At 45.1% G+C, this 72,089-nt stretch overlaps 1 protein-coding gene across 2 annotated transcripts; it reads left to right on the top strand.

The window, feature by feature from the left end:
• Positions 1–49,851: 49,851 nt before the first annotated feature.
• Positions 49,852–58,398, top strand: CD93 (CD93 molecule). 2 transcript variants are annotated; one of them, XM_054023478.1, is made up of 2 exons: positions 49,852–51,295; positions 52,973–58,398. In XM_054023478.1, the coding sequence occupies exon 2, from the start codon at positions 53,375–53,377 to the stop codon at positions 55,265–55,267; it is 1,893 nt and encodes a 630-aa protein (XP_053879453.1). In that variant the 5' UTR covers positions 49,852–51,295; positions 52,973–53,374; the 3' UTR covers positions 55,268–58,398. The 2 variants fall into 2 exon arrangements, with proteins under 2 accessions (XP_053879453.1, XP_053879452.1); XM_054023477.1 differs by having other exon boundaries at positions 52,505–58,398.
• Positions 58,399–72,089: the final 13,691 nt, after the last annotated feature.

Genomic DNA, 72,089 nt, shown 5'->3' with positions numbered 1-72,089 from the left:
ATACAGCTATGAATGTTGCAAAGACAAGCACCAGGCAGATAGGGTGCCCGTGCAACCTTCATTCTTCCCCCTATGCTGTATACATTATAATATAGGTCTTGGAGTTCTCAGAGAGTAAACATTAGTTGCTAGGCAATTTAGTGTTGAGGTAACAGGAAACTTACAGGAACACAAATTTTGTAACAAGAACCCCGAACGTGGGACAGGAAACTATAAGGATAATATTCCAAAAAAGATTCACATTTAAGGTCACCCAAACAGCCTTAACTCTGCCTCAGAAAAAGCAGGCACTCGGAGGCAACCTTTATCCATGTGTGTGCGTGCAAGTGTTTGGGTTTAGTCTGCCTTTCAATATTGCTTCGTAAAGCAGGTTCACCTGGTCAGTGACCACAACAACTAGAAGTATTTCGTTCTTCTGACATTCCTGTTGTTTTCTGCCAGCCCTACTGCTGAGTCATTTTTTTTTACCCCATCTCTGGGTGCCAAAATGGAGCAGCACCACTGCACAGGGCAAGGGTCAAATGGGGCGGAGAGAGGGAGGAAAGGAAGTGCTGCTCTTCCAAGTTTTGCGCACAAAATCCAACCCGGTGTCACTATAAATGAGAGACGGCTCCGGATAGATTGTTCGGAACATGACGGAGCATATTCGCTGAGCTACACTGGACTTTTCAAGCTTAACTCCTCCTTGGTAGGACTTGAATACATGCCCCTGGGCTCAGCAACTTGGTTGGGGGAAAGGGGAGAAATGGTGGCATCTCCCAATGCCAGCCAAGATGTGGCACCAAGGTGTAGCCTCATTCACAGTCGATTTGTAACCCTCCTTCTGCATTTGTATGGGAGGAATGAAATAGTTCCAAGTTGTTTACACTGGTCAGGTCTACACTCAAACAAGCTAGCTACATCACTCCAGCATGTGAAAAACCCACTCCCCTGAGTGACGCAGTTAAGAATACAGTGGCTCCCCGGTATACATTGGAGTTGTGTTCTTGAAAAGGGCCACGGATACCTAAACAACGTATACCGGGGACCCACTGGTACAGCAGTGGCATAGGCAGGAAGGGTCACTGGCTGGGCCCCGGGGTGGATGGGCAATGACAGGGGTGGAGGAGTAGGAGTGATCTGGCAGCCTCTGCCCCCCTCCAGGCGTTTCTGTGTGTGGAAAACTTTTCAGCCTTCTTTATACATCATAAAAAAGCCGTTTGCAGGTCACCTTTAAGAGGAATGATGCAGCATTTCTTTGTTAATTCGATATATAGACTAACACCCACACAGGCATCCACCCATATCTGGCCTCCTACCTTTTCTTTCTTTCAAGGCTTAAAGAAGTTGGTAGCCTGCAGCGGTCACCATCATCCTTGTAGAAAATGATATGAGAAGGGGAGTGGCGTGGTATTCCATTCTGTCAAGCAACTTGGCCTCAGGCACTAGGATTTCATTCCCTGCTTTGCCACAAGCTGACTATATGTCCCTGGGCAAGTCAGTTAGAGAACTGACACTCAGAGGCTATCTGTACAATCGGAATAGCAGCACTGTCCTACCTCACATGGGTGTTATGAGAGTAAATACTTGAAAGATTGTGAAGCGCTTTGAGACGTCCCAATGAAAAGTGCTATATAAAAGATAAGTAGTGTAATTATTATTACTATTTGAAGACACCAATGCTGATTTTTTAAAAGTGTTCATTGCCATTTGGCCTTTCCAAATTCTATTGAGTTTGGAAATGCCACAGATGTTAAATCACCTTGCACAATGCTTCCTTCTATTACCACTGCATAAGTCACTTTAAGTGACCTCAGAAGTAATACATCAGCAAGGAAGGGGAGTTACAGGGTGTTACAACAATCTTCCTCTTACTTCCTAATGACCCTTTGGGGTTACGGCTTCAAGATATGCACGTCTTCACCCCTGAGTTTTATTTCTGATTATTTTTGAACATTGGATTTGGCAATATAGAGACAAAGGGCCATATTCCAAAAAGCATGACATTTTTAAAACAAATACGTTTTGGTTTCTTTTTATTTGCCTTCTAGTTTTTGATCTGTTGAGGTCACATTTTCAAGCTTTTCTCCACAATCCTGAGGGCTAAAAACTCCCCACTCCCAGTTTTTCCATGATTTTTTAAAATTTTCATTCAAAAGGCTTGCTTTAAAAGTGAGCAAATACGTTAGATACAGTTAAAAATGTTGATAGCTATTTTGATTTTTTCCATTTGAAAGGGTTTCTTTTTACAAGTATTGGGTGAAAAAAAAAAAAACAAATTAAAAAAAAATGAATGAGTTCATTAGGAGCCCCAGTGCTGATATCTTGAAACTTTTTGCTGAACTACTTTTTCAGGTTTGGACCATTATGTGACTAGGAACAATAATACTAAAAATAATTCTTATTACTACGAATTTCCTGGGTTTCTAACATTTGAGTTTGAAAGCTAGGGTTCTTGAAAGGCATTTAAAACCTTATTTTAGTGGCACATACCTTCCATCTTAACTCTAATTTAGGAACATTTTTCCTTCACTTGGTTTCCCTTCCTCTACTGCTCTGCAATCTCAGTTGTGTCAAGCATCAGAGGTCTACAGCAATCCACGTAAGTCCCTGCTTTCCTCCCCTCCACTGCTGAGCATTCCATAGTAAGTATGTGGCTGGGCGTTCAATGTGAGGGGAGGCCATTACCCACATCAATTATTGCAATATAATGCAGTAATGCACAGAAAAGGGTTACCTAACTTTTTCACAAGTTTGAATACAACATCACTTTTCATACAAGCGCTGAGTTTATCAGGCTGCACTGGAAAAGGAACACTTTTTTCTAAAAGAATAAAAAAAGCTATCCAGCAATGCCATTATGAAAGAGCCTGGGTTCTATCTTTAATAAAACCTTCCCTGCACTATGCTTTTGATTACTTTTTCTGAATGATACACACTTGACTGGAGAGTGACAAATAGTGGGCACCTTGAAGACCCATCTGTGTTGCATTCTGGGTCTCATCCCACTCCTGTTGATGTCCATGGCAAAACCCTCATTGACTTCAACAGGGCAGGATCAAGCTCGCCCTATCAGTGACCCACTGCATGGAGAAGAAGGGGACTTGCTGGCTGTTGTATTGAATAGCTGATCAGAATTTATGGTTTTAGGGAGATATTTGCAAAGGCACAGATGGCGGTTAGCTCTGATCTGCATTCGAAAGTTTTACTGGCATAGTTGTGTCAGTTAGAAGTAGGGGGAGAAAAGTCACATTCCTAACCTAATAGCTATGCCAGAAAGAGTGTCCTTTTGCCAATATATAGTAGAACCTTAGAGTTACGAACACCTTGGGAATGGAGATTGTTCGTAACTCTGAACAAAACATTATGGTTGTTCTTTCAAAAGTTTCCAACTGAACATTAACTTTGAAACTTTACTATGCAGAAGAAAAATGCGGCTTTTAACCATCTTAATTTAAATGAAACAAGCACTGGGAACAGTTTCTTTACCTTCTCAAATCTTTTTTTTTAAGCTTTTTTTTTTTAGTAGTTTACATTTAACAGGGTACTGTACTGTATTTGCTTTGTGTGTGTGTGTGTGTGTGTGTGTGTGTGTGTGTGTGTGTGTGTGTGTCTTTGCTGCTGCCTGATTGCGTACTTCCGGTTCCAAATGAGGTGTGCGGTTGACCCTCTAAGGTGCCACAAGTACTCCTGTTCTTTCTGTTGACTGGTCAGTTTGTAACCCTGGTGTTCGTAACTCTGAGGTTCTACTGTAGCTTATTCCTTTTGGGGAACCTTTTGCTGATATAAGCTGCATTTCCACTAGGGGGAGTGACTAGCATACCTGTACTAGCAAACCCTTTCTCATGTAGGCAAGGCCTCCCATAGTACCCAATTTCCATTTGTGCCCTTTAAAATTGTCCCCCTCAGTTATTAAAGGGATAGAACTATTATTCCCCCCCTTAGCTACCAAACTATATAGATTCTTAAATGAATAGAAGTGAACAGATGTTAAATGTCACCACTTATGCTATTTGTTTACTAGATGCATTTCAATCAGCTGTTGAATGGGCCGTTCCCATGCAACAGGGGGGATATTTAAATTGACAACCAGCTGGTTGCACAGAATTTTTAAAAATAGCCTAAAAACATTTTAATGTACATTAAGTTTTGTGAAAAACTCTTTTTAAAAGATAACGTCTACATTTTGGCCTACATTACTTGGGGAAGCTCTTTCAAATGAGAGTTTAGCTGGGAGTATGGCAATGTATTCCCAATTGGGTTAAAGACGTTTAAAATAGCTTTTAACCAGGAATCAGATTTTTGCCTCCCAGTGCCACCTACTGGCTGGAAAAAACCTCAGGCCAAAGGCTCAGTTTTCTATCATTTGATTTTAAACAAAGGCCAACTCCTGTGTAAAAACAGACATCACCATCTCTTGCAATAACACCCAGAGCCCCTAATTAGGAATGGTGCCCCATTGTGCTAGACACCACGCTGACATATGAAGAGACACATTCCCTGCCTGACCCACTGAGCTGAGGTGCCAGGATCTCCCACACAGGCAGTCATGACAAAGGGTCAGCAAACCTGAGGGGAATAACAGAGGAGTGCTTAGTCATGTTCCAGGCCAGGGTTGGTACCAAGGATCAGAGTCCAAGTCTGGTTTCAGGATCCAAGTCAGAAGGCAAAGTCCAAATCAAGCCAAGGTCAGAGCAATGAATGGTCATGACAGCTATAAGAAAATAAGGCCTGGGTTCTAGGCCCCTGGGGCCTTACATGAGTCTAGGATTTTCAAAGGCTCTCCAGGGAGTCAGGCACTCACGTGACTTAATTGTTGCTACTTGGATGTGTAAATTTAAGCACACATCCCTAAACCAGGGCAGGGTGTGGCTCTTTTACTTAGGCAGGGCTGAAAAGGGGGCCGTGTCTTTTCTGGACTCAAATCTGTTCAAATCTTTCTCTCCAGCTCCCTCGCCCCCTGCCTTCCACCTCTCCAGCCCATCAGAAATATTACGGCCTAACTCCCCCTCTTCTCATGCTGCTCCGACCTCTTGCAATCTCTGTGCTGGCTCTACAGCTCCTTTGGGAACCCCCAGTTTCATCTCAAGACTTCATACAACCTACATCTCCCTGGTCTCACCCTATGAGGCCTGGCACTTTGTTAATCCTGCCTCCCTTCGCACCTCTTCTGATTCCTTCTCCTCACACACCAATCCCTTCTCCCATCCTCCCCCGATGTCTGGAAAATCCACCTCAGTCCTATGCAACACACACCCTTCCCCTTTCCTTCAAAGGATAGCATGAGCCCCACCTTTCCCCCCACAACTTCCTCAGCAATGATGACCCCATGCCAAACCAACACAATACAAGTTAAACAGAACTAAGCAAATAAGGAATGAATCATCAATGATTTAGATAATGGCATACAAAATACACTTATAAAGTTTGCGGACGATACCAAGCTGGGAGGGGTTGCAAGTGCTTTGGAGGATAGGATTAAAATTCAACCTGATTTGGACAAACTGGAGAAATGGTCTGAAGTAAATAGGATGAAATTCAATAAGGACAAATGGAAAGTACTCCACTTAGAAAGGAACAATCAGTTGCACACGTACAAAATGGGAAATGACTGCCTAGGAAGGAGTACTGTGAAAAAAGAGTCATAGTGGGGGTAATAGTGGACCAAAAGCTAAATATGAGTCAACAGTGTAACACTGTTGCAAAAAAAAAGCAAACATCATTCTGGGATGTATTAGCAGGAGTGTTGTAAGCAAGACACGAGAAGTAATTCTTCCATTCTACTCCGCACTGATTAGGCCTCAGCTGGAGTATTGTGTCCAGTTCTGGGCACCACATTTCAGGAAGGATGTGGACAAATTGGAGAAAGTCCAGAGAAGAGCAACAAAAATGATTAAAGGTCTAGAAAACATGACCTATGAGGAAGATTGAAAAAATTGGGTTTGTTTAGTCTGGAAAAGAAAAGACTGAGAGGGGACATAACAGTTTTCAAGTACATAAAAGATTGTTACAAGGAGGAGGGAGAATAATTGTTCTTTTTAATCTCTGAGGATAGGATAAGAAACAATGGACTTAAATTGAAGCAAGGGAGGTTTAGGTTGGACATTAGGGAAAAAAGCTTCTTAACTGTTAGGGTGGTTAAGCACTGGAATAAATTGCCTAGGAAGATGGTGGAATCTCCATCATTGGGGATTTTTAAGAGCAGGTTGGACAAACACCAGTCAGGAATGGTCTCTAGAGAATACTTAGCCCTGTCATGAGTGCAGGGGACTGGACTAGATGACCTCTCAAGTTCCCTTTCAATCCTATGATTCTAAGAAGGAACTACCATACTGGGCACTTTACCCACACAACCATGGAAACCTAGTAAAAATCCCTCTTGCCCGATGTCATGTCACTGTTGAATCTAATTGTGGGCCAGTTTGCTCCCAATGCTGTCAAAAGGACCAGGGTTGGGCTAGCAGATTGTAAACTTCCTAGGGCGGATTCCATGAGTTGGATTCTCTGGTCTGCCAAGAGTTTAAGCTGGCTAGAGAGTCCCACAGGAGAATTCCCTCTGGCACAGAGCTGGTGGAGATGGTCTCCTTCTATGCTAGCTCCTGCCTGGGACTGTTAGGGCTGGAAAGGGTATGCTAGATCCAGACAATACCAGGCCTATCCCGTAAGCTCTGTAATGCTGGAAAAGCTGATGCCCCAATCCCCTCTGGGCCCAGCAGCCAGGGATAAGAGAGCCACAGCTCAGATGTAAGCAAGAATCAGGGCCAGACTCTGTTCTCACCTTGCACACCTGAGGTACGATATATAGATGTGTTACAGTGAGTGCCCATTATTGCCTCCAGCCTATTGTGCAATGCACAAGCTTGCAAAGTTCAGACTTCAACAGTCGGTTACACAGAATCTGGACTCCCTGATAACCTTCAATCCAGTGGTTAGAGAACTAACCCAGGCAGTGGGACAGGATTGTGTGGGGCTAGGTGTGCGCTGTTGTTCATTCCAGAAATGGCTGAGACACCTGACTCCAGAACAGGGCCGGCTCTAGGATTTTTGCCGCCGCAAGCGAAAACAATTTTGGCCGCCTCCCCCGTTTTTTTCTTACCCCGGCCCCGCCTCAACTCTGCCCCTTCCCCAAATCCCCAGCCCTGCCTCCTCCCCCCAGGCTCTCAAGCCTAGGAGGGAGGGAGAGGGAGAAGCAGCACGTGCGCCGTGGTCACTCGGGGTCTCCCCCTCCCTCCCAGGCTCTCAAACCCGGGAGGGAGGGGGAGATCCCGAGCGGCCGCAGCGCGTGAATCAGCTGTTTCGTGCGCTGCGGCCGCTCGGGATCTCCCCCTCCCTCCCGGGTTTGAGAGCCTGGGAGGGAGGGCGAGCAGCGGCGCGCGAGCGGCAGCAGCGGAGGCGAGTTAGGGCGGCCGGGGCACATTTTTAGGGGCGGTATGGCCCGCGCCAGAATGCTGCCCCTAAAAATGTGCCGCCCCAAGCACCAGCTTGTTTTGCTGGTGCCTAGAGCCGGCCCTGCTCCAGAAGAGGATTACTAGCTGCAGATTCTAAATGTACAGAGGCTCCTTTCTACAGCACAGACTTAGGCACCGAACTCCTGGAGGGACGGGGCTTAGGACACTGCCCTCTCCCCTACAGTTGCTATGAGCTCGCTTAGGCATCTTCCTGCCTAGCTGTGTTGACTTTTTGAGGATCCCATTCTGAGATGCCAGTCTCTCCCCATTCCTTGTATAGGGGGCCTAGATGGCTCATTCGGGCTTTGTGGATTCCACTGGGTGGCTAGGCATTTATGAGTTAGGCGTTGCGACACTTGGAGTTGCAATGCCTACATCCCTTTGTGGGTTTGGACCAGAGAGACTAAGTGACTTGCCAAAGGGCACACACAACATCTGTGGCAGAGCAGGCAATTGTAAGGAGACTGGGTAGTAGGTGGTCAGGCCTAGTGCTCAGAGCAGGAGTCATAACTAGTGGTTGGAGCAGGAGGTCAGAACTGAAGTCAGACTCCAAATGTCAGAGCCAAGGTTCAAGACAGAGTCAGCAGCAGGAACAAGGGCCAAGGGTCAGAACAATCACCAGTCCAAATGCCAGAACCCAGGGCCAAGCCAGAGTTGGAGCCAGGAATTATAGCTGACAGTCAGACCGGGAGTCAGGAAGGCAGGAGTAAGGCTGAGGCAGGACTGGAACAAAGCTGGGAACGGAGCGGAGCAGAGCAGGGTCTAGGCAGGAGCAGTGCAAAGCAAGGAGGAGCAGGACTTGCGGTGAGTCAAGCCCAGGGAGACAGAGAAACTAGAGGCACATGCATTGAGTCGTAGCCACTGATCCTCTGCAGCTGCTGGGTTTAAGAGCAAGCTACCAGACTGCCTCAGCCAATCAGGTGGTTCTGCTGTGGCCCAGTTTTGCTTGTTGGCTCCCTGGAGGCTCTGGGGGTGAGCGGGCTAAGGTGCAGGCCCTCATTCCGGACTGGAATTAACTTCAGTCTCCCAAGCACTAGGTTAGCACCCCAACCACTGGCCTGGCCTACTTCTCTTATATTCCTGTATTTGAGACCAGGCAATACTTACTAATAATTCAGAGGTATAAACGCCTTAGAAGTGGAATGTGTTTGTTGGGATTTTTTAATGTAAAGATTGCAATGAGAAATTTTAAATTTCAATGGCAAAATGGGGGAGGTGGGGAATTTGTTGGGTCAAGGAATAAAGTATGGAAAGGCTGCAGGGAACCCCCCAACAAAAATGTAGGTCCACAATCCTTTACTGCGAGCTCCAGTATCTATCACCTGGTTGGTAGCCAAGCTAGTCCTCCTTATGTAACCTCCCTTCCCCTCCCTCTGCTGGAATGTGGCATGTGGAATCAGGTGTATATAAACCAAATAAATTGTTTCTTTTTGAGGAAACTGAGTTACATAAATGGAAATGGGAAAAATGCATAAAACAATAACAGAAACTTATTCTCTCTATCGGTACAGTAACTCGGAACATCTGTGGCCTGAAGCCAAGACCCAAACTAGACCCCCATGGAGTACAAAAGGGAAGTAAACATACACTGTCACCCTTCTGATGGTCACTCAGGATCTTGATCCTTTGGCTTGTACAGAGCCTCAGGAGAGAAACTTTGAGGAGATCCCTCAATGACTCGTCCTTCTCACTGGCTCCAGCTGACACGGCGGCAGGCTCACAAGATGATGGGTGTTCACAGGCGAATGACAACGATGGATGTTAACTGCCGCAGATAGTAAGTAATAGCTGGAGGTGGCACTTGTCCGGAGTTTCGATCACCTGTGGAAGCAAACCTGCGCGCACCTGCCACTCGGATGGGCAGCCCCCAACTGAGGTAACTGCCGCTCTTATATAGACTCTATAGCGCGAAACCCCTTAGGGAACCCCATAGAATCCCTGGAAAAATCCAGTTAAAACTGGAACTTGTTTACTGCTTGGGCCACTGCTGACCGTTGGAAAGGGCGGGAAAACATCCAACTGCCCTCCTGAGCACATGACCAAGTCCTCCATTTTAGATAACAAAAGGGGTTCCATACAAACATCATAAATCAAAATACTAATAGCCTTACAAACACAGCTTTAGGAATTTGCCCCTAACAAATTCAACCAAATTTTAGCAAAATCTTCCCTCCCTTGCATTTTCCATCTAGCTTTAAAAATCCCAAAGGGGATTGTGCAGACTCTTGACATTGTCTAACAGAAGTGTTCATTAGACTCCTATAGTTTTCATATGTAAAATTATCAACTGTCGCTCCATCGAATATAAACATCTCGCTGTGTTGTAAGTTCCACAATGAATAAAGCAGAATTAGCACCTGATTATGATTATGATTGCAACAAAATGGGATCATTTGGGGTGATTTGGTGCAAAGGATTCTGGGATGGGGTTAAAAAGATTATGCCAGAGGGACTCAAAGAATTCTGCTGTGTAAAGTGAGGGAAGTCCCAAGTGGTGGCCTTGTGAGTCACGGATGGGAACAAAGTAACTACCTGGAATAAATCAGGGAAGAGGTGATATTTAAGGTGGTATATACAAAGACTAGCTGGACCCAACCCAATGACTTGGCAGGAATGCGTGTGGGAAATTTGGGTTTGGGAGCTTCTCAGGCAGGTGATACACATATTCATTAATTATAATAGAGGTGATTTGTGATGATCTCGCCTTTCTCCTTGTATCTTATTTTGATCAGTTCAAGGTGTGTCATTCTTGTTGGCCTTGGAGAGAAATTCAGGATCCATCCCTGCAGCAGGAAAATCAACAGTGAAATGTTGTTTCGCAAAAGACAATGGGAGCTGCTGGAAGTGGCGGCCAGTAAGTCCCTCGGCCCGCGCCACTTCCAGCAAGCTCCCATTGGCCTGGAGCAGCGAACCGTGGCCAGTGGGAGCCGCGATTGGGACCTGCGGATGGGGCAGGTAAACAAACCGGCCCGGCCCGCCAGGGGCTTTCCCTACACAAGCGGCGACCCCAGTTTGAGAAACACTGTTCTTTAGGTTTATAAAATAGGAAGAGGCTCCTGTCTGAACACTCTTAGCAACTCTGACAAATGCTTAAAAACACGAGTCAAAGCAACAGCACCATAAAATAAAAATAGGTATCCAGACAGCACACACACAAAGCAAATCCCCCATTTATCTCTAAACATCCCCCCCAACAATGATAGCAATTCAGCAAAGCACGCAAGACCATGCTTAATGTTAAATATACGAGTAGTTCCATCGACTCCAGTGTGCTTAAAGTTAAGCGTGTGCTTAAGTGCTTCCCTGAATACAGGGCGATGGTTGCTCTTTCAGCAGGGTGTGGACGTGGTGCTTGGGACCCTGCATGAGAGGGGAGATCATCAGTGAGATAATTTCTCTATTAATATGTGGTCCGTGCCAGGAACACACTTGAGAACCCCGCATTATACGCTGTTCATTTGCAGTGAAAAATAAAACTACCATTATCGGGTAACAGAACAAATTAAAGCAAATCCCTTCAGATACACTTAATCAACGGCTGGGAAGTGCCCCTGGGCATTGCAAAATCAACCAGATATTCCCATTACACTGAGACATTCCAGAAGGAGCTGCCTTCTTCTTGTCCTGTTTTGCCATTGCAACGAGTCCAGCCCGAAGAACCGAGCATTGCTCAAGGCCTTGGCGATGCATAGTTATCTTTCCACATGTTATCATTCAAAGATCTTTTACTTAGGCAAATACAAGTACCGCATTCCCTTTTATTCTAACAGTCCTGGGTAGGCCAGGACTGTTGTAATTCCCCCAATCTATTCTTCCAACTAGTACTTCGGGTGAATCTTTTCACATACTAGCTAGAGAAAAGCCAGCCATAGCATTGCCAAACAATCGAATCACTCACTGTGATTTCATGCCTAATTAGCACAGTAACCTGGCAGTCACCACAGATGAAAGAGAGGCATGTCTTGACTGGAGTTCATTAGCTTGGCTCACTTGGCGGCTACTAAACCTGGGAAAATATATCAAGCCAAGGCTTCAAACCTTATTTGCATTTGTGCTGGTGCATCTTTGCAAGCAACAGTCACCTGAGTGAACAGTTTCTGTCGGCTGCATAAACGTCGTCATTCAGGATTTAAAGCTTTGTGCAGGTCGTCGGCGAATTTCACCCGCACTGAAAGCAGGCAAGCACAAGAGCGAAAGGATGATCCAGTGGGCAGGGTGCTTGCTAGGGACTTGGGATGGCCTGGGTTTATTTCCTTAGTGTGATCTTGGGCACGTCGCTGTGAGTATGTCTACACTGCAATAAAAGACCTGTGGTTGGCCCAGGTCAGCTGACTTGCCTTCATGGGGCTCAGGCTGCCCAGCTATAAAACTGCAGTGTAGATGTTTGGACTGGAACTGGAGCCCAAGCTCGGAGACCCTTCCCCCTCACGGGGTCTCTGAGCCCAGGCTCCAGCCTGAGCCCGAATGTCTTAAACTGCAATTGTATAGCCCTGCAGTCCAAGTCCCGCAAGCCTGAGTCAATTGACCTCGGCTCTGAGACTCGGTATCATGGGTTTTTTATTGCAGTGTAGATGCACCCTTGAGTTCTATTAACCCTGGGCTTACAGTGCAGTGTAGACACACCCTTAGCGTCTTGCATCTGAAGAAGTGAGGTTCTTACCCACGAAAGCTTATGCTCCCAATACTTCTGTTAGTCTTAAAGGTGCCACAGGACCCTCTGTTGCTTTTTAGCTTCTTTGTGTCTCAGTTCCCCATCTGTAAAATGGGGATAATAGCCCTGCCCTACTTCACAGGAGTGTTGTGAGGCTAAATACAGTACAGATTGTGAGGTGCTTTACTTAGGTACTTAGGCCTTGGCTACACTGGCAATTCACAGCGCTGCACTTGCTGCGCTCAGGGGTGTGAAAAAACACCCCCCCCTGAGTGCAGCGAGTGCAGCGCTGTAAAGCACCAGTGTAATCAGCACCTGCAGCGCTGCACTATTCCCCTCGGAGAGGTGGAGTAGTTGCAGCACTGCGAGTGGTAATACACCCACACTAGATAATACACCCACACTAAGGTGTATTAACCTGGTGTCCTGGCTAAATTCCAATGTGAGTGACTGAATTCCACTTTCCTAAATCTCCCTCTTCAGAACCAAGTAGAGCATTATTGTTTTTATTTTTGTTTCTCCTTCTAAACTTTACTGTGTTGGGTTGCTAGCTGCATCAGCATATCAGTGGGTAGGGGCTCCCAAATACACAAATGCCATGGGACCATAGTTAATCTCATTCCCTTGCTTTCCTTTCTAAAATGCTCTCAGATAAAATTTGCTTGGTCTGTAAGAAATCGTGTTGAGATCCTGTTATCAAACTATTAATACGTTACTCAGCCCATTCAATATAGCATGGTCAGCAAACTTAACCCATCAGTTTTAAACCATATCACTGAACTTTCATATATAAGAAACAGATCGGGGAAAGCAATCACTATTGTAATAAACGTTTGGGACAAATGGCTGTGTAACAAAAATTAATATTAGCTGGATTAAACATTTATATGAAATGACATTGACTTTTCTCCATATGCTACTTATTCTTTCATCATTCAGGTCAGCTGTTTGTTTCAAAGATGGTGTCGGCTTTTAATTCTTGATCAGATGGTTGTAAATATATTTACCAAAGATTCAGCAAAATATACACATGATAGGTGGGATTTTCAAGAATACCTGTGTAATTTGGGGGCACACATGCCATTGAAAATCAGTGGCACTCCTCCTAAATAACTTAGTTTCTTCTGGAAATCTCACCTGATTAGTTTATGACGCGTTGTTAATCACTATGGGCCTCAGTATATGCCAATATGGTAAATGAATCCAACTACTGCAGCAAAGCACAGAGTCTGAAATCTAAAGTAGATAGTAAGAACTCAGTTGAAATTCTGTATCCACCCCGTTTACTGGTTGGTTGCGCTGTAGCATTTGTCCAAACTATTATTATTTGTATGATGGTAGCACACAGGTGCTCCAGCTGAGACTGGGGCTGCATTGTGCTAGGCATTGTACACACACATAGCAAGAGACAGGCCTGGCCTCCAAATAAACAAATCTAAACAGACAAGACAGACAAAGGATTGGAGAAATGAAATATTATTGGCCTAATTTCACTGATGGGGGACCTGTGGCAAGAGATGAAGTGCCTTGCTCAAGATCAGACAGGGTGTCTGCAGCGGATTTGGGAAGCCAGATCTCCTGACTCCCGGTCCAGTGCCTTAACCAAAAGGCCATCCGTCCTCTCTGACAGAGGAAGCTTCAGAGCCCCATGGAGCATTTTGCAGTTCAATGCGTTTAGCTCATTTCATTTGCAATTTATCTGTGAACAGACTTAAGGAGAATTCCTGGCCCTGTTGAAGTTAATGGCAAAACTCCTACCGATGCCAACGGGCCAGGATTTCACCCTTAATATTTTAGGCTTTTATTCCTAACTCAAAAGTATTCACACATTTCACCCTACGTATTGTTCCAATTGTTTGCTGCACCTATTGCTTCCAGGATTTTTCTACATAATTAGCAACGTGTGGAGTGTGGTAGTTCACCTAAGTGGCACATGGTGCTGTTTTTGCTCTAGCTGGATGACTCGCATGCCCCCACAGGGTTTTCCAGATGACTGTGTGAATACCTCTACAGTGACCGTTTCTGCCAACACCCTATTTTGACAAGGTTTCACAACGCTTTCCCTTTCCGCTAGCATCTTTGCAAAGAGAAAGGTGCCCCCCTGCAGCGTTGCTAACTCTGGCAATTTTCTCATGAGCCCCATAATATTTAGTGTTTTTCTTAAAGCCCCAGCTCCTTTAGTCAGGTCATTTTGTGAAAATATATCAGCTTTCAAGGAAGTTTCATGGTGGTGGAGGAAAGCTTGCAAATGTGACCCAGGTAGTTCCTATTGGCTCAAAAACCAAAACAAACAACCCTCCCTCCACCACCAAACGGAACATAAATAAAAAGTGTGACATTGCCCTCTATATGATTTTATGAAAGTATGTTGATGAGTGTGAATATAATGTAACTAAAATGTGCTTCATGCAAAAGGTCTCTTGTGAGGTCTCATTACAAAGCTATAATATACTGAGTGTGGTCATCCTATTTGTATAAATGTATCACTCTTGTATCTGAAACTAGAAATATGAAATATAAATGGTGGTCTGGAATTTTAATGGCTCCCATTAACCAGGACAATTGACTGTAGATGGCTCTGTTTTATTTGTAAGTCTTCCTGTATATGTGTGTGCTGGCAAGTGCGTAATGAAGTCTTACACACCAAAATAGCTAGGGACGGCCCTGAGCCCAGCATTCCCATTGATTTCAACACTGCTGCATGCCTGCCTTGCACCATCCAGAATTCAGGATACTCTTAAGGGGATGCCTCCAGCTTCCGCTGTTAGTCCTACAAAATCTGGATTTTTGGACTATCGGCGCGAACAGCAAGAGCTATCTGTTTACTCAGGCCTTTCCTGAGTGAGCAGCATACGTTTCTTGTGGAGGCTGGAGACTCCTATTCCAAGTTGCTTTTTGTCAGCTATTGTTGCTGCTGTTACATGGGGGTGATTTATTGCAAATTCAGCTAGAGATGGGCACATGCTCGTTACAAAAATAATAATGATTACATAAAAAGTCGTCTCAGGAAAGCAAAGAATGGGCCCCAGGCTAGAGATAGCGGTAGGGCCAGAGCCGTAGCTGGTGTAAGTCGCTGTAGTGCCGTCAACTTTAATGGAGCGCTGCTGAGTTTCACCAACTGAGGATCGGCATTTGGAATATAGATCATGATTTTCAAACATAACAAGTGGCTGGCAGGATGAGTGTAGACGCAAGGAAATAGATCAGGGGTCGTGAAATGGGGCTGTCTCGTGGGAAGGAGTGGGCAAAATAGCTGAATGCCCACTGAAGCCCCTTTCCAAAATCCTTGTGCTGTGCATGCATCTAAAACCTGCATGCTGGCCCTTAGCCACACCCTGGTGTGAGCTCATTTCCAGCCGGCTTGAGTGCCCACACAAATAAACACCATCCGGTGCATGCAGAAGGAGTGGGCATTGGTCTGTTATTAATTCGGATAAAACTAAGTTCCTGGACATTACCAGCAAACAGTCTCCAGCTCCAGACTACAATCGGCTCAGTATTAACTTGTCCAAAAGGGACATGGATCAGGTGGCAGCTGTCACATATTTGGGCAGCATCATACACAGTGCTGGAGGGTACTTGAGAGATGTGGACATTAGTACAGCAGTAGCTGCTGTCATGGTTCACACCCTTTAGTGGCCTCTGTGGGGACACTGGAACATCAAGCTTGCTAGAAAGCTGCGTCTCACAGTTATACCAACTGGAAATGAAACGTGGCTGCTGAGGAAGGCTGAAGAATGCCTGATTGAGGTTTTTGATGCTCTTGTGGTTCCGTCAGCTTCTCCATATCAAGAGGCACGATAAGATCAGAAACAAGGATAGTTGAAGCAGAACCCAGCAACCACCTCTCAGCACTGGTTCGGGTTCGGTGGCTTTCTTGGTATAGGCATATTACAGTGGAATATGGAAGCGTTTGTACTGCAGAATGCTTCTATGCAGCCGGCGATCATATGGGTGATAAAACCAACAAGATTGCCAGCGATGGATGTGAGCTGGATATACAATCAGACCACCTTAAGCACCTTGCCAGAGATGGAGCCAAGCGGTGCTTTATTTGCAAGGAGGCCACGTCTGTTTGGAATTTGCCATGGTGCTGACGAGTGCATGCAGAAAAATGCATACACAAAAGATTCACTGTGCCCAGGCACATGTTTCTCTGGAAATGAAACCTTGAGTTTTAGCCAGGATCAAACCGGAAGCTGCCATGACATATGGAATCACAGCAAAGAGGAAAAGAGTCCTGTGGCACCTTATAGACTAACAGACGTATTGGAGCATCAGCTTTCATGGGTGAATACCCACTTCGTCGGATGCATGTAGTGGGAATTTCCAGACAAAGCAAAGAGGAGGCGTTTATTAACAAAAAACAGCTATTGACCCTAGACAAACAAACAAATTTCCATACAGCGTGAGTTCCTGCTTGGTCTTTCTTGTTTGCCATGCTGTGTTGGACCTCCATATAGCACGTCTAGTGACTGAATAATGTGCTGCAAGTAAGCATTATGCAGGAGGAACTATAGCTTGGAAAGTATTGCTCTTATGCAATGCAGTTGGTTTGCTCCACTTAGCAGATGTTTCTGCTGCCGTGTACTCTGTCAAGTGTGGCCTGTGGGGCAGCTCAGAGTAGAACACAAGAGAGTCCGCTCTAGCTTCAAGGTCTTTTCCAACTCCAATTTCTGTTGGCTGGAGGCTGATCCCCTTGTCCACATTGGGTAGCATCTTATTCTTCAAGTAGTCCTGTTGAAGCCAATGGGATTCCTCATCGGATTAAGGTGCTGCTTGCTGTAACTACAGGTAACGGGATTTGGCCCTATAATTCATTGTTGTTAGCAAAGGTCCAGAAGCAGTCCCTCCCTGCCAGAAGTCTGGTGACTAGCCCTCTGCCGAGCAGTATGCTTTACTTTGAAGGAGCCTGATTACTGACCACTCTGACCTAAACTTGGAAACGGGTGTCCTTGTCTGACCAACAAAAACATGTGTTATCCATTATGATAGCTGCTCCTAAAGCACTATGCATCAGCTTCTTCCTGAGTGTACTGGCTGTGAGCTCACTCATGTCCAGGCACATTCAGAAGCTGAGTGTGCCTGACACTGATTTCTTCAAAATCGTACTCAGAAAGTCAATTGACAGCATCCCAGAAGTCCAGCAGGCTGGGAGTGGGACATGATGATGGCATATGATTCAAACTCCCCTCCCATATCTAACACAGGGTTTAAGGGATGTGTGACGCATCTGGGTAATGACAATATCCTAGCTGGCGTAATGGGCAGGGTGTCTCAGTGCCCGCACAGGCAGATGACAGTAGTTTGTTGGAAATGGTCCTGGAAACAGAAGCCCTGCCGAGTGATCTTGGTGGCTCGGGAAACAGACTTAGAACATCTTCCTCAGATCCCTCTGTTAGGCCACCAGCTCCGTGTCTGTGTGTGGAGAGGGACCTGTCCCCACAGAAGAGGGGTGAAGTATGAAGTCCCCTGGCTTTCCCCTGCCCAGGGTGCTCTGTGGATTTACAGCTCTGTGCAGCTGGAAGGGGAGGCAAGCCAGGGGCCAGATGGGCATGAGGTTGTATGAACCTGTGCTGCTTTCTGCTCAGTAATGTGGAACGCTCTTTAATGGAGCAAAGAAGGTAGGGGAAGCCCAGGAGATGGCCCCTTACTCGATGAAAAGTCCTGCTGGGCCAGATAGCGGGCCCTTACTCAGCCTGGTGGCCATGAATACTACTTATGTGGTGTGACTAATTGCGGAGTAAGTGTGTGTAAGGGCTCCAGGGTCTGGCTCGTTGACTTCAGTGGGGCCTGATTTGGCAACCCTTACTCACGCTGAGTAGTAGCCTACTCCCTTGAGTAGTCTCATGGATATCAGTAAGGCTGCTCCTGGAGTAAGGTGCGAAGTTAGCACCAATGGGAGCAGGTCACCATCACCCGGAGACAGTTCCGCTGACTCACTGACATGGCTTCCATTTTGTCTGCTTGTGCTTCAGTCACCTTGCTCTCATCCAAGCCGCTATCTCGTTCTGGCACTGAGAAAGCAAACAGCACCCCCGAGTCACAGGGATGCCATCCCTCCAGAATTGTCCTGGGGTCCCCAGGAATGAAAGATTCATCTTGAATTAAACCACAACATGTCAGGAAACCTCCAGGAAAAAGCTGGCAACCCTGCCCTGAGAGGGTCCATCAGAGCAAGGAGGCCAACAGAGAGAAGAAGGAATCCCTTGTGGTTAGGGTGCTAGCCTGGGGCTTGGGAGGCTCAGGTTCAATTCCCTGCTGTCTCACTTCCAGTGTGACCCTGGGCAAGTCACTGACCTCCCTGTGCCTCAGTTCCCCATCTGTACAATGGGGAGAATAGCACAAGGGGGTGTTGTGAGGATAAATACATTGCAAGATTGCGAGGGGCTCAGATACTGTAGTCATGGGGGCTGCGTAGGTGTGTTTGTACAGCACCTCACACAGTGGGCTCCTGGTCCACGACTTGGGCTACGGTAATACAAATAATAATAAAAGTAATACCTCGGGAGAAAAACATTTATCTTTGTGGGGAAGGGCCTGATTCTGATCTCATTACTCCATCTTGAACCTAGCATACCTCCACTGGCGTCAGTAGGATTACTCATGATTTACATCGCTGCACAATCATATTCACAACCTCTATGAATAATATAAATCATGGCATAATGAAATCCGATCACAAAACGTTTGAGGTCAGAGCCTCCCCTGGGGTCAGCTGATGTATTCCGTTAATCTCATCCTTCAGCCTTAACTGCAAGTGTAAGACTACCACGAACCAAAAAGGACAGGAGTCATTTTGTCCTACTCACAGCAGATCTAAATGACTTGTTTTGATAATGCAGTGCTGCCGGTGCATTCTGTCTACACGTAATGGTGATGCATGGGTGTGTGAGGGAATCCTTTGGCTCGGACCAGGATTTCATAGAGTGGCTGGATTTTATTTTGTTTATGAGAATGGCTGTTTAGTTTGTGAAGAGCAAAAGGAGCTCAAATCAATATTCTGCCACCTATGCTGACATTGAGTAGGACTGTAATTGGCAAACAGCCCCATTGCAAATCAATGAGGCTACTTGCAGAGAAAGGTGCTAGTCAGCATGAGGAAGGTTCTCAGAGTCTGTCCCTAAACTGAAAATTATTCAGTCCTTTTGCAAAACAAAAGCCCACGTATGTCATACGAACACTGGAACTGTCTGACTGATCAGACCCAAAGTCCCGGTAGTCCACTGTCTCTAACAGAGACCAGCGCCAGATGCTTCAGAGAAACATGTAAGCGGATGTTGGGTAATCTGCCCCCACCTTAGGGCTCACCCTGATCACTAATAAAAAAAGATTGGTTTAAGTCCTGAAGCATGAGGTTTAAAATCCCTTCCACAATTGTTACCATTAACAATATTGACTCGGGATATTCTTGTTATCCTTAGAAGCGTCCAATCCCTCACCCTTCTGTCTTTTGAATGTCAGAATATTAAAGTGACAGTGCTACGTTGTAAAAAGCAACACAGAGTCCTGTGGCACCTGTAAGACTAACAGATGTATTGGAGCATAAGCTTTCGTGGGTGAATGCCCACTTCGTCGGATCCATGGCGAAGTTGGCATTTACCCACGAAAGCTTATGCTCCAATACATCTGTTAGTCTTACAGGTGCCACAGGACTCTGTTGCTTTTTACAGAACAGACTAACACGGCTACCCCTCTGATACAGTGCTACGTTGTGTTGATCTTAAACGAACAGAATACCTAGGTGGGAAATGATTTCTCCTTCTGTTACTCATCTATCATCTATTTCTCTTCAACCAGGCAGATTTTGACTTACACTAGCAAATGAAATGCCATCACCATCCAATTACACTGGTATAGCATGTCTAAATTTAGCACATATTTACTTCAGTAGGGATAGGGTGGAACTGCCAGGTGTGTGTGCTATTATTTGAATTACATTTAAAGGGGCTCTGCAGGTTGAAATCTAGGTAATTAAAAAAAAAAAAGAGTTGAAATAACATCTGGTTCTACACCTGGCCCTAAACTGTCCTGCTGCTGTGTGTAGTTTTACAAATCACATTTTCTTATTTTAAAAAGTGTTTCTCTGTCTCCCAAAACTATGGGACAGACAAACACAAGCCACAGGGAAACTGAACAATGCTACAGGGGCAACAGAGAGCTGTCATATGTAAAAAAAAAAAAAAGTGTACAAACTAAAAAATAATACAGTGTTTTCCCCCTCAAACCTCTTTCAGTACTCGTCCCCTAAGGTGTTACTTGTAATAATAGGAGGTACAAAAATTTCTGACGTAAATGTGATTTTTAAGCTGATGGTCACTTAGGACAGATCTTTTGGGTAACATGCAAATGCAAACAATTCTCAGGACTTTTCACATAATGGGCCTAATGCAGAGCTAGCCGAATCAGCAGGTACATCTTCATTGAAGTCAACAGCAGTGCACTTGGCTGGGAGGCAGTGCTGGCTAGTGGCTATGGGCAATGACCAAGACTCTAGAAAGCTGGGTTCTGCTTCTGGCTCTCAGGTGACCTGCTGGTAACCTTGGACAACTCACTTCTGTACCTCGGTTTCCCCATCTGGCGATAGTGACATGCATTTCTTTGTAAAGCACTTCAAGATCTACTGATGACATTGTTATTTTATATCAGATCTAAATTTGACCCAATTACTTTATATTAATTTCTAGCTTGCAAGGACCAAATAAAGCGGAGGACTGTACACACACATTCTTGCTGATTTATCCCCGATGAGCTCAGCTCTTTTGCAACCTAGACTCCCTGGCTAGGAGGAGTGCTGGACTCTAACTTAGACTCCTTTGGAAATTCCCAACATAAATCTCTTCCCAGAAGTTAATGTCAAGTTATTTCTGGTCTACGACACCCAAGTTCTCATAATCCTAGTGCTGTTTACTCTATCACACTTTTCTTTCTGAATGTATGAATCAAATTCTGGGCCTCATCCTGCAGTCATCATTCAGGCAAAACTTTCGCTGCCTTGTTCGGTGTCGGTGAGGAGTTACTGCGCAGATTCACACCAGCTGAAGATCTGGCCCCTTATGTTTATATAGCCATTCGCTTACACGATTACCCAGTGTGTACATACGACCATGGCACCTACGTGTGCAAATCAGACAAACAACTGCGGGCATATTCTTGCATGTTTGATTGCATGTGCATGTTAGTTTCATTGTCCAGATGAAATTTGGATTGCAAAAAGTGCTGCTTATTTAGGGGCCCAGTCCATAAGCCCTCACTCACCAACCTAGTGACCCATTGGAGACAAGAGGTGGATTCATGGGAGTAAGAGTTTGCAGAGTTTTGCCTGAGCAATGAATGCAGAATTAGACCCTGAGTTTTGAAGGGACCAATCCTGAAAACCTCTATTGTCTTGCACTGTGCGTTAGTCCTTTGCACCTGTGCAATGAAGGGATTAAACGTTACCGATCAGAAGAGTAGTGTTTTATACCCATTTTACACTAGCGTAAATGACTACTCATGGTACAAGGCAATGTGTTTTAAAAGGATGTGTTTAAAAACTATGGCCCAAATTCCTCCCAGGAAGTGAATGAATAGAGTGAATTGAGGACGATTTTATCTGAGGACTAAATCCATGCCGGGAATGGAAAGCCAACGTTGATGGGGATACATTGACTTCAGCGACATACACGGGGACGCGGCTGCTAGTCCAGCTAGGGGGACAGACTGGCAGTCCCAAAGGATGCGCTGTAGGCCTGTGTTCAGCCTCAGTTGGGAGTGGTAGAATCCATTTAAGGCAGTGGTCTCCAAACTGTGGGGCGCACCCTGCTAGGGGGGCATGGCGGGGCCTGGGCCAGCCCCCACAGGGGGCAGGGAGGGAGCACCACGCTGGCTGTGCTCCTAGCATCTGGCCGCAGCTGTGGCTCCAGTTCTACTCCCCGGCCCCTGCTGTGGCTCCAGCCCCACTCCCAGTTGCTGGCCCGTGGCCCTGTTCCCGGCCGCAGCTCATCTGAGGCTCAGCCCCCAACCAGCTATGCTCCCAGCCCTGGCCCCACTCCGAGCCCCAGCCCTGGCTCAGCTCCCAGAACCTGGCCGCGGCTCAGCCCCCACTCTCCATCTCCAGCTATGGGCCCGCTCCCCGGCCCTTGCTGCGACCCCAGCCATTGACCCGGCCTCCAGCCCCATTCCTGGCCCCCAGCTGCAGCTCGGCCGCCAGCCCACAGCCCTTCTCCTGGTCCCTGTCCATGGCTTGTGGCTCAGACCCTGGCCACAGCTTGGACCCAGCCCCACTCTCTGCCATGGCCCCAGCCCCTGGCCCCACTCCCAGCCCCCAGCCCAGGGAGGCACAGACACATTCCCTTACTGGTAAGGGGGAGCGCGAAAGGAAAAGTTTGGGCACCACTGATCTAAGGTGACTATTTAGCACTGATGTTGTTTTTCAGTTTCTCTAGTATCATTTGAAAGAAGCCGGCCTACTTGTGAAATCTAACAGTGCCAACCCCCATTTCTAGGAGAGTCAGTAGTTAGCAAACAAGAAAATTAACTCAGGAGCTGTCATTTCTCTGGGATCTGATGCTGAGTTATTTGTGGTCCCAGTGGCAGAGCTAGCACAGGAAATTGTGTTTTTCTGCCTTTCCCGAGTTTTCAGTGATTGATAATACAATTCTTTGACCCTTTACCATCTGGCAGAGGTGCCGATGAAGCTTGGTTAATTTAACACAGGTTTTGTAAAATGTTTCAGTAACACGCCCACATTTTCTGATTCTAGAACAAGCACTTTTCCTTATGCCTGTTTCATAGTAATCAATTGAATCCAGTGTATTCAGAAGGAAACGCATATCTGATCAACAAACAATTAATATTGCCTAGCTACTGTAAATGCCTGACTTAGTGCATGCAAAATCCTGAATATTTATTTCAGTTTTTGCCATCGCCTGGTCTTCCTAACAAGAATCATTTCAGATGAGAAATTATTCCCACGTGTCTTTTATGTTTTTCCAAAGAGTGGAATCAAAATGTATTGTTATTGGTTTATCCAGCAAGAAGTGACAAGAGTTTCCTGAAGCATCCAGAGATCAAGTTGTGAGATTTTACTACCACAGTCAAGTTCTTGGGCAATCTTATTATTTATGAAGTTGTTTTATTAGCAAAGAAAAGCCACGTGTCCTTTTGCAGTTAAAAAAAAGGCAATGTGCATAAATTATTTGGATCACATTTTACAAACATTTGAGGCTAGAGCAGTGTGTATTAATTGTCTGTTCTCTGGCCATACCGATTTTTTTTTAATTTATTTAGTTTTGGGTCAATACAAAATGAAAGTTTTTCAGTGAACCATAGAATAAAAGGATTTTGATCAATTTGATCCGAAACAAAACTTTTTGTTTCTGAGGCATTTGTTTTCCTTGTTAAAAATGTTCTAAAATAAGTGAAGTAAAAATTGCAAAACAAAAAGTTCTTTCAAATTTTAAATGTTTCATTTTGAAAATGTTGCAACATTTTGATTTTTTTTTTTAATTTCGACCAAAATAGTTCAACAAATTGGACACGAGTATGCAAAATGTTTCAATTGACCCAAATCTGCATTTTTTTTTCAGGGGGGGAAAAAAAGTTTCAGCTGAAAAATTTTACCCAGCTCTATTTTGGACCACATCTTGCATGCCACCAAAAACAACATGAACAAATTCCTTTGAGGTTGCATTGTGATGCAAAAGTGACATTGATTCTTGCTTGCATATCCTTTCTCAGGGAGAGAAAGATATTTCTCCACTAAGCCACTAGGATACCAAGAGCACTGCATTTTTCAGGACTGGTATTCCTTTGTTCCCAAGATCAGCCTGTTTTTCAGGAGGAGAATTGAAAGTAACAATGAAATGTACTTAGCCAGCAATGAGCAATTCTTCCGGTGGAAGCCCACAATAAAGAGGGACTTGCATCATCACAGTTATGCAAGGCAGAAAGTGATGAAAACGTCCTTTGAAAAGTGAATTGAGGGCTAGATCGTCCCAGCCTGACTCTGCTTGGTGAGCACTTGTCGCCGTTCATTTCAAAGGGACTACTTGTGTGAGGAAGTGTTCACCAGCATGAACAAGGCTTGCCCACTCCATCTCCTACTGCTGCTGACTAATGCCAGACTAAGAGCCGTGGAGAGTGCAAGCCATCCTTTATCTACAGAACAGGGGGATGGCACAAACAGGGCCAGTGCAATGGCTTCCATTTTGGATGCCACCCCTGCGACTCAACCAGGGATGTCCACTCCTAAAAGCTTGAGCTGTTACCGCTTGAGAATCACTGCTCTATAGCTAGGGGCCGTAACAACTCATATCCTCTATAGATCAGCACAGAGCAGGACCTTTAACACACACTCCCTCTCCTAGGGGCATCATGGGGATAAATAAGTTAAAAAGATCATGAGACACTCAGATACTACAGTAATGAGGGCCATGTAAGTACCGTAGTTAGAATACGTGTACAGTATGTAGGAGTTTATGTGGCTGTCTTTTTTTTTTAAAATTTGTTGTAATTGGAAATGTGATATTATATGTGTGTTGCTGACTCCAGCCTTTTGCAAACGCTGCTGTCAGAAATCGGAAATTCTTTCGGGGATTATATCAGTCCAGATCTGAATCTGGGCAATATTTGTATTAAGACAAGGTTAAAGAACTGAAAACGTAGGATAAAGTAGTTTTACATCCGCAATGTGAGCTTGCTGCGTGAAGCCAATGACCTCAGCTACTACTTGGAAACCCCACTCACTTTTCAATTCCTGGAATTGTCAGTAACCATAAAGAGCTGTGAGGATTCACTGGGTTTCAAAGATGTGCACAAGCTTCGGAAAGAGCAGAGACTCTCAGAAGAGGCCTGTATGATAGCTACATTTTATGGTCATAATTCATGTCTTAAGGTCATATTATATTTATATAAGGCCTGACTTACTCCCCACAGGAATGTTATAAGTCTGAATTAATCTTTATATGACACTTCGAAGATGAAAAGCACAGCGTTGGCGCTAAGAAGTATTATTATTCATCCGGAAGTGTTATAAAGGGCTCCACGTACTGTATAGATAAGAAATACTTCAACCACCTCTGAAATGTGGCCAGGAGGCAGTCAGGCAAAAGGCAGTAATGACGAAATAATCAATTGCGCAAATACGAAATGGAAAATGACTTCCTAAGAAGGCGAACTGCAGAAAAGATCGGGGGGTAAGAGTGGATCACAAACTAAATACGAGTCAACAATGTGATACTGAGATTTAGGCATTAAGAAAAACTTCCTAACTGTCAGGGTAGTTAAACACTGAAACAAATTGCCCAGGGAGGTTGAGGAATCTCCATCAATGGAGATTTTTAAGAACAGGTTAGACAAACACCTGTCAGGAATGATCTAAATAATACTTAATCCTGCCTCAGTGCAGAGGACTGGACTAGATGACCTATTGAGGTCCCTTCCAGTCCTACTTTTCTAAATAGGCAAGATGATCACTCAGGTTGGAGTTTGACCAGGATACATGAAGTAGATGACTTTGCTATCAGCAATACTAAATGTATACAATTTGTATCTTTGTCTAGCACAAAATCTTCCCTTACATGCAGGGCACAAAAAGGTAGACTCCATGGCCAGATCTTGGCCCCATTGGGTACGTCTACACTGCAAAGAAAAACCTGTGGCTGGTTCGTGCCAGCTGACTCGGACTCGTGGGGCTCGGGCTGGGGGGCTGTTTCATTGCTGTGTAGATTTATGGGCTTCGGATGCAGCTCGAGCTCTGGGACGCTCCCACCCTGCAGGGTCCAAGAGCCAAGGCTGCAGCCTGAGCCCAGATGTCTACATAGCAGCGAAACAGCCCCCCAACCCGAGCCCTGCGAGCCAGAGTTGGTTGGTATTGGCCAGAAGTGGGTGACACTTTGCTGTGTAGACATATCTTCTAAGTCCTCTTTATGCCATTCCAGTGGCACAATGGTGTCTTAAAATGACCTTGAAGCAGCAGCAAACCTTTTAACTGACTCTATACCAGCACCCTCTACCTCTTAGGCACAGGAGGACATGGGATGGGCTGGAAGCAAGAACGGACAGGACTGGAGCATGGTGCAGTCTGATGATCTTGGCCTGCAAAGCATCTGCTTGAAACCCACTATCTCCCAATGCAAGTAAGAGCAGCCCTGGGTCTGCTCTAGACTATGTTGAGGGACAGGTTGGCCCCCAGCAGTCCCCAGGATCAGGGGAGTGAAAAGTTGGGATAACGCTGCCTACAACTCACCCACCTGCTCACCCAAGATGTGCCAGTGCCGCTCTGGTGCCACTGGAGACTTAGTCCCAAATGCCCAGATTTTGACTAAATCAGTACGAAACCCATTCACCTCCCAGCACATTTTCCATACAGTTTGCTGGTGTCTGGCTCTCACAACAGTTGCTGGCTCGTGATCGCGTCTAAGGCAGCCAGTCAGCAGTTTTACAGCCGCAGCTCACTGGTCTGATCTGTCTGATTTGGAGTAAGTCCAGAGCACATGCCACCACGCACCTCCTTCAGTTCTGTCCCTCCTGCATACAGAAGACAAGTCTGACAGCCGCCTTGACAAGCTCATTGCAGTGTAGGAGCCTGACCCTTAGCTGGTATCAATCAGCAGAACCCCCTTTACTTCAGTGGAGCTATGCTGATTTACCCCAGGTAAGGGCTTGGCCTAGTATGTTCTGCGGAGACATAACAAATGAAAGGCAATAAAAGAAATTGCTTGCCTCTGACCAATAGGTCATCTGCCCTTTGCTCCTTAATTTTAGCAATCCCGTGGGTTGTTTGGGGCACTGTGTTGTATGGCAGAGAGATAAATGTATCTATCCCCAGCATAGCTCACTCGCTAGAGATTTGTAGTGACTTATGATCTCTTCATGAAGGTTGGGGAGAGGAGCAGCTGGAGAGATACCAACACAGAGCGACTCCCTCCCTACAAACCAATCAGGCCCCACAACCGTGCCGCCTCAACCCTTCCCTTCCTTGGTTTCTGCTGCAGGGTTGGCCCTGATTCTCTGGCAGCCTCCCTGAGCTGGCTGAAGCTCAATCCAAAACTGTAGTGCTTGAGTCCATGAAAGCATGCCATGAGGAAAGTCGGTTGAAACAGAAAGGTGTTTGGAGCAGCTGCCATTACTGTGTAAGGACATGAAGGGCGACGGCACAGACCAAAGATCAGCCTCTGATGCAGCAGGGGGCAGATCTGTGCCAAGTAATGTTTGAATAAAAACAACATTGTTGTTCAGGACCAGCTCCCCATGCCGTAACAAGAACCCACTGCAAGCGGGAGGTCTCACCAAACTCATCCAGGAGGAGGAGAACTGTAGGGGAAACTTCTTGCCTCAGGCAGGGAGAGGAGGGGGAGCTCCCCTCTTTCTTAGCTGAGTGGGGGAGCTGTGTTCCTCTCCTCCCCCTCCTTTTCCTGCTCCCCCTTAATTTAACCCCTGAACATTTGGATAGTACAAATACATTTAAGATTAGCAGCCAAACTTTGGATGTTAATCTGAATCAAGATTGAAAAGAACCTCTTTGATGCTCTCCTGTCGCTCTATTATAAACAAAACCAAAAGTAACTGCTCAGTCATATGTTTAAATATTATAATAATTGCAAATGAATAGTAATTAACTCCTGTGGGGCCAGTTCATCAGCTGGGGTAAGTTAGCCTGGCTCCCTTGAATTCAAGGGGGTTATATCAGTGGGGGATCTGTGCCCTTACTGCATTCTGTTTAGTGCCCATTATTTAGTTCAGTGTCTTCTCAGGGTTCACTCGCAGTGAGTTAGACCCCACCCAACGGCCTACATTGTAATTCTATACTTACACTATGATGGACACGCTCAAGAACCAAATGTGGAAGTGTAATGGCTTCAATCTTCATCCACCCACGGAGGAGTGAACCAGGGATTTCCAGAATTAAAAAGCATAAGTTCCTACAGCTTCAGCTAAAGTGCCAAGGCACTAAATATGTGGCCTGTACAACTGATAGCTTCTGTGAATTGGCCCAGCGGGACCTGTAACACATACTCACCAATGGGTTACAAAAGCAACTACCTGAAAAGGTACATATCTGAATGTCAGATGAACTGGGAAGTGAACATATGGCCAATTCAGGGTAAAAAAAAATGGTTAAACCAAACTAAACATATTGGAATAGCAGAGCCACAACACACACATACACACAAAATGTGATTTGCGGGAAACGTTATGTATTTAATCATAGTCATGCTCTAAAGAAAAAATCTTGAAATAACTGGTGATGTTGTTACAAATGGCAGTGTGTGTATGTGTCTGCTTAAAGTGGACTGATATGTGGGTCACATATTTGTAACTAATTCTGTGTTCTCTGGGACCACTGGCTGTCTGTTTCAGCTACACAGCGGTTCAGTAGCTCTCAGTTACATCACTGTTTTCATTAGCTGTTAACCTCAAGGTCATCCTGAGCTCCCATTTGTGCCATCTGATATGGACAACAGTGATAAACTCAGGTGACCGGGACAAAGTGTGACAGTGTTTTACTAGGTGTATCTTTTGAGAGCATAAGAAAGGAAGAAAGGAAGGGAAATATTAATTTATAATAGCAGTCAAACACTTCACTCCTTGGGAAGTCCTTCGGATGGATTATGCAGTGAAAAGCAAACAGGGACATGTTTAGACGGGCAGTAGAAGATGACAGGGAGAGAGATTATGTGCGTCAGTAGTTCCGTTCACTAAACTGAAACTGAACATTGCGATTTGTATTTAGAACATAGATCCTGGTGTAAATCAGCATTGCTCACACCACACCCACTAAGGATCTGGATTTTTATGGCATTATTTTTACTTTTTTCATTTGCTAATGTGATTGAAGAATAAATAGTTTGAGGGAGGATCTGAAGTATAGAATTTCAGCCTGATGGTATTATTTCCTCTGACCTATCCCTCCCTTTCCCAAACATGACAAACGTGAGTCTCTCAGCAAGGTAGAAGGGAGACACTGAACGTAGATAGTTACTTAGATTGTAAGCCCTTTTTGTCCTGTGTTTGTACAGTGCCTAGCACAAAGAGGGCCTGATCAATGGCAGAAGCTCCGAGGTTCTACTACATAAATACTAATAATTAATAATTAACAAAGGAGTAGGTTTCCACTACATGTTTGTGAAGCACGGAGAACAATGGGACCCTAATCCCTCTTTGCAGCCTTTAAGTGCGACTTAATGCAAATAATAAATAACAATAATTACTTAGTCAGACTTTATAGTAAGGTTCCATTTATAAATGGTTTATGAAGCTGTGACACATGGCTACAAAGGGTTAAACATCCTGCAAAATAAATAACCCTCAAAAGACATGTGGGGAGATAATTGTGTTTTTGTGTATTTACATATGTATGAGTAGGGTCGACAATGTAGTCAACAGTCCCTGTCTATGCTGTATTCTGATATCATTTAAATGAATTGTAAACATGGGATATCTTGGTATTCATCGCTCTTTGAAATGTACTGTGAATGGCGGAGGAACAAGCAAATGGCCTTATGTTAATTCGTATAGCTAAGTACCGGTGATGGACCTCCTTCAAAATCATCCTAATTCCCTTTTGTTCCCAGAGGAAATCCCAACTTGTCAAAGAGGACATAAAATTGTATAAAAGATCCTTGGGGCCTGATTTTGTCATCTCAGTTGTGCTGAGGCTTCATCAGGGGAAGTTTGAGTCACAAAGACTGAGGTCCCAGTTATGCTGGGACGCCCGGAATATGAGATTGGACTATGACCTATGAACTATTTCTGAAAGAACTCTTTGCAACTACAAAGCTCACCATCTCTGCAATGAATCTGCATCTCAATGAATTGAACTCATGTCTGTATGTATATTGATCTTTTAACCATATTCTCTTTTGTTTTTTAATAAATTTTAGTTTAGTTAATAAGAGTTGGCTGTAGCATGTATTTGGGTAAGATCTGAAACATTCATTAACCTGGGAGGTAATGTGTCCAATCCTTTGGGATTGGTAGGACCTTTTCTTTTATATGATGAAATGAGATTTACAGAAATTGTCATATTTGACGTGGGTACCTGGATGGAGGCCTGAGGCTGGATCACTTTAAGGGAACTGTGTTGTTTGGACTTCTGAGTAACCAGTAAGGTAATAAAGAAGCTGTTTTATGCTGGCTTGGTGAATCTAAGTATTGGAATATCCACCAGCTTTGGGGATTGTCTGCCCCATTCTTTGCAGTTCACCCTAATTGAGTGACCACAGCAGGCTCCCCACTAGGACCCCAGTGACAGTGGCGTAGTCGTGCTTGGATGCACATTACCACAAGTTAATTGGGTTTTTGGATCAGAACCACACGCTTGTCAAAATTTAATTTGTATTTAGAACATAGAACATGTCAAAAATTTAATTTTGACATTGGCGAGTTTAAGGGTTAAAAATCAATTACTGTGAATGACCCAGGATCAAGATCCTGACCGAAAAAGCCTGGAAGAATGGTGCTTACAGAGAGGGTTGTATTTTAAGCAAAAGGCCCCAGAGCCGGAACTGAAAAATTTGTTAATTGCCAGTGATAAGGAAGCAGACCCAGCGAAAATGCTTACAGTGAGAAACCAGCATCTAGAACTTGAACAAAAGCAAAACATAGCTGATATGAAAGGAGAAGTTGCTGAAAGAGAACGCCTGTGGTTTGAACATGGACAAAAAATGGCTTATATTCGATTATAGGAACTAGAAGCTAAGGCAAATGTGGACAGACTTAAGCTCCAACTCAAGAATAAAGGAACAAGAAGAACTGTATCATCCTGAAAAAACAGTTCCTCTCAACAACAAAGATGGGGATAGAATCTATGCAGTTTGTAACAATGTTGGTGTGTTGTTGGACTCTAAGCAGTGGTCTGTGTGTAACCAAATTTACCCCAACACAGCCACCTTTTATGAAGAGGCTTTTACTGTGAGCTCGGGTGACGGTAAACCCATAACTCCCAGCTCTGTATATTTTGGATATGTCTTGTAGTCTCTTGGGTGGACTTGACATCTGATTCCATGTGGAAGCCAAGGTTGGTAATGGAAGGACAAAAGAACCTTGAGTCTAACATGGGTGGCAAGACAGATTATGCAAGGGAACTGTCTGTAATTCCATGTTCAGGCTGTTATAGTGCCGGAGGAGTTTACACTTGATAATTGGCTGGTGACATCTAAGTATAGAACTCAGCACCAATTTGGAGTTTGTGCCCTGGTTCCTAACAGTCTGCCCTGAGGTTGGTCCTCAGGCTCAAGTCACTGTCAGACAGCTTGACAGTCTCCCTACAATGGCTGTGTTATGCTATATTTAGAAAGACTCTTTCCTCTTGCCTGTCCTATATTGTATATACGGTAAGCACTATCCGGATCCTTGCTAGAGACAGGATGGGATAGGAAGAGTTATAGAACTGCAGAGAAGTGGCTCTACCTTTATCTGTAAATATCCTATTTTTGCTTATGAATGTTGCTCTGTGTTTAAACAATCCTTTGAGGGCAGGATCTCCCTGCGTGCTATTGCCTCTTTACTGGCCCTGCTGGTAGCTCTTATTAAGAAGGACTGATCTGTTAAAAGTCATTGACTCATAGACTTTAAGGCCAGAAGGGACCATCATGATCATCTAGATTAACCTCCTGCTGAGCATACAGCAGGCCAGGTGATTGCTCTCCTGCCCCTCTGCCTTTTCCTGGCTGGAGAAACGAGTTTGTCTTCAGTTTTAAAAGAATGTCTAAAGGTGAAATTCTTATGAGGCTAAGGAAAGGCCCCATCTTTCCTCTTTACTCGCGTGGCCTGATCCAGGGGTCGGAAATCTTTCAGAAGTGATGTGCTGAGTCTTCGGGTACGTCCAGACTACCCACCAGATCAGCGGGTAGCGATCGATCTATCGGGGATCGATATATTGTGCCTTGTCTAGACGCGATATATCGATCCCCAAACGCACTCCTGTCGACTCTGGAACTCCACCAGGTGAGTGGCGGTAGCGGAGTCGACGGGGGAGCTGCGGCCATCGATCCCGTGCCATGAGATAAGTCGAAATAAGATACGTCGACTTCAGCTACGCTATTCCCGTAGCTGAAGTTGCGTATCTTACATCGACCCCCCTCGCCCACAGTGTAGACCAGCCCTTCATTTATTCACTCTAATTTAAGGTTTGGCGTGCCAGTAATACATTTAAACATTTTTAGAAGGTCTCTTTCTATAAGTCTATAATATAGAACTAAGCTATTGTTGTATGTAAAGTAAATAAGGTTTTTAAAATGTTTAAGAAGATTCATTTCAAATTAAATTAAAATGCAGAGCCCCCCGGACCGGTGGCCAGGACCCGGGCAGTGTGAGTGCCATTGAAAATCAGTTCGGGTGCCGCCTTTGGCACGCATGCCAGAGGTTGCCTACCCCTGGCCTGATCCATAGCTGCTGTAATCAGGAGTGGAGCCAGGCTGCTGAAATAATGGAGCCCAGCTAACTTTCACAGCTGAGGATCTGTCCCATTGTGTAGAACGTTTCTTCCAACGTTATCTCATTTTTATAGCTTGTTCCTATTGAAACCAATAGGGCTTTTTTGGAGCAAGCTCCAACTCAATGTGAATAAGGATACGTCTACTCTAGAGCTGGATGTGCGAGCAGACGTACCCCCCACTAGCTCTCACTGAGCGGGTGGGCTAAGAATAGCAGTATAGCTGTGCTGGCACAAGTGGTTAGCTGCCCCAAGTGCAATCCGGTCCCAAACCATTGGGACACGCTCAGGGTTGCGCACACAGGGGCTACACTTCCATCAGTCAGACCTAGCCTGGGTATGTCTCCCCAGGCAGCAGTTTACCCCTTCCAGCTCTTGCAGAGACATCCCCTAAGGGTGGTCGAGCGGAGCCTGTGGTGCTCTTGTTTGAGCAAATGGCCCCGTTGTGGCCCCATGTCTACCAGTGATTCTGACCTAGTGAGAATGCAGTTTCCTGACCCTGTGTCTAAGTCATGGTTACAGGCCCAGATCAGCGGGCGGTGTAATCAGTGTAATTTATACTCGCTGAGGAGCTGGCCCATGCACGTAACAAAACTGTGTGGCCACTTAGAACTTTACACGTGCCGCTTATGCTGCTTACACTCGGGCTCCTTGGTGTGTTTTGGAAGCAGCAGGGCTAGCACCCAGATTTCCCTGGTGTAAAAACAGCACAGGTTAGCACTACATGAGCTCAACACGTCTCCCCGTGACCAGTACAGGGCCAATGACTCATTATTGAGCAGTTCGGATTCCCTCCAGCAGAGGGCAGTGGTACATACAGCCTACATTACATGCCTAAACATTGTAAAGACTGTATAGTTGGGGAATTTGATCCCTAAGGGGATATGATATGTTGTGATTGTTTCCATATGAAAACAAAGCGATAAAGATAAATTATCCCCAACCTATTACATTACGGTGGATGGTTTTACCAGATTCCAGGGATTTATCGTTAACATGCCTCCGCCCATTTAGCTGTTTTGTTAATTTCCCTTAAAATTACTCCCTTTTTTTTGGCAAAGGATTCCAACCCAGTAGTAGCCGGCCACAATGCATTGCTCCCAGCATTTCAAGCTGCTTATGTTTTACGTTGTGATGGGACAGTTTACAGTTACCCTGCGCTTACAATAATGCTCTTGTCATCATGCCAAATTTCCTCTCTTTGTGGCACTCACTTTGGGTAGTAAAATGTTTTGTTTTTCCTTTTTTAATTCCAAACACACGGAGTCAGAGTATATAGCCATTATATAAGTAGTAAGAACAGGCACAGAGTGCTAACCCTTTATGACTGACTCTGCTTTCTGAGTACTATCAAAACACCGCAGTGCTGGTTGGTTTCTTTCCTTAACTATTGAGCAATAAACACCCTGATGTTCAGTGAGTATCAGAACAGCCGCTGTCATTGAAATGAAGGACTGTATGCATTAGGAAACAATTAAAAGCCCCTTCCTCACCATCAAAACAGAAAAGATTGAGCTCAGTAGTTTCACTGCATGCTAAAAAAACCCCAAACCCTGCTAGGTAATAGTACACATTCCAGTGCTGGGAATTCAAATAGCAGTTATCAAGAATATCGATCTGCTTATGCACAGAAAATGGAGCTTTAGTGGCAAAAGTCTCCTAAGTTAGGTGCTGCAATTTTTTGTCTGATGGGCCAACCTCCCTTTTCTGACTCGGGGATGTTGAGTTACATCTTATGTTTTCTAAACAGCTCCTGATGACTGTGGAACTATGACAGAGCTGTCAGAAGGCATAAAACATTCCATGTAAGAAGACTGCTGTGGCAGCACATAGCCCCGGCGCGCATTCACGTGCATAAATCTGTCTTCATCGTTACTGCTATAAGCTCAGAGATATCCCTTTCCTTCCTCATATCTAAGGCTACAGTTATGTCATGGAGGTCACGGAAGCCGTGACTTCTAGAGACCCCGGTGACATTTTCGGCTCCTAGCTGCTGGGCAGCAGGGGGACCCCGGAGCTCCCAGCCCTTGTGGGAAGCAGGGTGACCCCGGAGCTCCCAGCTGCCACAGGTGAGTGGGCCCCCCACAGCTGGCTAGGTACAGTGGGTGGTGAGGGGACCTCGTTGCTGCCCAACCGCAGCAGGCGGTGAGGGGACCCCAGAGTCCCCAGCCGCTGTGGGTGCTGGACCCTTCTCCCTCCCCATTTTGTCAGGGATATTTCTAGTAAAAATCATGGACAGGTCACAGCCTTCTGTGAATTTTTGTTTACTGCCCATGACGTGTCCGTGATTTTTACTAAAAATATCCCTGACAAACTCTGAGCCTGACTCATATCTGATACAATGGAAGTTTCCGCTGGTTCCCAAACAGAAGAGAAACCTTAGATTCCAGCTGGCCTAGAAGAGGAGGCACGGTTGCTTTGCTGAGGAGTCTTTCAGATATGCACCCTCAGGCCCTTATCTTGCAGACACTTTGCTTGAACTGTCTCATCGGACTGGGGACATGCATAAAGTTACGCCTACGTGTAACTGTTTGCAAGATTGGGGCCTTAAGGAAAGACAGTGGGAGTCTTTCCATTGGCCTCCATGGACTTTGGATCAGAACCTTAGGGAAAATATAGGGAAAAGAAGGCAGGCCCTGAAAGAGACCAAACGGGCAAAGGGAGGGAGCAGAATGGGGCTGGCCAGGTGTTAGTCACAAGAACCATCGTACCAAACAGCAGCAGGCAACACAGTTCGGGGTGGGCAGCCCTACCATTCGGCAGGGTTTCCCGCTTGTGTGGGAGCCGTGGATGCCCCCAGGTAGCGGAGTCTGCACTAGTTAGCTTGAGGGTCAGGCCACGCTGTCTCATCAGACCAGACCGGCTTGGGACTGTGCTTTTTGGGCTGGTGTGGGAACGGTTTCCCCTCCTTAGTGTTTTCTACAGCACACCCCTGAATTTTGCCTGGCTGCACAGGGTAGGAAGAGGGGAAGGAAGAGAACAAGAAGTTTGCTAATCCCTTTTCCAGCACTGGAGCAGCTGCACAGAGATTAGTAGACTGCTGGCTCCATACAGATAAAAAGACAGGGGCCCTGCCCAAATGATCTGTCAAGCCCTGGTCTTGCAAAGAGCTCCAGGCAGGCATCAGAGTCCCACGCCTGCTGCAAAGGGCGTAACTGAACAACAGCAAGGGGATGAAGAACTGCGCCAACAGCAGTAAAATCACATGGTGACTCAGGCTGTGTCTACACTACAGATGGCACAGTGCAGCCACCGCTGTAACGTCTCCCGGGTAGCGGCTCTATGCTGACGGGAGAGAGCAATCCGACCGGCATAATTACACCACCCCCAATGAGCAGCGGTAGCTGTGTTGGCGGGAGACTGTCTCCTGTCCACATAGCGCTGTCCACACTGGCACTTTTGTCGGTGAAACTTATGTAGGTCGGGGGGGGGGTTCACACCCCTGGCTGACAAAAGTGCTAGTCATAGCCGCAGAGTAGCCACAGGGGCAGTGTGGTTTTAGTTTTGTGGTACATAACCAACACCTTAATGCATTTGATTATTTTCCTTTGCATCTGATTAGTTTGCTGCTTTCCAGCAGTAAAGCCATTGCAAAGGCATTGTATGTAGTTTGGCGGTCAAATTCTTCTTGTGCAACTCAATTGAGGGAAGGTATTTTCCACCCCAGTTTTTAAGGACGGTATTGTGGCTAAGGCACTGGATGGGCACTCAGGAGATCTGCATTCAACTCCCAGCTCTGCCGCAGACCCCCTGTGTGAGTTTGAGCAATTCACTTAACATAAGAATGACCATACGAGGTCCGACCAATGGTCCATCTCGCCCAGTATCCTGTCTTCCGAAAGTGGGCAATGCCAGGTGCCCCAGAGGGAATGAACTTAATCTCTCTGGGCCTCGTTCCCCACCTATCAATGGGACAATAATCCTTCCTTGTCTATTTAGATTGGAAACCCTTCCAGACAGGGCCTGGTGTATGTACAGCACCTAGAACAATGGAGCCTAAACCCAGGTCGGGGCCTTTTGGTGCAACTGTACTATTAATAAATAAATAAATAGCTGCTAGAAGTGGGTAACCGAATACAGTCACAAGTATCCAATCATTTCAAAATCTTATGACTAATGAACCATGAGTAGCCAAGTGAAATATAATTGTCTTCCGTGACAGTGGATAACTGGATGCTAATAATTATGGGAACAATGTTAAGTTGCAACCAACTAACTGGCGCTTGGCTCCAGCAAGGACGAGGACCAGATGTTTTCATGGCACATCTCCACAGCTCAGGATAATTCCTTTGGGGATGTAGCCTTTTATGCAAACTGCCTGCCCTCAACCGTCACGCCCGTGGTTTCAGTTACAGAGACAGGACCATTAGACAGTAACCGCTCCCTGGAAACATGCAAGGAAAAATAATTGAAATGAAACCATCCCCATGCCAACTACTATGCGCAGCAGAGTTGGAAAGTAACAGAATTTGGAGCAGATTAAAGAAAAAACAAATTCAGACACAAAGTGACATTTTCCTCATTTAGATCAAAGGGCTGAATAGAACCTGGAATGATTTTAAATTTGATCAGTCCTAAAGCTGCTGCCATACAGTGCAGGGGAGAACCTCCTTCGTGCAACATGGCTGAGCTGTTCTCTGTGTGCTGGGGATCTGGCTTTATCTATGGATTTCCAGTCACCCTTCCAACAGACAAGAAGACTAACATGCATCCAGGGTCTGATCCAAACCCCACTGACGTCAATGGGAAACAACAACCCCATCTTTCTTCAACTGAACTCCATGGCAGCTTTACTGTGGGCCAGCAGGGTCGGGCCTCAAATCGCAGACACAGTAAAGCAAGGACAGTGCGGGAAGAGGCAGATTCCTCTCAGCGTCGGGTTTGAAACGAAGAGAGATTTATCTGGAGAACAGACATCTGGAAAAGAACTTCTCAGTGTACTTACCCAATAGCCAGGAAAGTCATACACCCATTTTACATTGAAAACCAAGTGATTAATAGCCATTAAATGAATGGTTTCAATAAAAAGAAAAGTCCAAAGGGGTAGGCTTTAAGGGACTGGATCTCACTCTTTTTTCTTGATCTCTTGCCCTATTCATACGTGTCTTAATTCCCCTCCTCCCCTATATTGTATGTTTTTTTATTCTCACGGAGACAAAACAATCAGATCTTTTCACTGCCACTGCCAATGGAAGGAGGATAAATAGAATCATAGAAATGGAGGGGTGGGAAGGGACGTAGAGAGGTCATCAAGTCCAACCCCTACGCTGAGGCAGGACCAAGTATACCTGGACCATCCCTGACGAGTGTTTGTCTACCCCGTTCTTACAAACCCTCCAAGGGTGGGGTTTACAAAACTTATTCCAGTACTTAATGATCCTTATCGTTAGAAAGCTTTTCCTGAGATCTAACCTAAATCTCCCTTGCTGCAGATTGAGCTGATTATTTCTTATCCTACCGTCAGTGGACACAGAGAAAATTATAAATAAATTAATGGAGATATCCTATCTCCTAGACCTGGAAGGGACCTTGAAAGGTCATCAAGTCCAGCCCCCTGCCTTCACTAGCAGGACCAAGTACTGATTTTGCCCCAGATCCCTAAGTGGCCCCCTCAAGGATTGAACTCACAACCCGGGGTTTAACAGGCCAATGCTCAAACCACTGAGCTAGCCCTCCCCCAAATTGATCACAGTCCTCTTTAGAACAGCTCTTAACATATTTGGAGACTGTTACCAGGTCCCCCTCTGTCTTTTTTTCTCCCAACAGTAAACATGTCCAGTTTTTTTTAACCTTTCCTCATAGGCCAGGTTTCCTAACCATTCTATCATTTTTGTTGCTCTCCTCTGGGCTATCTCCAATTTGTGCACATCCTCCTCAAAGTGTGGCATCCAGAACCGGTCACAGTACTCCAGCTGAGGCCTCACCAGTGCTGAGTAGAGCAGGACAGTTCCTTACATATGACGCTCCTGTTAATTCACCCCAGAATGATATTTGCCTTTTTTTGCAACTGCATCGTAGTGTTGGCTCATATTCCCTCTGTGAGCCTCAGTAATCCCCGATCCCTTTTCAGCAGTACTATCCCCTAGCCAGGTACTCTGCACTTTTCTTTTATTGAATTTCATCTTGTTGATTTCAGACCAATTCTCCAGTTTGTCAAGATTTGTTTTGAATTCGAATCCTGTTCTCCAGAGTGCTTGCAACCCCTCCCAGCTTGGTGTCATGTGTAAATTTTATAAGTATACGCTCCACTCCATTATCCAAGTCATTAATGAAAATATGACTAGGATCGGAACCAGAACAGACGCCTGCGGGACTCCACTCCATACGCCTTCCCCCTCCCCTCACGTCCCAGTTTGACAATGAACCACTGATAACTACTCTTTGAGTACAGTCTTTCAACCAGTTATGCACCCACCTTATCATAATTTCATCTCGACCACATTTCCCTAGTTTGTTTATGACACTGCCATGTGGGACTGCGGCAAAGCCTTACTAAAATCAAGATACACACATTAAACTTAACAGCTTTTGGGGGCAAATTCCAAACTGATTCACCCTGTGCAATCCCGTTGCCTATCACAGCATTGCATGGGGTTTAAGTCAGCACAGAATACAGCACCTAAGAGAACTAAGGGACACATACTGTAGGTCACAAATGAATGATGACAGAATGACAGCTTGTGACCTCCACCCCCTGGGGAGTCACTCTGCACTGGAAGAATTCCTGGGTAGCTGCTGAAGCCAGTATAATGTGTAGAGCAGCACAAAAGGGCCATGAAGATGGATCCAACATGAAGAGGAACATCACAGTGTCAGCAAATCCGTGCCTTGTCAATAGCATTCTATAATGTCAGAACCACGTGCGAGGTTGGCAATATTGGGAATGATAGGAGACAACACCTTGCAATAGCCTGTTGAGTTCAGTAGCAGGATGGGTACCGAAATTTTACTGAAAAATGACCCTCCAGGCCAAGATTTTCAGAAGTAGGAGTCTCTAGGCAGGCTGCTAAATCCTGCTTTATGCCTCTAACTAAGTGGCCTGGTTTTCAAAAGTGCAGAGCAGCTTTTCTCCATTTGGCACTCTGGCAGAAACAATCACTGGCCATGGGTTTCAGTTAGCCAGCTCTGAGCTCCAGGCTTTTCAGACACGGTATGGTCTCCATTGACAAAGTGGGCAATCATATGCCATGTCATTTGCATCAAGCAGTGGTTTCTTAAGCACTGGTTGGACGATTGCCTGCTATAGAGGGGGCTGTAGATTTCCTTCTTCGAAGAAAGAAGAGGTGATCTCCATTACCAGGAGTCCCAGGATCAAATACAGCAGCCAGAAAGGGTATGGATCAGTCCCAAGTGGTGACATGGGTTTCTTGCTGAGTGATTGGGTCAAACTGCGGACCAGATGCAATGCCCACTGAAGTCAATGGGAGCCTTTCTATTGATTTCAGGGCCTAATCTAAAGCCTGCTATGATATTAATGGACCAGCATTTGCCAGGCAATTCCTCAGAGGCGATCTCAGTGTGAGGCCCTCCATGCAGTAGGCCAATGGTTCCTTGCAGAACCGGATTCTGCAGAACAACAGAGACTTGCTGATGCAAGCCCCATTCCTCGATATAGCAGAGTGCAGTGTTTTATAACACTAGTAAAATAATCCTAGCTCAGCAGCTCATTAGAAAGAAAAGGGAAAAAAGATCAGTAATATTAGTCATATAGGGGGAGCCTTCGCTAAACAAACTGTTGTGTTTGCTCCTGAAAACTACAACCTATTTAACCAAGGGAGATAGGAAAGGACACCACACAGAAACACACAATCATACTACTTGGATCCTGGTAATAATGGCAAAAAAAGACATAATCTAGCTCCGCATTGGAAAAGGAAATAAATGCATCTTTTAGACCAGGGGTAGGAAACCTATGGCACGCGTGCCAAAGGCGGCACGCGAGCTGATTTTCAGTGGCACTCACACTGCCCGGGTCCTGGCCACTGCTCCGGGGGGCTCTGCATTTTAATTTAATTTTAAATGAATCTTCTTAAACATTTTAAAAACCTTATTTACTTAACATACAACAATCGTTTAGTTATATATTATAGACTTATAGAAAGAGACCTTCTAAAAACGTTCAAATGTATTACGGGAACGCAAAACCTTAAATTAGAGTGAATAAATGAAGACTCGGCACAGCACTTCTGAAAGGTTGCCAACCCCTGTTTTAGACTAAGCTCCTCAAGACAAAGCTCTGTCTTTACTTGTGTCTGATACATTGCCAAGCACAGCATCAGCACTTCACGACTACAGAATAATGGATTCCTAATATTTAATAACTGAAGAATCCAATGCCCATTTCAACTGCACAAAATAAGAATGGTGGGATACATCCTTAGTAGATATGCATTGACTTCAATGGAGCGAACACCAATTAACACAAACTGAGGATCTAGCCCATAGCTTCACAGTATTTCTAGTTGGGATTTCCGGTAGATAAATATTCAGAGTCCAGGTATCCTCTTCCTCATCTAACAAGTCAATCAGGGGAGATTTTGATTTTTCTTAAACTGAACTTCTAAAGACCTTCCTAGCATCTCCTGCAACAAAATAAATAAAAGTCTCTCGCTGAAAGTTAACATGGTACATAAATCACCCGGACGCCGGATTGATATTGTACAGTTTTCCAGAAGGCAGAACTTAAATGTATAAAGTGTATCCTTTAAAAGAGTTCTGGAAAATGAGAATGATCCTTAAAACAAATAAAACAACCACCGAATCCAACCCAAAAGGAAGCTTAGAACAGTCATCATTCAAATGATTCTTCTTCACAGCAGTAGATATCCTCCACGCAATCCAAAAAGCTACTATAAATATAAAAAGGCTGTGGCTTTCACATGCCCCAATCTTTCAAGATAATCTCTGTGGGCAGACCATTTTATACAAATAGACTGCTGTAGGCTCTTTGGGACAGGGACCATCATTTTGTTCTGTGTTTGTACAGCACCTAGCACAATGGAATCCTCGGCCATGACCAGGGCTCCAAGGTGCTACCACAATACAAATAGATCAATAATATTATTACACAGGCGCCTGCCTGTGGGGATCATCTTGCAGAATTGGACCCTTTGATACGAGTCTCACTCTAAATATCATTTTCTGTCCTTACACAGGGAAATTAAGGAAAGAAGCTGATCATATGATCACTGGACGGTGATAACCAGTATGAGGAGGGGGAAAAAAAATCAGTTTCCACTATATCCTTAAGAAAAGTCCCAGCAAGATGTCCAATACAGTATACAAGTTTCTATAGGAGGCTCAACATTCCATTATGGATTTTGTTAGCATTTCTAAATTCACTATTCCTAATAGACCTCAACCCAATTTTCACCCTTTGCCCTGGTAGCTCAATTGCTAAGATTTTCCTCCTCTTTGAGTAAAACATCAGTTCCTTCACTTTGCCCCCCAAATGCCCCATTTCTTAGACCTCTCAAATGTGGCTTTAATTTCTTTCGCATCTGAGAGGGTGGGAATTTGCAGTGCCTTGGTGCAGTAGTTCTATTATCCTACTCTAACACTTCAGCCACATCCTGAGCGGGTGTAAATCAAAAAAGCACCATTGACTTCAATGGAAAGCAACACAGAATCCAGTAATCCAGGGCAGGCAGGGAAAGATGCTGGCTAAATGTATAGGGCAGCATGGCACTGGTCAGACACCAACACCCCTTGTCTTCACTGCTGGTACCTTTGCTTCAACCTCATCATCCTCATTCAGAATCCATTGTAGTCGGTGCAAAAATGCCCATTCACATCACTCAGCCTTGGAAGGGCCCTCATGTTAAGGAATCATCCACTTCAGTTCTCTTTGACCCTTCTCATGGTTAGATACGTGTAAGATTCCACCTACCCTCCCAATCCTCTTTATCTAGAATAGTTCTCTCAGGTCGAAATGCTCAGCCTCAATTTGAGATTATATGAAGCACAAAGGAAAGGGAGGAACCAACCCCTGGAACCGAAAGAACAATGTCAATTCAATCCTTTGGTGATAACATCTATGATTTGTTGCTTCTCCATTGTGCGGCTACAATAAGCTATGGAAAGATCAGCAGTAAAGGGAAGCATTTTTCACAGCTGGTTTTTTTTTCATGGGGCTACTGATACAGAAGAGATTTTTTTTTAATCTCTGCCTTGCAAGAGCATCATAATCACCAGGCTCTCTGCTGGTTTACAGAGCCAGGTGAAGGAACACCATTCCTCAGATGTTGGATCCCCTGATGTTTAGGCCCAGTTGACCAGGGACCTTAGACTACCTCTGGTCCACCAGCTTTTCTACATGACATGGCAATCAGGTCTCACAGTAGCTGTCTGATTTACTGGTGTTGTTAGGAAAAGGCACTTGCCGATAGAGAGTTCAATCTCACTTGGCCCCCTGCTCTCTCCAAAGTCACCCACAGTAGGGTCCAATTTGGTTTGTAGGAAGTTGGCCTTCTTGTGTCTTTGTTGGTTCACTGCCCTTCCTCAGCCCCGCTGTCCTTTTTTTGATAGCGACTTGTGGGTTTGCTTGCAGTAGTATGCCTAACATCCCAGTGGAGAACATAACCGGGGTTACCATGTCATGAACATTCCTCGTTTTCCTACCAAAGAAAACAAGATAAAAATATACCTTTCCCACTACTACCATGCCAAATATCCCAAGCCTTGTCTTGGTTCTTATGTTTACTTTAAAAATCTAATAAGGAACTTTAAAATTTTAAAACGAAAGAGTATGAAATAGTTCCATGCAGTCCCTTATGGGCCAGATTCTGTTACCTTTCGTCACAGTGAGTACTACCTTATTCTGCATGAAGTCCCACTGAAGTCAGGGGGACTGCTTGTGGAGCATGGTACTTCTCAATATGAATAAGAGCATAGGATCTACCCCAAGTAAATAATATTTAAAATTTAAAAGCACTGCAATAACTCAGTAGGATGACAATTTTATACAAAGTAGAAGACGTGTTCGCAAATAAAATGTGGCACCAGTCAACACTTGCAGAATTATGCTTTGTTATAAATGTGAATTGCACAAGCTCTATAAAACAGCATTTTGCTGACCCAAAATCCATTCTTGGGGTGTGATACCTAATGCAGTGGATCACCCTCTTACTTCATCTGCCTATAGGAGATGATGAATTTGGGGGCAGGGAGAAAAAAATGAAAAATCTTACAAATGGATCCCCTTAGGGGGTGCAATCTCATTCATTATTACCCCAGGCGTGTGGATCTGCTTTCCATTAGCAAGCCCTGGCAGGTGTGTGTGTGAGTCTGTACTGAGTTTCCTGATGCAGTCAGAAATCTGTGTTATGCTAGTGTAGTCCTTTTTTTGTCTTCAGTGCTGTTTGCTTTTGCACTTCCTTCCAGGCATTCTGAATCATTCCCAGGGCCTCCAGCCGCTTGGCTAAAGATGTTGTTTGTGACTTCTGTTATTTGTCTCACGGGAGGTTTTACAGACGAGCATCAGTTTGTGCTGTTAAAAAAGTAAAGCTGAGACCCAGCTTGTGGGGCTAAGCAAGGGAGTATAATTGCAACTCCTGACTCCCTACCCAGACGTTTGTGCCAGAAATATTAGCTTTGCTGAAGGAGTGGAGTGCATAAATGCAAATGTATTTATTAGTAGTACAAGTGGGAAGAAGTGTTTATTTGCGGGGTCTGATCCTGAGAAACTCCTGGATTTCTTGAACCTCTTCAGGTCCCATTGATTTAACTGGAGTTAGGGATACCTGGTATCTCCAGAGAGGCTCAGCACCTTGCAGGATCATGTCCTGAAGGAGTTCCGTGCTGCTTAAAGGTGCTGGATGGACCACCCCAGAGAATGAAGTCCTTAGTTTATCCAAAGCACGGGCATAACACAAGCCGTGGGATCGCAGGCGTCCACACAACACATGTCCACCATGCATCAGTTGTGGTTTACAGGGACTCCTTTTTGGAGTGAGGCTAATTCAGCCCCTATGCTCATTCCATTCAGCTATTGATCTGTCTGGTGAGATGATCAGCAGTGGTGTCACTTAATGCCAATGGCTATGGTGGTCATCCTTTTCCCATCAATGAGTGGGAAGTAGTTCCTTTCTGACCCCCTAAATCATGAGGTTTGAATGCTCATTCTTTCCCTGACCTTGTAGAGTGACAAGAGTTATGGATTATCCTAAACTCATCTAGACCTCCATTTTACAAAAAACGAAGCCATGCTATGTCTCAGTGATTTCCTAGGGCAATGAATAATACAGTTTGACTAGGTGCTGTGTAAAGAAAGATGTCCTTTTGTTTGTGCTAAATCCATAGCTTCTTCATGTCATCAAGCTTCCCTCTGTTCTTACAGAGCTCTATCCTGCAAGCTGCTGAATACTTCGGAGAAGTGCTGAGACCTGCTACTGCCGATGTCAAGCTATGGAGCTCCCCGATGGACCTCGTTCCACAAGTAGGACCTTCTACAACCACTGAGCTCTTCGGGAGTAATGTGACACAACATTCCCTGAATGCACATGTAACCTTCACAAGAATTCAGCTTTTGAGAGTTGGAGAAGGATTTTTCAATGTGTGGCCCACAGATAGGTGACCATCTACAGGACAAAGTGCAAAACCTAACTCTGCCGAAAAGAACCACTTCATTTCTTTTCATTCAAGATGCTAAGATTCCACAGTGAATCTTAGCACAGTATAAATGTATAGCTAGACAGATAAAGGGTTAAATGGATAGACAGATAAATATTAGAGAATACTGCCTTTGGAGCCCATCTGTTATATGAGAACTTTAAAGATATTTTTCACCCATGTGCCAATTATTCAAAAAAAGTTTAATCTGCTATCACTGTAACAATGGCATATTGTTCCACGTACAAACAAAATAAAGAAACGCCATATCGGGGGGGGGGGGGGGAAGAAACATTTTTGCTGAACACTTTTCTTTGATTTTGTCATAGAAACATGCTGATTCTCATTTAGCTAATCTGTAAATCCAGTAATACTCCTCAGAAACTGATGGTTAAACTCCACCCCTCAGAAGGTGCAGTGGAAGAGTATTGTACTGAGATCGCATATTACTAAGACTTTACTACTTTTAAAAAGATACCTTACAGTCCACTAATTAGTATGCAATGAGGTGGATTGTAAATCATTAAAACTAAACTACACTTGTCAAAACAGATGAAAAAGTTCAGTTTGGTGAGGCAGCACCCTGGATTTTTTTTTTTTAAATTCAGGTTTGTTCACTTACTCGGTACTTCACAAAACTCAGTAATCTGCCACAGATTAGTACCAGTCATTAGTGCAAATTAGCAAGGCTCCATTATAGTCTGATTTGCAAACGAGCGCATGGATGTACAATTTTAAAAGCCCTACAAATGCAAGTTGCCTTTGGCTTTGGGTCAGATTCTGATCCCGCTGAAGTCAACAGCAAAACTGCCATTGATTTCAGTTGCAGATAATCAAACACCACAGTGATGGGCCCGGTATAAGATCACAAAAATTGTAAGCTCTTTGGTGCAGAGTTATTCTTTTCATTATGTGTGTATACGTCTAGTGCAGTGGGGCCTTGATCTTTACTGGGGCCGCTTGCTGCAACTGTGATAAAAATATTAAAAAATAATAACGATAAAGAAATAGAATGACATGGTATGGCGTGACGCGGGAGAAGAAGCAAGAACTTGTTTGATGGCACTATCGTAAAGCAACACAGATTCATACACAGCCTGGAACTGGGCCGTCAGTGCATTGGCTAGTAATGCATGCAAAGTATAAAACATAGGGGGAAACGTCTCAAAAGTCATATGAAGTATGAACACAGAAATAAGAGATAGGACCATAGGAATTGCCATTCTGGATCAGACCTGAAGTCCGTCTAGTCCAGTACCATGCCTCAGACAGTGCCAGCACCAGATAAGCAAGCAATCGGGGCAAAGAAATAATTGGAGTACATACAATTACGATAGTCTGCACATACTGCATATGGACGCTATCACATACAGAGGACTGTATGGTAGAGACAACTGACTCTTCACTGACATCATCGATTGACAAAAATTGCCTAGTCTCTCATCTCCCTTGACTTATATACACAACACATAAACTACCGCAAATAATAGCATTGTGCAGACCTTACATTTTTACAACGTGGTAACTGAAGTTTGCAGTGAGCATCTCAACACTGCAGGACCAGATCCTCAACTGGCATAAATCAGTTTAGCTCCACTGAACAGAGCAATGTCCATTTACACTCACTGTCTGGCCACTTTACTGTATATGGAGATTGTGTAGTTTCAGACATCCCCAGAGAAGGCATGAGTTCCTTCTGTTCTTCTAGAGCATGATCTTTCTGCTATTATTTATGCAGGTGTTACATTATGCCTTTTGCATGCTATTGTCCATTGTTCCAACCCTGATTCTTTCTTTGGGAATTGTTGACTTCAAACAGATCTTCTACATTTCCTTCTTCTGCCTTTGGTAACAGTTTTATAATTAATCCTTTTGATAATATGATATGTTTTTATATAGATTGAGCCCTACTTGGCAGGAGATCCAGTCTTCCTAGGGCAATTTGCGGTTGATTGTGATCTGAAACATCAGTTCATCTATACAAGTGTTAAATCGCTTATTAAAAATAACAAAAACATGTAATTTATTGTGGGCACTTTTATCGCTATTTATTGGCAGGATAATTATTTGGATCTTTTTATTTTCAAGTGAGATCATGTCTATAGAGGGGGAAATTAAATTAAATTAAATGGGTTATTTGATATAGGCAATAGAAATATGCTTGTATCTTTAGGGGTTGCTATAAATTATTCTCTGAACAATTTGGGTAAAGATAAATAAACTTGATAGATGGAGTTCTTTTAAAAAAATACAATCTACTGTTACTTATCTACTTTCAGACGTTCATAAATAGCTCTAGTGGTAGTGTTAAATTTTCAGTATTTATTTAAAAAATGTTGAAAGCTAGAAAATGCCAGTGACGCTACTTGCTAAACTTTTAAAGTATGTAGTGAATCAACAGGGCCAGATACAGCAATCCTTAAACAGAATTCTATTCAACGGGGATTTTGGCTGGAAATAAACACTACTGGATTAATGTACTTAATATACCAAAAGGAAAAATACCAACATGAGCTCACCACCAAGTGTGACTGTCTTAATGTGCCTTTTAAAAATCTTTCTGAGTTGCAAATTTAAGAGTATGTTATGTGTTTGGTCATTGCCATATAAAATGACCCAGAAGTAAAGATAAATTAATAATGCATTGTGAGACTGATCAAAATACTTCTATTTTGTTAGGAGCCACAGTTGTTTACAGGTTCAACGTTGGAGGTAAAGTTAGTGGGGAGAGTAGTTTGACTTCTATATTTTGGGGGCAGCTCCAATCAGGTCAACAGGGACACGCATGGGGGGAGAAATTCCACGCCTGATTGAGGCTTGCAGTTTGACAGGGCAACCCCCCTGTCCCTCCCCCCCAATTAGGCCCACAGGAGTGAGCCAAATCTATCATTGTCATGTCTACACCAAGAGGCACCAACAAAACTTGGTGAGCTTTCCGCCCAAATCCTTCACTTCCACATAGTGACAGAGGCGGTCTGGAGAGATTGTAGTGCTTCAGAGGGCGATGAGGGGCTTATATTAAACTTCCTCCTCTCTTGATCCATTTCTCTCACCTGTCAGTTTGCCCTGTCGTCCAACCCTTGCTCCCTCCCTCATCACCACTGTCAGTAACTTCTGATGTGCAGAGGCCTGTACTCTAAGGTATCCAAGGAAACAAAAATCCAACTCAGTCTGTTATGTAAAATTGTTTGTAAAAGTCAGCAAAAGCTGGAGAACAATCGACTAGGACAAACTGGATTGTTTAGGTTAATTGAAGAGGAAAGATCTTCAATGCTCCTGGTTGACATGACAACAAGCTGAAAAATTCTAAAAATGGGTGGCAATGTGTTTTAATTAGTTAATATTAATGGATTGAGATTGCCACCCCTTCTTGAACATTGTTTACTTGGGGGACACTAGATGGGAGCAGCAGGATGAGTAGACTGGAAGAAGCGAGCTTTACCATCATGGGACCCTAGCAACCAACCTGACACTCTTGGGCCTTCATCGTCCTGACCCTAAAAGATCTCCTGACCAGACCAGGCCATGACATCTCCACCTTCAGCTAACTCCTGAACACCAGGAATGTGAGAGTGGAGTTCCTGCAGTCACTCACTACACATCTGTCATTTTCCTTCCTACTGTATTTCTCCTCTTTCCTCCCTCCCTCTCTGTTTGCCTTGGTCTGTCTCTGGCTTAGCCAACAAGACGTCTACACCTCTTGCAACACTGCTCTGAGCCTGTGACCAAGAAACGCAGGTGAAAGCAATGCCTTAAGCATGATGCAGATAAAAGTTTGCCAGGGCTTGGAGTGTATAAGACCCTGTGCTGGGCTTGTGTTTCCTCAGCAGCAAGATCACACATGAGAGTCAGCACCAGAGACAGAAGTTGCATTTTCTATGTTTACTGATCTCTTTTTTCTCCTCTTTTGTGCATGTTTGTCTTGTTTTGTCTTAAAGAAAACACGACTGGACTCCAATAACAAGAGATCCAGACCGACTGAACTAACTTTTCTCTTTTCTCCTCCCCAAAAAGACAGTTAATATAATCTTTAACACCATCTAAAGACAGTCATAGAGAGGTTTCTCTCTTCAAAAGGCTCTCTACAGCTAAAGGGAAGGGGAATATGGGATATTGTGAAAATGAAAGCCTGACTTACTACTTTACATTTTAAAGGCCGTAACTGCTTTTTCTTGTGTCTTTAATTAAAAATTTAAAACATTTTATGGTAGTTTTCCCAATGGGAGTCACCAGCGATAATATGAAACAAAACCTCAGACCATACTGCACTGTTTAATGTTGTAACATTGTCCACAGGTGTGACGGGTTGGATAACAGAAACCCCCTTGGGAGCTGCCACCCAATGTACCAAGACTACCCCTGTTCCTGTTTTTCCTGCCAGCTCAGGACTCCAGCACCCTGTCTTGCTGAGCCAGACACTCCCGTCTGTTCCAACACAGACCCAGGGTCTGAATCACTTGCCCCAAAGCTGCAAGTTTACCTGAAAACAGCTCACAGAAGTGTGCTTGTCTTTAGCACTCAGATGCCCAACTCCCAATGGGGTCTAAACCCAAATCAATCCGTTTTACCCTGCATAAAGCTTATGCAGGGCAAACTCATAAATTGTTCGCCCTCTATAACACTGATAGAGAGATATGCACAGTTGTTTGCTCCCCCAGGTATTAATATATACTCTGAGTTAATTACTAAATAAAAAGTGATTTTATTAAATACAGAAAATAGGATTTAAGTGGTTCCAAGTAGTAACAGACAGAACAAAGTAAGTCACCAAGCAAAATAAAATAAAATGTGCAAATCTATGTCTAATCAAACTGAATACAGATAATCTCACCCTCAGAGATGCTTCAGTAAGTTTTTTCTCAGGCTGGACACCTTCCAGGCCTGGGCACAATTCTTTCCCCTGGTACAGCTCTTGTTCCAGCTCAGGTGATAGCTAGGGGATTCTTCATGATGGCTCCTCCCTCCCTTTGTTCTCTTCCACCCCTTTATATATCTTTTGCATAAGGCGGGAACCCTTTGTCCCTCTGGGTTTCCACCCCCCACCCCCCCACTGGAAAAGCACCAGGTTAAAGATGGATTCCAGTTCAGGTGACATGATCACATGTCACTGCAAGACTTCATTGCCCACTTGCCAGCACACGCATATACAGGAAGACTCACAGGTAAACACAGCCATCTGCAGACAATGGTCCTGGTTAATGGGAGTCATCAAGATTCCAAACCATCATTAATGGCCCACACTTTACATAATTACAATAGGCCCTCAGAGTTATATTTTATATTTCTAGTTTTAGTCACAAGAGTGATACAGTTCTACAAATAGGATGATCACACTCAGTAGATTATGAGCTTTGTAATGATACAAGAGACCTTTTGCACAAAGCATATCCCAGTTGCATTATATTCACTTACTATCATGTTTTTATAAAACCATATACACTGCACAACGTCACAACGGGTTTCAGCAATGTCTTATCTCTTGTTGGGCCCCAAACACCCTCTGATCAATACAACACTCCCTTTTCTCTAATTCTTCCCCCAATGCTCCACAACCTACCACTGTTCCTGAGCCAAATTCAAACACAGTGTGAGCAGGTACAGTTCCATTGACTTCTGATTTAAATCAATCGACTTGGGCCTGCTTCTTTACACCCCAGCTCAGAATTTAGTCCCCTCTCTTTAAAAAAGCTCTCCCATGACCCTGAAGCTATCTATTGGCCCATCCCTATTTCCCCTTTCTCAAAGTTTTTGCAAAAGTAACTTCCTCCTTCGTCACTCCAACCACCTTTCCCACAATAATACGCTGGGCTAATTTCTCTTTGAGTATTGGTCTGGCCATAGCAAAGAAATCATTCTTCTGCAGAGAGTTAATAAACTTTTCCCTACTGATGATGGCTCCCTCTGCTTTCTCAGTCTCCTTGACCACACAGGCTTCTACACTGCAGACACAGTTCTGTCCTCTTGGACCAACTCTGTAGATGTGAAGACATCTCTGGCTTGCTGTTATTCATTCCATTTTTGTCTCTCAACAGAGCTGTCCCTTGGGTAGGTCGAATTGGGGAGACCACCCTGGGCTCCACACTTTGGGGGGCCCGCACCTCGATAAAATCGGCACTGTCCCGATATTTGGTCCTTTGTCCCGCATCCCAACTGATGTACGACCGGGACGCCATTTGTCCCGATATTCAGGTGAGGAGGTGGGAGGGCAAGCGGTCTGAAGAGGCGAACGGGGCGGCGAGCATCAGGTAGGCAGGCAGGAGGGGGGTGAGGAGGCAGGCAGGTGGGTGGACGGCAAGGAGGAGAGCAGTGGTCGGGCGGATGGGGAGGGCACACTGGATGGATGGTGAGGAGACTAGTGGGAAGGCTGATTTGTCCTGGGCCCCGCACTCCCCTAGGGACGGCCCTGCCTATCAACCTGCTCTTTCTGTATCTCTGGCAATGGTTGACCCTTGTGCCAAGATGTCCCACCTGGGCTCATTCTCTAGAATCTGTTCTCTAGTCTCTCGCTTGGTTACCGTTTTTCATCCTTTAACATTGCCACAGTTACTCGGATGACTGTACAAATGAACCATCTGTACAGTACATTGTCTTGTGACAACTGAAATGACTCTGCCTACCTTGACCAGGTTAACTGTTTTCAGCTAAATGTCTCAAAGGCAAGAAGTAGGAAGAAAAGCATCCTGTCTTTTATCACTCTCCCTTCCTTGAGTCCATTCCATTTGCCTTCACGGTCCATAATCTTGGCACTATCCTGGACTCTGTATGGGCTCCACAAACTGTGCACAGTGGGTTTGCACTGAAGTGCAACTTGCACCTAAAGAGCAGGACATATACACCAACGTGAATTCCCAGATCCATGGGCATATTTGCATATTCATTAGTGCACCTATGTTTGCATGCACAGGCCTTACTGGACATCCGCATCAGACATTTGGACACATAAATATATATTTAGATGCCTTCATTTCATCTATTCAGTTTATGCACACAATTGCAGTAAGTGTGCACTCAAAAGCAAGCACATGAATGCACAGGCAGAAAATGGGCATGAATCTAGGACCTCATTGTATAAAGAAAATCTGACCGTTAACCTCTCTGCATCTCATGCAAATCCCCATCTGCAAAATAATAGATGTAAATAATTACACCTCAGTAAACGTGAGTTTTAATTAACATCAGTAAAACACTTTCTGATTCTCAAATGAAGTATTTCTACTTTATTACAAAGAGGTCAATCCACTCAGTATCAATTGTGCTTTGTGTAAAAGTTGCTAGCCCCAGAAAAAGGGACTTTTGGGCCCTGAAGGCTTGTGCATTTTTAATGCATTTGTTCATCCAGTAAAATTTATCACAGTAACTACTTTGCCCTTTCTTTATGGTTCCTATTGATTTCACTAGATTTGGATCAAGCTGCAACTGAATTCATGATACAACTGATCACTGATCTTCTGTAAATTCTCCAAAACCATTAACTTGGACTATCATTGGGCTGGTGCTCGAAAGTCCCCGGAGTAAGCAGCTGCAGTTCAGTGCTTTTCTTCTGTTTGAAGTGACTAGTTCTGGACAACGGATTACTGACTAAGTGGGCTGCATTTAGAAAACTCCCCACTGTAGTCTGAGTTGGATTGGTGTCCTTAAACAACTTGGCTTAGTGCATGGAGCTCAGACATTCTCACGACCCAATCCCTATTTAAGGACTTTTCCATCTATTTAAAGTGCAAGAATGAAGGGGGAAAAAGTGCTTGAAATTAATTGTGTGGATGACATATATGCACCAAGTATTCCATTTCTTCTAGAAGATGAAATGTTAACTATGCTTAGGATCATAATCAGAGATTCCATGCCTTTTTTTCTTCTCTCCAATAGATACTGGAAAACTAGAACTCCCTATTGGGGGTTACAAAAAGTCACTGACGCGTAAGTAGTTTAAGTCCTTTAAAAATAAAACAAGAAAGCAGCATTCCAGCAAGTTTCTCATACAAGGGGAGGGGAGCACTGGGCCAAAATAAAGAAAGCCCTTTAATGGTAAATCTTTTTTTAAACTTGTATTAAACCACTTCGCTTAAAGGAAGGTGAAGAAAAGCAGTTGAATATCTTGATTGTTATCCACAAACCACGAGGATGAAGCCACCAGTAACTAAAATACAGGAAATTCTAGTCTCCGGTGATAAATAAGAGTCACAACAGCACAGGATGCATGCAGGGCAGCTCCTTGGGCCACAGGGATCTGAAAGGCAAACAGCTTCAGCTCTTTTGTTCTAATATCTGATGTGTGTCCCCTGCAGGTCCCATCTGTGCATCTGGTGCCTGGGACAGCAACAGCACCGATCCTGCCACTCTCTGCCAGATCAGACCAAAGCAAGCATGGGAATTGCCCTTTTCTACCTAGGCCAGGTGTTACTTTGGGGGGTGCCCTCATGGGCGAGTGAGGAGGCAGAGGCCCTGTGCGCCCAGACCGCCTGCTACACCATCCACTGGGGCAGGCACAATTGGATGGACGCCCAGGAGAAGTGCAAGAGCAACGGAGGCAACCTGGTGACCATGAAGAGCCAGGAAGAGGCCTTGCATGTCCAGGATCTGCTAGCCAAGCTGCCCAGAAGGGAGGCCGGGCCAGAGGGGCAGGTGAGGCTTTGGATCGGGCTCCATCGGGAGAAGGGCAAGTGTTACCAGCAGCACCAGCGCCTCAAGGGCTTCAGCTGGGCCACGGGAGGGGAGGAGACCGACTACGCCAGCTGGCTCCGGGAGCCCCGAGAGACTTGCACGGGCCGGCGCTGCGTGAGCCTGCACTGGAACCCCACCGCCCCCGGCTCTTCGTGGCTGGGCTGGGCCGACGGGCCCTGCAACGTCTCCTCCGCCAGGCCCCAGGGCTACCTCTGCAAGTTCAGCTTCCAGGGCATGTGCCGCCAGCTGGCGCTGGCCGGGCCCGGCAGCGTCACCTACACCACCCCCTTCGGCTTGGACAGCGCCTCCCTGGCGGCCGTGCCCTTCGGCTCCCAGGCCGCTGTGTCGTGCCAAGGCCAGGCGCCGGGACCCTTCCTGGTGTGCAGGGCGCAGGCGGGCGGCGGGTTCGAGTGGAGCAGCCCGGGCCCCCTGTGCGCCTCGCCCCGCTACGGCTGCGCCTACAGCAACGGGGGCTGCCAGCACCAGTGCCTGGAGCTGGCGGGCGGCTCTTTCCGCTGCGCCTGCCACGCGGGCTACCTGCTGGGCGGGGACCTGCTGTCCTGCTCGCCCGTGGACTACTGCAGCGCCCAGCCGTGCCGGGGGCCGGCCGAGTGCCTGGGCCGGCCGGGGGGCTTCGAGTGCCGCTGCCCCGCGGGCTACGAGCTGGCCGGGGACCAGGTGAGCTGCGCGGACGTGGACGAGTGCTTGGGGGAGCCCTGCCAGGGCGGCTGCGTCAACACGGCGGGGAGCTTCGCCTGCACCTGCCCGCCGGGCTACGAGCCCGCGGGGCCCGGCGGCCGCCGGTGCCGGGACGTGGATGAGTGCGCCCAGGGCGCGCCCTGCGCCCAGCTCTGCACCAACACGCCGGGCTCCTTCCTCTGCGCCTGCCGGCCGGGCTACCAGCGGGACAGCGACGGGGCCGGCTGCCGGGACGTGGACGAGTGCCTGGGGGAGCCCTGCCAGGAGCGCTGCGTCAACCAGCCCGGCAGCTACCAGTGCCTCTGCCCGCCGGGCTGGGCGCTGGCCCCCAACGGCGTCTCCTGCCTCTCGGGCTCCAGCCCCACCACCCCCGGCAGCGCGGCCCCGTCCCTGCGCCCCCCAGGAGAAGAGGAGCCGGCGGCTGGGGGTGGACACCCGCCGGGCACCCACCCTGCTACGGAGAGCCCAGCCCCGCGCTCTGCTCCAACCATCCGAGCCCAGCCAGGCGGAGCAGAGCCCAGCACCCTCCAGCCAGCTGCCGTCAGCAGCGCGGCAGGGCCTGGGGAACCCATGATGAAACCCGACGCTGACCAGGCCACCGATGGCCCCAAACTGCTCCTGTACTATATCCTGGGTAGCGTGGTGGTTATCCTGCTGCTGATGGCTTTTGCCCTGGGCTTGCTCATCTATAGGAAGAGGAAAGCCAAGAAGGAAAAGAAGAAAGCCAGGAGTGCCACAGACAACTACTGCTGGGTGCTTGAGCAGGCAGAGAAAAAAGCAGTAGACAATGACTACAGGTAAAGGCAGGAGTCTGCAGAGAGGGTAACCTGCTTGCAGGGATTAGGGTAGCATCAGGGTTCTCTGGAGAGAGGGAACACTAAACTAAGGGTAATTGTGTGCAGCAGAGAATATTTCCCATATGATATAAAACGATGCTTTCATTATGTGACTTAACTTTTGTTTTCACATTCGAACCTGGGGTTTGGCATTGTCTAAGTGTCAGAGGAACAGCCAGTCTGCCACTTAGATCAAGATCCCCATACTGTTCCCACTGAAATCAGTATCAAAACTCCCACTGATTTTAATAGGACAAGGATTAGGCCCAGCGTGATATGTTGCTTTTGAAAAATAAAAGCAATCACACCGAAGAGCTCATTGGAACTTTCAAAAAGTTAAACATCTTTACAATCAGAATAATCATGGCCCTGATCTTGCAAACACTTGTGTACGTGACAGGTTTCAGAGTGGTACCCGTGTTAGTCTGTATCAGCAGAAACAATGAGGAGTCTTTGTGGCACCTTAAAGACTAACAAATTTATTTGGGCATAAACTTTCGTGGGCTAAAACCCACTTCATCAGATGGATGGAGTGGAAAATACAGTAGGCAGGTATAAATACACAGCACATGAAAAGATGGGAGTTGCCTTACCAAGTGGGGAGGGGGTCAGTGCTAATGAGCCAATTGAATTAAGGTGGAAGTGGGCTATTCTCAACAGTTGACAAGAAGGTGTGAGTTTCAGCAGAGGGAAAATTAGTTTTTGTAGTGACCCATCCACTCCCAGTCTTTATTCAGGCCTAATTTGATGGTGTCCAGGTGAGAAAGCATAAGAGGATGCAAGATCAAGAAGTTAGGGAAAAGTATTTGAGGAGGAGTTGCCCATCTATTGTCACTTAGGATAGAAAATAATCCCCTTTGTCAAAATACAGTAATATCAGAACCCAAACCATGCCTGTTTTCCAGTTTTGCCATTTACTTCAATGGAGCAGCACCATGCCTATACAGAGTACAAAAGGTGCTAAAGAGGAATATGGATCTGGTTATAAGGGTACATATTTTTCCTGAAATACCCACCACCTTTATATTCTTGCAGCTTTTCTTGTATACTTGAGGCCACGTTGGCCAGAAATGTGAACTTAACACAAAAGAGTTAGCTGTGAGCCTCACAGCTACATCCTGTTCTTTTTAGTGTGTGGAGGAAAACCCTTTCCTGCTGTTTTTCTTCTCCAGTTATCCATTGTACAAATCAAGAAAACAGGAAAATGTAGCTTCTAGCAGCTGTAAATGTTTTGAATAGTTTGTATATGCTTCCATTTCTCTGGACAGTAGTTGAAAGAAGCAGTGTACTCATCCCTGGTTTGTTGGGATGACCTGCAGAAAATTCATACCATTTCTTTGTTATGACACCAATAATCTAGTCAAGCATTTAAGCATGTGAGTAACTTTAAGCATCTTTGTAATCCCAACAATAGGACTAAAATTAAATTTATGCATGTGTTTAAATGCTGTGCTGGGTCAGGGCCTGTATGAACAGTCACACCAACAAACTTTAAAATTCTGAGATTATTAGCTTTGCTTTGTGTCATTTTCAAAATGTTTATAATCCTCAGTCTTTCCCCATTCATTTTATGGGGGAGGGTTTCCAGGTGTTTCCACGTTCACTCTATTCACCCAAAATGAATGGGAAACGAGAAAGTATAGGTGTGAAATCATAAAGCCAGTGTAAAATCTCACATATTCAGAAAGGTTAATCCATAATCCTGAGTTTTTAGTACTATATAAATTTTGTGTATTCTGGTGTGTCTCACAGGATTATGAGTAAAAAATTCTAATCAGTTAAAGCCACCAAAAAACATTGATTTGCTGTGTATGTAGGTTTAGCTTTAACTGCCCCTCATTTTACCTTGAGGCCAGTTTCATCTCAGTGGAATTACACCAGTGATGAATTGAGCCCTCACTTGCTTTTTGCCATGAATCAGTTTCCTTGATTCAGGTCTCAATGCAAAGCCGATTGAAGTCAGTGGAAAGACTCCCATAGATTTCATTGGGCTATGGATCAAGCCTTGAAGTGAGTAGGAATGGCAAAGAAACAGATGATGACATCTAAATGAAGAGTCAGGAGATCCTAAATGTTAATGTGGGCTCTGTATGTATTTGTTCTGTGGCACTGGGCAAGTATCTTCAGTTTCCTCATCTGGAAATGGGGAATAATAGTGTTTATCTGGTAACCTCATGTGGGCATTGCGAGGACTGATTTGCTAACACGTGTGAAATGCTTTAAACACAGCAAGTGCTTTGTATGTGTTATTATATTCCTGTTATGCCGGGGTTGTATGCACAGACCTTCTCAGTGCTAATGGGAATTACCAGTGCTTAAAGTGCACCAGGTTTAAACACGTTACAGGCCCAGGAAATACAATTGCTAAGAAGCCAGCCAGCTTGCTGAGATGCTCAAATTTTTAGTACCACCTGAGGAACATCCTTCTTGTTGGCGGCTTTCCCCATTTGCCCACCTTTGGTGAAGAGCAGCGAATATGAGCAGCTGGAGAAAGCAGACAAGAGTCTTCTCCTCTTTCCCTTAGCAACCCAGTACCAATCTCACAGGATGCACAAGGGGAGCGGAAAGACTCCAGCAGTTCAGAGCAGCTCTGATCCTTCCTTCCCCCGCCCCTCCTGTGAACAATGGGACAGCTCCTCCCCATCCCAACACCACCAGGCCTGGGAAGGGATACAAGAGGCTCTCACTGCAGCACCTCCCTCTCCTTTCCTCCAGACCAGGGTGAAGAATTCCAGGAGATGCAGGAGGAACAGAGGTGAGGCTGGATGGGCAGAACTACTGGGGGAAGGCAGATGTGGGGAGATAAGACCTCCCCACTTTTTCAGATCCTTTTAATCACTGGTAATCCCATGCGGCTGCCCACATGTTGAAATAATACATGCCAAAAAATTTCTGTTCATCACAGGTGCATCAATGTTACCTTTGTGTATGATGATATTACAAGTGTTCTCAAACAGTGTTTTCCTTTTTTAACTTTAACACTGTAAATAGCATTACCTCAGTGGATACATTGCGATTCTGATGGAAGCATGTACAAATAAAATCCAAATGAAATGTGTCATTGATGCTTTGAAATAAACATGATGTTAATACTTATTGATGCAATACATGATAAATCGTTTTATTTGTGATGTTTCAAATAATTCGCTTAAAACTGCCTCCAAACCAAGAACTTTTTTGTACTAAAACTGACACATTTTTGTTTTTTTAGGAAAGCAGATACCCTGTGTGAAAAATGTCATTTAGTTAAAAAAAAAAACTGACAGAAACCTAGGTTTTGAGGGAAAATTTTTGACTAGCTCACTGATAAATTGTCCTTGCTGGTCAAGATTAAGCAGGGCAGTTCTGGAAAACTATCTGCGTTGTCACTGCTATGCTGTATCTGTTCTGTACAGAGAACTTTGGTTTCTGGAGCTGTCAGTCAGGTAACTTTCATCTAATAATGATTTAATATGTATATTAATGAAGTGTTTAGAGGCCTCAGGCAAAATCAGGGACCTTTTGTTCTAGGCAATGTACAGAGAGGGTAGGGGTCTATTCATGTTGCTCTCACTGCACAAGGATCAAGGATCAAGGCACAGAATACTAAGTCCTTTAAAACAGCAAAATATTAATCATTTGGGGTTACCAAGATAGATCTGCTCAGCAGATGAAAGATTCATCTAGGAAAAATTGAAACAAGCAAAAATTTGAACGAGCCTCACTGACCAGACCCCTCTAAAGATTCTCCTTTCTACAGCTCCCGTGTCCTCCTACCAATCACAGAGGTTTTCGTTAAGTGGTATATATAAAAAAAAGATGTTTTCTAACAGCAGCTGGACCTTAGATAAATGGGCATTTCCAAAACAGGAAACGCTTTTCTAGATTCATTTTGGCTAGTATCAGTATCTGCCATAGGAAGAGATGACTAAGATTAGGTACCACTGTGATGCACATAGTCTCAATATCTATACAGGGAAGTGAAATAGGTAGGTCATGCACTCCCGCTACCTAATTTAGGCTGGTGATCTGGGGAAGAAAACAGAAATGTGATTATGTCAGACAGAAGTGCAATATGGTGGAAATGAACTGCTGATTTTGTAGCATAGTCATTGCTATAACATGGGCCCAACCAAGATTGTGCTAGGCATTATACAAGCCCAGTGTAATAGCATTCTCTGTCCTGAAGAGCTTATAATCCAAACAGGATGGATAGGGGAAAGAGATACAAAAATCATAGTTTGTCCATTCTTTCAGTCAGTCTACATTCAGACCTACCATTTAGTGCCGTGGGATTTCTCAACCAAGAGCCTGAAGTCAATGGAAAGACTTCCACTGATTTCAGAGGTCTTTAGATCAGGCCCATATTAGTTATTTTGGCCCTTACTTGTCACAGGTGCAGTAGGTCGCCAATGAACTGGGACACTGTCAGGGTAAGCCAGGGCATCACACTGCCAGGGGACTGTCAGGCCCTGGGACCAGTGCTGAGATACAAAATCTCCACAAAGATAGTTCTGGGCCTCTGAAGTTTCCCCCAGGATCTGCAGACCCTCTTTTTTCTGTGGGGCAGGGAGTATGGAAAGATTTGGAGGAGAAGGTGCCAAATAACATTCAAATATGATGTACTCTGCAAGGATTAACACCGCTCCCTCACATCTACCGTGTTCCCTAAAGAGTCTCACACTGCAAAAACAAGTTCTTTAAAAATGCCTTTTTTCATTTCCCTTGTAGAAGAGTGACTCACCGGCCAATGCGCCCCCTCATGGCTGGGCATAGCTTAGTAGGCTCTCCTCTGCTGCCACCCCTTGCCGACAGCCACTGTGGCCCTGCCAGCATCTGCCTCTTCTTAATACTTGACCCTCCAGCCAAGACACATTCAGTCCCTTTCGGGGGTAACAGAGTCCCACAAACTATGGTCCAATGGGGTCTTCAGCCCATCTCTGGGCTCAATGGTCCGTACACCTCGTATATCAGGGGGACTTTCACAAACTTAGGCTCTCCTTGTACTCTGGGTTCTGGTCTACAGGCCCTGTAACAAGCAACTAAGGTCTGCACCCTTAGCTCCCTTTCTGCTTCCCTGGACTACTTCTTACCTCAGCCTGTTTCTGTGCCCTGTTCCCAAGCCTCTTTCTGGGGTCACTTTTCCACAAGCTCTTCTCCCATTCCCAGTCTCCACAGAGGTCTTTCCCGCTACTGTGAAGAGTGACACCTCATAGATGATTCCTCCCTACCGGTTCAATACTCTGTCTCTGAAGCCCCAGCCCTGGGCTGGCTCAGGGGTGTCTCTTACCAAGGCCTATCACAAGAGCTTTCTTCACTCTGGTCCTTACCAGAGGCTCCTATCCCAGAAGAAAATCCCTAAGACTTCTACTGTCCTGGAATCCTTCCTCTATTAGTTACCCTACTTCTACTGGGACTGATCCTTAATTAGGCCTGGCCCATCTTTCTGGTGCAACTGGATCAGCTAATTGCTTTCTGGCTCCAATTAGCTATTTCTATACCAGTGTAGCGTATGTACCCCATCACATACTCTCCCCCTCTAGACTGTGCCCGTTTTCATTATTCTTCTCTTTTAGTCATTTCTTGGCATTTGACTCTCTCAGGTCCCTTCAAAGTCAGTAGGTGACCTTCATGCCTAGCCAAGTACATTGCAGTGCTGTTGCCCGATCTTTAGATTGTGTATTAATTATATCGGTTAGTTAAGAATCCCCAGTTATCACTTTGAGGGTTGTCAGGCCCTTGGCCCAAGATCAGGCCCAGTATTATTCAAATTAATACATTGGTGGGAACCCTGATGTGCACAGTTGCAACACTCACACTATAGGAACTCTTATATTTACAAATATAGTTTATTCATACATTTATCACAGTCACAAACACCCCAACTCAGTAATGGTAGACAGAGATACTACAGTATGTCCATTTGCACATCCAGATACTCACACCATCTCCTGTAGAACAACCTGAAATGTTAGCCATCATCTTCCTCATCACCATCACCTTCCTCATCCTCACCAGTGGCCATCATCCTGGCATCTCCCAAGCAGGGCCAGCTCCAGGCACCAGCATTGCAAGCAGGTGCTTGGGGCGGCAATCTGCAAGAGGCGGCAGTCCGTGTGTTTTTGCCGCTCCAAGCAGCGCGCCGAATTGCCGCCGCGGACGGCGGGGGCAGTCCGTGTGCCGTTAGGACGGCACGCGCGTTTCCGCGACGGCGGCAATTCGGTGGCAGCTTCTATGTTCAGCTGCCCTCGGCGGCTTCTGTCTTCCGGCTGAAGATAGAAGGTGCCGCCGAATTGCCGCCGCCGCCGAAACGCGTGTGTTGCCCTAACGGCACACGGACTGCCCCCGCCATCGGCGGTGGCAATTCGGTGTGCTGCCTCAGGCAGCAAAAACAGTAGAGCCAGCCCTGCTCCCAAGGACTACATCTCTCTCTCCTACCGCCCCTAGGCTGGGATACCACTTTTGTAATATGTTACACTGACACCATTGTGTTCGATGCATATTCAGTAGGGGATTTTCCCCCCTTCCTTATTTGTATTTCCTCACCTTGCTAATGTTGGAGTGTCTTTTTCCGATAGGTTAGTATATCAATGATCTCAACTTATTATCATATATGTGCATTCATTACCATGGCCCTTTTGCGGTTAGGATCACATTTGTTATTTCTGTCCTAACCATTTTTTTCAGTTCTTTCCAAGTTCCAAGTTGTGGTGTACTGATAAGTTTAAAAGGGCAGGAACTTAGGAAAGCCCCTATGCCAACCTGCTTAACACATCCTCTATGTTAAAGGTCGCAGCCATATATGGACCTTATGCTTTAGCTCATCACCATCTATCTGGGTGAAAGGTCCCAGACATATGTATGCTAACTTTGCCTTAGTTCACCATACAGGATGTGGCCTCCAGGTCCCTTGTGTTACAAACAAAATATACTCTAATATAGACCTAGAAACCTATTATAATAAAATAATCAAACCCATAAGAAAATAAAAAACTTATAAGAAAAGATATATAGGCAAGCAAGCAGGCTATCCTTAAACGTATCTCATGTACCTGTTATGTACATCAGTCCATTGCCAGGACACTTCTGTGGTTGAATTATTCTTTTGTGGTCAGAACTTCCCCTTAAACTCTATTTTCCGCTCCCCAAATACTTGAGCTGGTTATCTATGCAAAGTTTATCTGTTTAAAGTGTATAGGACTCAAGCCTTATGCTAACTTGCTGAAGCTAATGTCTTACAGGATACAGGCTTGTAGGTTTCTTGCATTACTGCTGAATATAATGCTGGGCTACAGTGCTACAGGTGACAATGTGACCGAAGGAAGGATCCAGATTGCTAGGAAGACAAGAATGAACTTTTTAAAAAGATGAACCCAGAAAATTTCCCAGGTTAGGAATCTGCTGTTCTCCCGTATGTCTCAGAGGATGCTAGAGACAACAGAGAGACTGTGAGAAGGAATAACAGTCTGACCTCCCTGAATGTGCAGGACTTGAAGCTTTCCTTCTCCATATCCCCAAAAATAGTGGGGCGCAGACAAGTTCAAACACCTGTATCCATTGTAGGTACAATTATACCACAGCCACCACTGTTCCATCTGAAGCATATACCTGTAATGGGGCACTGGTCTTTTATGGCCAGAGGAGGTAGTTTGAGAGGCCAATCACCCTGCTGCGTGTCCTGGGAAGTAAATGCAGCGGTCATTAGAATAAAGGAAGTTGGTTCCTGGGGAACAGTTAATGTCTGGTAGGGGGAAGGTATGGGGAAAACTCAGATCTCTGTTCCTTTAAGGGCCCAGGAGCCTGGAGTCTGGGTGGGGCAAGCTTCCTCTCTCTTCCTGCCAGTCCAGACAGATGGTTGGGGTTATTACACCCAGCTGGGAAGATTAAGGGAGTGGTAGAACGACCTATCCACAATGCTAATTATTTTTCTAAAATGACTTAGGATGGCAGTACGAGAAACAAAAGATGCACAGTACAGGTCCCAGATCCTCACTGGTATAGCTCTCTTGTTTCAATGGTGCTGTGTTAGTTTACATGGCATCTCCTATTGTAGAAGATGTTTTTCTTCTGCTGTGCTTTTTCTCTTTTTTGCTGTGTTTCTTGGTTTTCCCTTCATGCTATGGCACTGGCGATTAGTGTTTATAGTTGTATGTAGTCACCAGATAATTAAATCAAGTGCAGAACTTCTAGCAATCCCTTTTGGGAGGCACATGGGTGAGCTGGATTTCAAATGTTACTTCTCTAAGGCCTGATTCAAACCCCACTGAAGTCAACGGGAGTGTTCCCATTGATGTAAGTAGGTTTTGGATTGAGCACCTAATGATTTGTCTATTTGGTCCTTTTCCCCCAAATGAAATTCCAGAACTGCCTGTTAGCTGAGCAAGATGTCAGTCCTTCATTTCTCTAGGCAACTTCTGTATGTGCTCAAAACCACAATGAAATGGCAGAGCTGTCAACTGATCCACATTGTAACGCCCTCAGTAGAAGAACTAATATAAATGTAACATAATTCTAAATAAAAATACAAAAGTAATCTGCCTGGTGGTGTATGAGTCAGAGCTTCTGTCATCATGGATAGGGATCCACCCTCACTCACAGACATCTGCTTTCATATCAAGAGGATTAAAAATGTTTTCATTTGCAGTTACCACCCCGTTCTTCTGCATTTAACCTTTGCTTCTAGCCGGGACAGCTCATTGCCTTGCCATGGGCCCCTGGAGCAAGTTCACTGTTTTTCTGTGATGCTAAACCTCAAGTGTGACTCGAGACCTCTGGAGTGAGTAGAGTGGGAGGAAACTGTGACTGTAGAAAATCTACCCCGGAGGGCATGTCTTTCACTGCAGAATTAACTGGAGTGCAGATCCTTGGAGTTATTTCTCTTCTGTTTGTTCGAGAGGAAGCAGCTGCATTGTAAAATTACACTCAAGCTGCTGCGTCCACACTGATGCTGTACTCACTAGTGTGTAGAGCTGGGTGAAATTTTTTGATTGAAACTGTTTTTGGCAAAAAATATGCAGATGTAGCAACATGGAAATACTTCCCCAGTGTATGTTGATTTTGCTGAATTGTTTCAGTCAGGAAAACCTGAACCAATTCCTGAAAACCTAACCATTTGTTTTGACACTTTCTGAAGGAAGCATTTTGATTTTTCAATTTGAAACGACTTTGTTTTGAAATTTCCTTTTAATTTTATTTTTAAAATGTTTCAAGTTAAAAAAAAATCCCTCCAAATCAAAACAAAACATTTCATTGGCTCCCCAAAGTGGCTTTTTTTTATTCACCAAAAATTTCAAAAAACTCATTTCAAATCAAACTCAAATCAAAAAGACCCCTCCCCCCCTGGAATTTCCAGTCAACTCAAATCAGCTATTTACCCAGCTCTACTAGTGTGGGGCTCTAAGATTTCTGGGGGCTCATTGCACGGTTCTCAGCTGAGCTGCTCTGTGAATTATTTGGCTGTGTATCGTGGGAGAACTTGTCTGTTCTTCCTGGCTACATAGTTGAGAACTCGTTCAAGTAAACCACTTGCGGCTTGGTGCATTTCCATTTTGTCTGTGGCCTCTGTTCTAACACCGGTGACAAGGCACGGATCCAGCTTGGAGGAAAGACCTGTACTAAATGTGGGCACTACTGCAGCTGTCACTTGATAGATGGCCCAAGATATAGTGGCAGTTCCTCCTCTATCGTCTGAGTTTTCACAGAGAATGAGAATATACTTTGGCGTCTTATTTTCGGGGATGAGCAATCCATGCTAACGAGTGTGATCATCACGTGGTGTGCATCCATTTGCAGGGAAAACGGGCAGCATTTTCTCTTACTCGTTTTAGTAAAAAATAATGCACACAAATATTGTTGATGTCCTGTGTCCTGAGAAGTAAAATTTACTCTCAATATTACATCACCTCCATATTCTTGTCATGCATGAGGGTTTTTTTTTTTAAAGAGTATTTCCATCACCCATGTCAGAAATGTTGGGAGCCCCTTATGTAGGCAAAACCCCCATAGTTGTAGGTTATTTTAATAGGGTGTCCATTAAACCTGCTCACCGCAAAGCTAACCAACAAGTCAATTACATTCACACCTGCCTTTAAAGCCCCTTTACCCTGCCAGAGATGTGTAAAAAGGCGCCTATGTAAATGAGATTCAGACCCATAATAACTAAATTGTAGTCAGCCAATTGGACTCTGACTTCAAAGGCCCTAGTTGAAAGAGATCTAGCGTGTTTTAACTTCCAAAACAGGCTAACTGAGAATCCAAGTTTAATTTCCCAATAGGAAATTCTTGGAATGATGAATCTTTATTGTCCACGTGTTAACAGCACATGGATTATATAACTCTTGCAGCTGGGCCTATTGCAGTGATGGAGACCACATGTGAAAGGGAGTCCACCCCACACAAGTCCTGAAGGGGTAAATTAGACCAGTTAACCTATAAGCCAATGGTTCTCAACCTTTTTCTTTACCACCCCCCACGCTAAAAACTCCCTGGCCCACCTCCACCACCACAGCTGTTTTTCCACATATCCAGTAGATTAAAAGCTGTATTCGATTGATCGTTATACAGTTAAACACAAAGGCACACGTCTATAATATAAAAAAGAAAAGGATAACACAAGTACAAAAATAAACGGAATATGATTTTTGATTTACTTACTCAGTGTGGAACTTGTTCCTGGCGCTGACCCACAGGCTGGGTGGCCCGCTGAGGTGAGCCGGAGGTGGAGGTGGTCCTCCCTCCCTCAGCCCTGCCGCCCGGGGCTGAAGCCCGAGCCACGCTGCCTGGGGTTGAAGCCCGTTTTATTTTGGCAGACCCTGTTAAAACTGCTCGCGCCCCCCAAGCAGGCTGCAGTCCCCTGGTTGAAAACTGCTGTTGTAGGCAGAGGAAAACCAGAAGGCACTAAGGCCTAATTGGCTGAGGGAGTCCAGCTGCAGGAGGGGCTGGGCTGGGTTTATAAAGCCAGGAAGCTGGCAACAGAGGGAAGTAGTCTGCAGTCAGCTCCCTCCCATAGGTGCCAGGTTTGTATAATTTTTGGTGGTGCCCCAAATGGGTCCAAGCAGAGCCATCTCCTCCGTAGGAGGGACCAGGGCAATCGCCCTCGGCCCCATGCTTCAGGAGGACATGGGGTACAAGGCAGCCTGGGGAGTTAGTGGGGGGGTTGGCGCTGGCAGCAGCAAGCGACCCGGCCCGAGGCCACTCCGCCCTGTCCCACATGGCCAGCTCCCAGCATTGCTCGAGGGAGGGGGTGGAAGACAGAAAGAGGCAGGGCAGGGGTTTGGGGGAAGGGGTGAAATGAGGGGGGGAAGAGGTGGAGCAGAGGCTTGGGGGAAGGGGTGGGGCAGGGTGGGGGCCGGGTCGCTCGCTGCTGCCAGTGCCAGGCCCCCCGCTAGCCTCCCAGGCTGCCCCCCAAAGTGTGGGGCCCGGGCGGTTGCCCCAGTCCATCCTATGGACAGGACAGCTCTGAAAATTCAAGCCCAAATATTGGTGAAGCCGGACCCAGGTTCCTGAATATTGGTGGAGCATGGTCACCACGGACCCATATAACTCGCCGCCTATGCTCCCTTCTCCCAGGTAATGTGGTTGGGGCTGTAGTGGCAGATAGCCTACGGTTAATCCCTGGGAGGAGGAAGTTTGGGCTGGCAAACTCAGAGGAGTGGAGAGAGCCAGAAGGTACAGAAGTGGCTCAGGGAAAGGCAGCAAGATTCAGGAGGGAATAGACCTTGGCTGCTGACTAGAGGGTCCCTGAGATGGAACCTTGGGCCCGGGTTCCCCCAGCAGCCACTGCGGAAGTGACACCTCAGGGCAGTGCTACTGCCGGAGTGAAATTGTTTGTGCAGAAGGACTTTGGGATTTCCAGAAGGGGAAACCATGCAGTGACCTGGCCAGGGGGCCGAGTGACGTTGAGGAGGCTGAGAGAGGAGGAAAAGGGGCATTGGCATGGCAGAGCTAATCCCCAGAACCGCCAGGAGGCAGCGGCAGCCAGCGGGGAGTCGAGCACCCCGTCACATCACTCTCCTGTGATCACATGGCACAGTATGGAATCGTCACTAGATTGTCCGTTGTACTAAGCCCACTTTACACTGCTCTAGCAGCATAAAGGGGCTATGAAACCGGCATAAATTACATTGGTATCTATGTAAATGAGAATCTGCCTCTGTTTTTGCCATGTTGGCTTTACGTTTCCTCAGTTGTCTGAGATCTCGCCCTGCCCTAGTGTCTCTTCCTCTGTCTTGCAAAACAAAGTCAGAAGACATCTGAGTTCAGGGGAGAATGTCATTCTGGCTTTTAATAACTTTTTTTTCTCGTAACAACAGCTGTATTTCAATAGCAGCTATTCCCAACAGGAATCCTGGCCGCACACACGTCCCACGTTACAGAGGGACTGCTAGAGAACTGAAGATAGACCCCATTGTAGCAAAAGGCATTGGGACTAGAAGTAGTCTTGGGACTTCTAGGGCCTCTTGTGAGTGAGCCTTATCCTCCAAGATGCTGACCTCCTCCTAGGAAGTAGAGAGTGGGAGCTGCATTCGCTGCATATCTCCCAGAAGATGCTTAGCACTTGTTTCTGCACCGCTAAGGGGAATGGGCCTGATTCTCCATTCCCTTGCCCCTTATATAATCCTTTACAAAGCAGGGGTAAAACACAAGCACTGGCATACATGAACAGAGAATGATGATTTGGCAGCATGTTGCACCCACTTGGCATAGGTGTAAATAACTACACAAGGGGTATGGCATTGGAGAATCAGGCCCAATGGGAGTTCTACCACGGAGTTAACGGTGCAGGATTGAGCCCAATATTTAGACTATGAGGCATTGGGCAAACTGGTTTTAAACACTTAGAACATCCTCAGAAACATGGGCCAGGTTTCTTCAGTGTTGCACGTTCTCTTCTGGAATAGAAACCTGGTAGGTAGGCACAGGGCTCGGGCTTTTATGTATGAATTTTTACCAAACTACACACAACACCTGTCTGAGGGAGTCTTTTTTTTTCCTCTGACTTCAGTGGGCTTTGGATCAGACGTGAAAATCCGAAAACCCTCATTTCAGCATTTGGTTCGGAAGGCAGCACCCTTGATTCTCACATGTGCTTCTGCACGAGGCTGATTTCATCATCCTCATTATGGCCAAGCTGCTGAACCTTGTGTTGGTCCATTCTACAAGCTCCTCAGGAAGAAAGCCAAAAATGAGCAGAGATTGCATTAGAATAGAGCAGAGAAGCAATCTTGCCCCCGTCTACATAGGAAGCACTTCGAGATCATGGCCTGTTTGACCCAATGAATTGCGAAGACTCCAAAATAGAATTTATGTGCTGTTGTATAAACTCTTCCCAATTTGCAAATGAATGGCTTGATGAAGCATAACAGCGCCATAACACGGGCACTTTCAAAGGGACCTAAGTGAGTTATGCACCCAAATCTATGGCAGGCGGATCCCAGCTCCCTTGGTCTCCTTTCAAAATCCCAACCTTAATATATCTGTAGCAGGTGCATACAAAATGCAAGTAAGGTGGAGTTTTCAGTGGTGTCTAAGTGGTTTAGGAGCTCACATTCTTCTGGCTTTCAGTGAAACTTGTGCTTCTAAGTCACTTGGGCACATTTGGAAGTCTCACCCTGAGTGCACTAGTGCACATAATGCCCATGATGCTTTTATTTTAAAACTGAGTCACTCTGGATGTGCAATTGCTACTTTTCTACTCAAAATAAATGTGCTAAATGGAATTTTTCTCCCCAAATCCCAGAGTTCCCTTGTCCACATGATAGGCTAATAAGTTCGGATTCTCCCGCTAGAGCAGGAGTTCCCAAACTTTTTGCCAGCATGACCCCATTTTGAGACTTACTTTTTCCTCCAATTTTGCAAAATGGCAGCCTCCCCACAATGTGACCTTGCACATACTGAGCAGATCAAAATGGCAGCCTTCTGCTGTGGCATTTGTGGAGAAGGTCCAGACACATTCAGGAGCAGACAGCAGCATCTTGCGGGCCGAAACTGGCTCATTGGCCCTGTGACCCCTCTGCCGATGGCTGTGCAGAGGTAGCTGTGCAAACACCATTTTGCCATTTGCACGATCCAGCTGAGACTTGAATCCAGAAAATCCTTATCTGTGGGCAGCCTCATCAACGGAGCATCCTCTCTGCCGAGCTGGTAGGAGACTGTGCTAGCCTTTTCTGAGATAGGAACCTGCAGTGGTTTGTAAGCTCCCTAAGCCAGGGCCCATATCTTCTTTTATGCCACCATGAGTACCCTGTTGGCACTTGATAAAGAATCATTGTAAGAAACTGTCTCTACGATGTCCTAATGTCACCACACAGGGCCTTTCTAAGCCCTGGCCTCATTTGTTTAAACTCTGAATTCCTCTTTCTGGTTTGTGATAAGAGCCACAATGGACTCATTTTTATGCAGAGTATCTTCTTCAGCCTCCTGCAGGGTGTCTCGTGATCAGACTCGTGGTTTGCAAAAGCTGGGGTTAACCAAAGTGGTGGTGTTTTGAACTTGAAGGCTGTGAAAAAGCTTCTCTTTATAAACAGATTGTATTTAAATAAAGTAAAACAAAAAAATGTGTGTGGAGAGGGCAATCTGGTCCTTTGTGACTAGCACATTCCTCCTTCCTGAAAATTTCATCCCAGAAATATTTGTAAGAATTACAGATGCATGACATGACCATTCAGAAAATCTCAGGGGCCTATAAACATTGATCACCGGAAATAGTGGGGTTTCTGGTATGTATAGTATAACATTGTTTAGATGCATGAATATGTGTATGTAGTATTACCAACCTTAAGCATTCAAAAATCATGATTGGCTTAAAAATCATGAGATTTAAAAACAAACTTACTTTAGGTTATTGTTGTTTGTCTTCTGGCTTTTGAACCTGTAAGGTTCACATTTTCCAGCTTTACTATCCAACCACAAAGGCCAGATTTTTTATTATTATTATTAGTTTAAATAAAGATGAGTTTTTCAGGTAATAATATGATTCCAGGAGCTGTGGCTTTAAGAAAATCTCCTAATGTCACAAGATTCATGATGTAATTCCAGCTGGCAACAGCAATATATGCAAGCCTAGATATCCATCTACGTGCCAGATCCCAACTGGTGTAAGTTGGGAAAGCTCCACCCAAGTCAAAGGAGGCATGGTGATTTACACCAGCTATGGATCTGGCCCTAAGACCTGTATCAAGAAACCACAATGGATTCTTGGGCTATTTCCTTCTTGTGGTCAGTCATGCTGAAATGACTTAATATTTTTTCATTGTAGTTCTAAAATGTTCCAAGACAGGTGAAAGTTTGACTTGGATGGACTTTGTTAGTGTTCCTAAACTGGCCCACATTTCAGTATAAAAAAGGGTTGGGATTTCCTTTTCAGCTGTCTAGGTACAGCTTAGTAACTGGGGATTTCTGTGGCTTTTCAAAAAAGACAAATAAATCTGTCATGCTTGTCTGTGTATAACCCGTCTGCATTCAAAAGTTAAGAATCTTATTTTAAAATCAAACAAAAAAACTTTGACGTAGTCCCATCAAGCAACCAGAAGTCAGGGAAAATTATTTGAAATATTCCCTATCAGCATTCCTTTGATATAAAATTCATGTCAGTTTGAGATGACTCAGTTTGAGATGACTCAGATGAAAAAAAATTAAAGGTCCCCCTTTTGTTATCACAGTTGACACACACCCGGCAGTGTCTTACTATAACTTTGTAAACTGCCCTGCAGTATGATTGAGAGACTGCTTTTAATCGAGCCTCACAAAGGGAAAAGAAGTACGTACATCTGGAGGAAATGTTTCTGTGCATGTCATAGAGTTGAAGGCCAGAAGGGTTCACCAGATGATCTAGTCTGACCTCCTGTGTATCACAGGCATGGGTGGCGGGTAGGGGAGGCTGAGCCTCCACAAACAGCCTGGAATGACCCCGCCCACTGTGACTTTGCACCCTGTAATGCTTTATAGAAATATGCTTATGAATGTAAATATGACGTAACTGGAATATGTTTTATGCTAGATATGCCATGTAACATATCTTTGCAAAGGTTTTGTTCTTCTGCATGTATTCATCCTATTCGTATGCATGTATCATTTTTATATCTGAAGTTATGAGCGTTGGATCTATGCTTGTATTTAAAGTGTTTGCTGTAGAAAGCACCTAAGCCAGATTTGGTCAACATAGTGTGAAGGGGTTATTCAAGTAAATGGAAGTACTTGGCCAGCAATGAACCTTGATAGACGTCAATCCACATCTGAGCTTTCCTGGGAATGACCTGTAGAAAACTGAGTCATGCATGGACATGTGACTTGCCCATGTGACTCCAAAACTCCATTTTGTAAGTGGATTCTACACAGGGGGAGAGAGGGGTTTCCACCCACAACAGAGAGACTATGTATGCCTCTGGGAAAACCCCTCCATTTTGTCTTCAGCTGGCACAAAAGATAGGCATCTCCTTGGGGTGGAGAAGCTGAAAGAAACTGGAACAAAGGACAGTAACTACAGGGGTGTGAGTGATTGCTGGACCCAGACTAGAAGGAGGTTAGTCTGTCAAAGAAACTTATTGGAACATCTCTGAGGGTGAGATTTACCTGCATTTAGTTTCCTACTGTATTAGGCATAGACTTTTATTTTATTTTGCTTGGTAATTCACTTTGTTCTGTCTGTTACTACTTGGAACCACTTAAATCCTACTTTTTGTATTTAATAAAATCACTTTTTACTTATCAATTAACCCAGAATATGTACTAATACCTGGGGGTGGGGGGCCAAACAGCTGTGCATCTCTCTCTATCAATGTTATAGAGGGCGAACAATTTATGAGTTTACC

This window comes from Malaclemys terrapin, chromosome 3, assembly GCF_027887155.1.
Source record: "Malaclemys terrapin pileata isolate rMalTer1 chromosome 3, rMalTer1.hap1, whole genome shotgun sequence".
Lineage (NCBI taxonomy): Eukaryota > Metazoa > Chordata > Testudines > Emydidae > Malaclemys > Malaclemys terrapin.
The sequence above is the reverse complement of the archived record's forward strand: the minus strand, read 5'-3'. Positions and strand labels throughout refer to the sequence as shown.

What these genes read in the sequence shown, in the direction of transcription:
- CD93 (XM_054023478.1), top strand. Translation starts at nt 53,375, where the DNA reads ATGTGTGTCCCCTGCAGGTCCCATCTGTGCATCTGGTGCCTGGGACAG.